Raw genomic sequence first — 71,375 nt, forward strand, 5'->3', positions numbered from 1 at the left:
ACCGTGCTAGTAACCAGGGTTATGGCTAGAGCCACAGCTCGTGCTCGTTGGCCTGAATCTCAAGCAGTTACGTTACAGAAAGTTCTACACTCTCGTCCTGGTAATCGCCACACTCAGAGACAAATCAGAATGACTGGTTACTCAGGGCATAGATTGCTTGATGCTGCCTAAATCCCAGTGGATTTCTCTGCATCCACCTGCTCTCAATCTGCTCTGCCACATGGAACACACTTTGCCAGACACCCTCTTCCCAAGTGATGTTCAAAGAACTGAAAGACACAGGTGGTGTGGGTTGCATAGAGAGATGCCTGTTAGTCTTGAATCAGAATTTGGTGGGTGAATAGTCTTGGGCCCAGGAATGGATTCCTTTTGTCACCATAAATATATCAGCATCATGCTTCTCCTCACAGACACTTCCCAGTCTACATACAGCCAACTATGAGGCTGGGCAGAGAGAACTTCCTGAGCCTCCCGGATCACCAGGAACTATCACATGACCAGATGATGGTCAGAGCAGGAAAGATGCAGATGATGAAATGGGCTTCCTTTTATCTGAAACGAAGTTTCTATGAGTAATTAACAATTAAGAAACAGATTAAACCTTAGTCTGTTTAACCTTAAGGAAACAACTACCCTTTGAGATCACAAACGCACTGTGGAAAACAATGTAAACAGCAGCAAGGAAAAGTCCTGCTGATTGGTGGAAACTTTGGAAGCCAGGTGTATAAAAGGTCCTGATTGTAAGGGGTCATCACATTCTGGGAAACTCACCTCTGAACAGAAGCCCACCTTCCACCCCTGACACCATGACCAACTGTTGCTCCCCTTGCTGTCAGCCTACATGCTGCAGGACCACCTGCTGCAGGACCACCTGCTGGAAGCCCACCTGTGTGACCACCTGCAGCAGCACACCCTGCTGCCAGCCCTCCTGCTGTGTGTCCAGCTGCTGCCAGCCTTGCTGCCGCCCAACTTGCTGTCAAAACACCTGCTGCCAGCCCACCTGTGTGACCAGCTGCTGTCAGCCTTCCTGCTGCAGCACACCCTGCTGCCAGCCCACCTGCTGTGGGTCCAGCTACTGTGGCCAAACCAGCTGTGGGTCCAGCTGTGACCAGACCAGCTCCTGTGCACCTGTCTACTGCAGAAGAACCTGCTACCACCCCACATGTGTCTGCCTGCCTGGTTGCCTAAACCAGAGCTATGGATCCAGCTGCTGTCAGCCCTGCTGCCGCCCAGCCTGCTGTGAGACCACCTGCTGCAGGACCACTTGCTTCCAGCCCACCTGTGTGTCCAGCTGCTGCCAGCCTTCTTGCTGCTGATCAACTCCCAAGAGAACCACTATCTTCTCACAACAACTTTCTGCTCAACTGACTTATCTTTTGGGGGACTAGTTTACTTTGCTGCTGACAGCCACCATGCTGTCGCCCACATTTTTATGAACTCTCTGCATGTTTAATATTTTGTGAATCAGCTTCAGGGATGGCAGAATACTTCGTCCTGATTCTCTTTTTCTTACACCTTGTGGATCATGTGCCAGCTTTGTGTGTTCTCAATTTGGAGTCATGATCTCAACTTTGACTCTAAAGTCAAGAGCTTCATTCTCTTCACCTAAGAAACTTAAGTTTCTGCAAATGATTAAGAATCTTCACAACTATGTTTTCTTTTCAATATATTCATGATTCTTGTATCCTCCTTCCTTCTTTTAATGATCACTTTGGGCTATCTCCCGAGAACCAGGAATCTTACCTATATATTTCTTAATAAATAAATTCGGAACCATTCTTCATCACATATGGTGCTTTGTTTTATTTGAAAGCATTCCTGATATGGGATTTACGCATATATCACCTACTGTATGTATTACCCAATTTGATTCTCAAAACAGACAGTAGTGTATTATTGCCTCCATTTTCCAACTGGGAAAATTTTAATGTGTGATGTTATGTAGCTAACAGTGGACAGACTCTGATGCAAGATTGCATCTTCTCTTTCTGTCCAAAGACACTTACAATTAACTCTCAATAAAGTAGAAATGACATTGGGACTCAGCACTAGCAAGTTATGCACTTGAGTTTATTTAACAATGGAAAGAATAATCTCTAGTGTTTGGCAAGAGATAACATTTTCGTTCACAAAAGTCTTCCCAAATTAATTGCCCACGCATCAGTGAGCAACAGCTACATGGTACAGCAGCAAGGGCTGCATTTAGCAGCTGTCCTGAATGTGGGGATCCTATTGGCCTATACCAGCCAATCATTCAATTCACCTGCATCAGATAAATTTTTTAGCATTTTTTTAAGGTTCAGGGGTATGTGTGCCAGTTTATTTCATAGTTAAATTGTGTGTTGCAGGGTTTGGTGTACAGATTATTTTGTCACCCAGATAATAAGCATAATACCAGAGAGGCAGTTTTTTGATCCTCGTCCTCCTCCCACACTTCACCCACAGGTAAGTTCCAGTGTCTGTTGTTCCTGTCTTTGTGTTCATATGCATTCAATGTTTGGCTCCCACTCTTATGTGAGAACATGTGGTATTTGGTTTTCTGTTCCTGGGTTAGTTCCCTTGGGATAATGGCCTCCAGCTCCATCCGTGTTGCTGCAAAGGACATCATCTTGTTCTTTTTTCTTTTTTTTTTTTTTCTGTGTAGTATTTTATGGTGTATATGTAGCACATTTTCTTTATCCAATCTACTTTTGATGCACATTTTAGTTGACTCTATGTCTTTTCTATTGTGAGTAGTGCTGCAATGAACATACGCATGCATGTGTCTTTATGGTAGGACAATTTATATTCATTTCGATATATACCCAGTGATTGAATTGCTGGGTCAAATATTAATTCTAAGTTCTTTGAGAGATCCCAAAACTGCTTTCCACAATGGTTAAACTAATGTACAATTCCACCAACATTGTGTAAGTGTTCCTTTTTCTACAAAACCTTGCCGTCATCTTTTATTTTTTGACTTTAATAAGAGCCATTCTGATTGTGTCAGAGGGTATCTCATTGTGGTTTTAACTTGCATTTCTCTAACGATCAGTGACGTTGATCATTTGTTCATTCCCTTTTTGGCCGCTTGAATGTCTTCTTTTGAAAAGTGTCTGTTCATGTCCTTTGACCACTTTCTAATGAGATTATTTGGGTTTTGCTTGTAAATTTGTTTAACTTCCTTACAGATTCTGGATATTAGACCTTTGTTGGATAGATAGCTTGCAAATATTCTCTCCCAGTCTGTAGGTTGTCTGTTTACTCTGTTCATAGTTTCTTTTGCTGTGCAGAAGCTCTTTAGTTTAATTAGGTTCCATTTGCCAATTTTTTCTCTTTTTGCAATTACTTTTGGTGACTTCGTCATAAAATCCTTGCCTGGCCCTGTGTTGGGAATGGTATTGCCTAGGGTGTCTTCAGGGTTTTTACAGCCTTAGGTTTTACATGTATGTCTTTGATCCATCTTGAGTTGATTTTTGTATATCATGTAAGGAAGGGGTCCAGTTTCAATCTTCTGCAAATGGCTAGCCAGTTATCTCAGCACCATTTATTAAATAAGGAGTCTTTTTCCCCATTGCCTGTTTTCATCAACTTTGCTAAAGACCACATGTTGTAGGTGTGCAACATTATTTCTGGGTTCTGTATTCTGTTCCACTGGTCTATGTGTCTGTTTTTGTACCAGTACCATGTGGTTTTGGTTATTGTAGCCTTGTAATGTGGTTTGAAGTCAGATAATGTGACGTCTTCAGCTTTGTTATTTTTGCTTATGATTGCCTTGGCCATTCAGACTCTTTTTTGGTTCCATATGAATTGTAAAACATTTTTTTCATCATGCTGGAAGGCTGTCATTGGTAGTTTGATAGGAGTAATATTGAATCTGTAAATTGTTTTAGGGAGTATGGCCACTTTAACAATATTGATTCTTTCTACCCATGAACATAAAATGTGTTTCAATTTGTTTTTGTCATCTCTAATTTCTTTGAGCAGTGTTTTGCAATTCTTGTTGTAGGATTTTTCACCTCCCTGGTTGGCTGTATTCCTAGGTATTTTGTTGTTTTTTGTGGCTATTGTGAAAAGGATTACATTATTGATTTTGCTCTCAGCTTGGATGTTGTTGGTGTATAGGAATGCTACTGATTTTTCTACAATAATTTTGTATCCTGAAACTTTGCTGAAGTTGCTAATCAGATCAAGGAGCTTTTGGGTAGAGATTATGAGGTTTTCTGGGTGTAAAATCTTATTCACACACAGAGATAGTTTAACTTCCACTCTTCCTATCTAGATACCTTTAATTTCTTTCTCTTGCCATATTTCTCTGGCTAGGACTTCCATTACTATTCTGAATAGGACTGGTAAGATATGGCATGTTTGTCTTGTTCTGGTTTTCAAGAGGTTGCATCAAAAACTTTTCAGAATGCATCGTGTCCTCTTCTGAATAGATTAATTCCTTTGTATCACATAAATCAAATTCATATCTGGCCTCCTTCTCCTGAAATTTCATTGAAAGAGCAAAATGGAATTAAGTAATTCCATGTAAAACACAGACCATACATTATGCAACATTTAGACAATTTGACTTCCTGATAAAAATGCTGTCAGGAAAATTAAGTAAGGACAAAGTTTGGGATTGAGACACTATGCAACAGGCACATATGACTGCATAATCCATAATCTCTGAGCTATCTGATGGGTTAAAACAATCTTCTATGTTTTATGAGGCCAAAATTAAACATCTAAAGGAAATAAAGATTTGCGTTTTCAGGGAAATCAGAAGAATGTAAGAAGGACTAAAAGTAGAAAAATGTGTGCATTCATCGAAGTCATGGTAGACAGATGGCTGGTGCTGTTGGCCCCAAACTGATGATGCAACCAAGTATTCACTAATGGAAGGACTGATTTATACTGGCTCTGAGAGAAATAGAAAAGTCTGGGGCCTGGGTTACCTTTGTGGGACCTCCTACCAGCATGGAAGTGCTAGAAATACCTCTGATGACCTAACAATGTAGACTTCCAGGACAGATGCCAACTTCTGAGACTGTGTACCTAGAATGCTTTGAAGACTTGGCTAAGAGACAAAATCCATTGACTGTGATTCTTCTTGGGTGACAGGGTAAAGAAGATGAAGACCTAAAACATTCACTTTGGCCAACATCAGTTATGCAAGATGAATAAGTTCTGTAGACCTACTGTACAGTAGTGTGGTTATAGCTAAAAATACTTTATTTTATACCTGAAATGGCAAGTATGTGAGCTAATGAATATGTGAATTAGCCACACTGTGGTGAAAATCTCACTATATCTCACTATATATATATGTATATATATACACACACATCACTTTGTATACCTTAAATACATACAATTTTTATTCATCAATTATACCTCAATAAAGTTTATAAAAACCATATCTAGCAGTACATCAAAAAGCTTATCCGCCATGATCAAATTGGCTTCATCCCTGGGATGTAAGGCTGGTTCAACATATGCAAATCAACAAACATAATCTATCACATAAACACAACCAATGATAAAAACCACATGATTATCTCAATAGATACAGAAAAGGCCTTCATTAAAATTCAACATCCTTCATGTTAAAAACTCTCAATAAACCAGGTATTGATGGAACATATCTCAAAATAATAAGAACTATTTATAACAAACCCATAGCCAATATTATACTGAATGGGCAAAAGCTTTAAGCATTCCCTCTGAAAATGGGACAAGACAAGGATGCCCTCTCTCACCACTCCTATTCAACATAGTATTGGAAGTTCTGGCCAGGGTAATCAGGCAAGAGAAAGAAATAAAGAGCATTCAGATAGGAAGAGAGGAAGTCAAATTGTCTTTGTTTGCAGATGACATGATTCTATATTTAGAAAACATCAGCATCTCAGCCTAAAAACTCCTTAAGCTGATAAGCAACTTCAGCAAAGTCTCAGGATACAAAATCAATGTGCAAAAATCACAAGTATTCCTATACACCAACAATAGACAAGCAGAGAGCTTGTCATGAGTGAACTCCCATTCACAATTGCAACAAAGAGAATAAAACACCTAGGAATACAACTTACAAGGGACATGAAGGACCTCTTCAAGGGAAACCACAAACCACTGCTCAAGGAAATAAAAGAGGACACAAACAAATGGAAAAACATTCCATACTCATGGATAGGAAGAATCAATATCATGAAAATGGCCATACTGCCCAAAGTAATTTCTACATTCAATGCTATTCCCATCAAACTATCCTTGACTGTCTTTGCAAAATTTTTTTTAAAACTACTTTAAATTTCATATGGAACCAAAAAAGAGCCCATATCACCAAGACAATCCTAAACAAAAGAACAAAGCGGGAGGCATCATGCTACCTGACTTCAAACTATACTACAAGGCAACTGTAACCACAACAGCATGGTACTGGTATCAAAATAGTTATATAGACCAATGGAACAGAACTGAGACCTCAGAAATAACACCACACATCTACAACCATCTGATCTTTGACAAATATGACAAAAACAAGAAATGGGGAAAGGATTCCCTATTTAACAAATGGGGCTGGGAAAACTGGCTAGCCATATGCAGAAAACTGAAACTGGACCCCTTCCTTACACCTTATACAAAATTAACTCAAGATGGATTAAAGACTTAAATGTAAAACCCCAAATCACAAAAACCCTAGAAGAAAAACTAGGCAATACCATTCAGGACACAGGCATGGACAAAGACTTCATGACAAAAATGCCAAAAACAATGGCAACAAAAGCCAAAATTGACAAATGGGATCTAATTAAACTAAATAGCTTCTGCACAGCAAAAGAAACTATCATCAAAAAGAGCATACAGCCTACAGAATGGGAGAGAACTTTTGCAATCTACCCATCTGACAAAGGTCTAATATCCAGAATCTACAAGGAACTTAAACAAGTTTACAAGAAAAACAAACAACCCCATCAAAAAGTGGGCAAAGGATATGAACAGACACTTCTCGAAAGAAGATTTTTATGTGGCCAACAAACATGAAAAAAAAAGTTCATCATCATTGATCATTAGAGAAATGCACATCAAAACCTCAATGAGATACCATCTCACGCCAGTCAGAATGGCGATTATTAAAAAGTCAGGAAACAATAGATGCTGACGAGGCTGTGGAGATATAGGAACGCTTTTTACACTGTTGGTGGGATTGTAAATTAGTTCAACCACTGTGTAAGACAGTGTGGCAATTCCACAAGGATCTACAACCAGAAATACCATTTGACTCAGCAATCCCATTACTGGGTACATACTCAAAGGAATGTAAATGATTCTACTATAAAAGCACATGCACATATATGTTTACTGCAGCAGTATTTACATTAGCAAAGACTTGGAACCAACTCAAATGCCCATCGATGACAGACTGGATAAAGAAAATGTGGCACATATACACCATAGAATCCTATGCAGCCATAAAAATGAGTTCATGTCCTTTGCAGAGACATGGAAGAAGCTGGAAGCCATCATTCTCAGCAAAGTAACACAGGAGCGGAAAACCAAACACCGCATGATCTCACTCATAAGTGGGAGCTGATCAACGAGAACACATGGACACAGGGAGGGGAACATCACACACCAGGGCCTGTCGGGGGGGCCGGAGGCAAGGGGAGTGAGAGCATTAGGACAAATACCTAATGCATGTAGGGTTTAAGACCTAGAGGACAGGTTGATAGGTGCAGATCACACCAGCAGGTATTGAAGAAGTGACACAGAAAAGGGTAGACTATAAAATTAGTATCACGGGGACCAACTAAATCTTAAACAAAACAAAATACTACCAGAAATAATGAAAAACAAACAAATTAGAATTATCCTACTTCAGGAATGAGGAAGCTAGAGTCTTCACAAATCAGCTCTCCGGAATCATTGGTTGAGTGTTTTTCTCTGTGTGGCATGCACAGACGACTTGACTTTCTGCAGTTACAATACAAGAGCCCGTAGGCACAGAGATGCAGATTCTGGCAAATGCAAATTAGTCTGAGCACACTAAGATCCAAGATATAGGGATGGGATAAGGAAATCCTATCTACAACCTACCATTTGCTCCACACAGACTCAGTCTTTGCTTCTTAAATGTGGTGGGCGGCCACAAACTCTAGAAGAAGGAAGAGGAGGAGGAAAGGAAGAGGAGAAAGAAGACAAATGGAAAATGAGAGGAAGAAGAAAGACAGAAAAATGAAAGAAAGAGAGAGAAGAAAGGAGGGAAGGAAAGAAGAGGGGAAGGAAGAAAGGAGGGAAGGAGAGAAGGAAGGAAGAAGGAAAGGAGGGATGGAAGGAAGAAAGGAAGGAGGAAAGAAGAAAGAGAAAAGAAAGAAAGAAAGAAAAAAAGAAAGAAAGAAAGAAAGAAAGAAAGAAAGAAAGAAAGAAAGAAAGAAAGAAAGAAAGAAAGAGAGAAAGAAAGAAAGGAGGGAGGGAGGGAAGGAAGGAGGGAGGGAAGGAAGGAAGGAGAAATTAAAAAGCAAAGAAAGGAGGGGGAGAGATATGTAAAATGAAGGCCAATGGAACAAGCAACAGTTACTGCTGCTATAATAAGGTACACCTGACAGTCATAATCTCCATTAATTATCGAAAGTTCTATATTTCCTTCACCACTGTCCAGCACTTTTGTTGCTCTAGATAATTTCCTGAAGGAGTAACCCAGACGTTCCTGCCCAAAGGGTCTGAGCCACTAGTTACTGTACCATTGTCCACTGTGATTGCTGTTTTCACTCCTGTGTGGTTATCACTGAGCATGGACACACCACGAGATTCTCCAGTACTATGGGTTGAATGTCTCCCCCAAAATTCATATTCAAATAAGGTCACTGAAATGTAATTAGTTAAGATCAGGTCATATTGGAATAAGTTAGGCCTCTGATTCAATAGGACTGGTGCCTGTATAGAATGGGGAAGTTCAGAGGCCATGTGCATCTAGAAGGAAGATCATGTAAGAGATAGGTGGAGAAGACAGACATCTACAAGTCAAGGACAGACACCTGGAACAGATACTTCCCTAACAATCCTCAGGTAAAAACAACCTTGTCAACACCTTAAATTCAGGCTGCTACTCTTCAGAACTGTGGGAAAATAAATTTAAGCCACTTGGTTTGTAGTAGTTTATCATGGCAGTGCTAGTAAATTAACATATTCAGTAAATCTCCCGAGCTACAGATACATTCTTCTACATTCTATGCCTTCAGAATAATTACCCCTCACCAACTGTGTCCTCTGCCTTCTGCTTAGCTGACATAAAGAGTGCAAAATGAGGCCGGGCGCGGTGGCTCAAGCCTGTAATCCCAGCACTTTGGGAGGCCGAGACGGGCGGATCACGAGGTCAGGAGATCGAGACCATCCTGGCTAACCCGGTGAAACCCCGTCTCTACTAAAAAATACAAAAAACTAGCCGGGCGAGGTGGCGGGCGCCTGTAGTCCCAGCTACTCGGGAGGCTGAGGCAGGAGAATGGCGTAAACCCGGGAGGCGGAGCTTGCAGTGAGCTGAGATCCGGCCACTGCACTCCAGCCTGGGCGACAGAGCGAGACTCTGTCTCAAAAAAAAAAAAAAAAAAAAAAAAAAGTGCAAAATGACTAGGTGATAATTATTACTTGTGATTATGCAAAAGAAACAGAGAAACATATATTATAATTTTTATTCGCACAGAAGTAAAAAAGGAAAAGCCAAATTGACCTACAGGGTTACAACTTGACAGAGTGATGAGCGGTTTGGGGGATGAGTAACTGAAAGGGAATGGGATTAATTTCTATTTCATAACCCGGTAATGGGAACATAGATGTATTTACAAAGTTATATCAAATTGGGAATTAATAATTTGCATTCTTCCAAAATGAATGGTGCACCTAAACAATGTTTTAATATGTTGGAACTCCAAGACGAATCAGATATCATCTCAACTCATCTAATTCCTTCATTAAAAAGAAATGGAGAAAGAGAGAAGAAATGGCACTGACTATGCTAGTACCAGAGTTAGGGCTAAAGCCACAATTCAGGCTGGTTTGACTAAATCTAAAGTAGTTATGTTACACAAAGTCCCACATTCTCATCCTGGTAAGCCCATCACTCCCAGACAAATCAAGATGAATGGTCACCCCAGGGCAAAGATTGCCTGATGCTATCTAAATCCCACTGGACTTCTCCTTGTACCCACCTGCTTTGATTCTGCTCTGACACACAGAATGCACGTACCAATCACCCTCTTCCCAAGTGACTTTGAGGGAACTGAAAGACGCAGGTGGTGTGGGTTGTACAGAGAGAGATGCCTGTTAGTCTGAATCAGATTTTGGTGGCTGAACAGTCTTGAGCACAGGTATGGATTCATTTTGTCATTGTGAACATATCAGCATTGCGCTTCTCCCCACAGACACTTACCAACCTAGGTATAGCCAAAGAAAGAGGCTGGGTAGAGAGAACTTCCTGAACCTCCCCAGTCACCAGGAACAAACACATAATGAGAAGATGGTCAGAGCAGAAACGATGCTGATGATGAGACAGGCTTCCTTTTATCTGAAACAAAGTTTCTATGAGTAAACACAATTAAGAGACATATTAAACCCTTACTTTCAAAAGATTCATAATCTTTAGGAAACAACTTCCCCTTTGACAGTCCCAGACTGACTATAGAAAACAATGTAAACAGCAACAAGGAAAAGTCCTGCTGATTGGTGGAAACTTTGGAGGCCAGGTGTATAAAAGGTCCAGATTGCAAGGGGTCATCACATTCTGGGAAACTCACCTCTGAACAGAAACCCACCCTCCACCCCTGACACCATGACCAACTGTTGCTCCCCTTGCTGTCAGCCTACGTGCTGCAGGACCACCTGCTGCAGGACCACCTGCTGGAAGCCCACCTGTGTGACCACCTGCAGCAGCACACCCTGCTGCCAGCCCACCTGCTGTGTGTCCAGCTGCTGCCAGCCTTGCTGCCGCCCAACTTGCTGTCAAAACACCTGCTGCCAGCCCACCTGTGTGACCAGCTGCTGCCAGCCTTCCTGCTGCAGCACACCCTGCTGCCAGCCCTCCTGCTGTGGGTCCAGCTGCTGTGGCCAAACCAACTGTGGGTCCAGCTGCTGCCAGCCCAGTTCCTGTGCACCTGTCTACTGCAGGAGAACCTGCTACCACCCCACGTGTGTCTGCCTGCCTGGTTGCCTAAACCAGAGCTGTGGCTCCAGCTGCTGCCAGCCCTGCTGCCGCCCAGCCTGCTGTGAGACCACCTGCTGCAGGACCACTTGTTTCCAGCCCACCTGTGTGAGCAGTTGCTGCCAGCCTGTTTGCTGCTGATCGGTTCCACAGAGGACCATCATCCCCATACAATAACCCTCTGGCAACAGATTTATCTTTTAGAGGACAAATTTACTTTCAAACTTCGATGACAACCAACAAAGTGAACTTAGGGTGAACCTTGCTCACCCTAATTTTTGTGACTTCTCTGCATGTTTAACACTTTGTGAATCAGCTTAAGTGAGGGTAGAGTACTTCATCCTGATTCTCTTTTTCTTTACACCTTGTGGATCATGTTTATGTATTTTCAATTTGGAGTCATGGTCTCAACTTGACTCTAAAGTCAAGAGCTTCATTCTGTTTCTCTAAGAAACTTAGGTTTTGCAACTGATCAATAGTCTTCACAGTCATGTTTTCATTTTCAATGTCCTCCCCATGGTTCTTGTATCCTTATTCCTTTCATGATCATTTTGGGTTATCTCCCTAGAAACAGGGACTCTTACCTTTATGTTTCTTAATAAACTCAAAACTGTCCTGCATCTCACATGTTTTTTTTTTAATTTTACAGCATTCCTGATATGGGATTTACACACATATTGCATACCATACATGTTACCTAATTTGATTCTGAAAACAGACAGTCATGTTTTATTACCTCCACTTTCCAGCTGAGAAAATTTTAATGTGTGATGTTATTTAGCTAAAAATGGACAGACTCAGATTCAAGGTTGGGTCTTCTCTTTCTGTTCAAGAGCACTTACATGTAACTCTCATTAAAATAAAAATTACATTGGGACTCAGCACTAGCAAGACATGCACTTAAGGTGACTTAACAATGGAGGAATAATCTCCTGTATTTGCAGGTAACGTTTCCATTCTTATATGGCCTCCTTCTTCTTCTCCTGAAAACATATTGACAAAACAAAAGGAACTTAAGTTATTCCTTATAAAATACAGATGCCATCTTTTGAGACTGCATATCTAGAATGCTCTGAAGATTCCAGAAAGAGAGAAAAGCCACTGATTGGGATAGTCACTGGGTGATGGGGTAAAGGAGACGAAGACCAAGCACATTTTCATGACCAACATCAGTTATATAAGATGAATAAGTTCTGCAGATCTGGTGCACTCTAATGTGGATATAGTTTAAAATACTTTATTGTATACCTGAAATTTGCTGAGAAAGTGGATCTTAAGTGTTCACACCACAAAAATAAAAAGGAAATGGTAACTATGTGAGCTAATAAATATATGATTATTTCACAATGAATATATATATCAAAACATAACATTTTATACCTTAAATATACATAATTTTTATTTGTTAATTATACCTCAATAAAGCTAGTAAAGAATTTAGTTGATCTAGTTAGTTATTATAAATATATTCTTGTATTCAATATTAAAATTATTTTTTAAGTTTTCTGAACAAAAGAACTAATATGTTCCAGGTTGCCTACTACTTGATAGGTAGTGACTAAATGCTTTATGTTCACTAATATTTATTCTCTAGGAAATGTTCAAAGTAGGTATTAGTGTTACCATTGTAGAGATGAAGGAATTGAGACTGAGAGAGTTAATGTAATGTCATAGTGTGGTTTCTCCCAGAACAGATACTGAGAAAAATATTCCAGTGAAAGTGTTTTATTGGGAAGTGCAGATCACACCATTAGGGATCAGGGAAGTGATACAGAAAAGGGCACACTATTGAGCCAGTAAGTATCACAGTGACCAACTAAAGCTTAAACCAAAGGGAAAACTATCAGAAATGATGGAAAACACATAAATTAGCAATCTCCATCTTCAGGAATACGAGAGCTAGAGTCTTGTAAATCAGCTCTCCAGAATCATTGGTTGAGTTGAGTGATATTCCTTTGTGTGGAATGCACAGGTGACATGGCTTTCTGCAATTGCAATACAAGAGCCCTTAGGCACAGAGATACAGATTCTGGCAAATGGAAACTGACTCAAGCACACTAAGATCCGAGAAATATGGACAGGATAATGAAAATGTTATCTATGATCTGTCATTCGCTCCACTGAGATCCAATCTTTGCTTCTTAACTATGATGGACAGCCAGAAATTCTAGGAGAAGGAGGGAGGGGAGGAGAGAAAGAAGAGAGACAGAAGGGTCTGAGCTGCTGGTTACTATACCATTGTCCACTGTGACATTTGTGGTTACTCATTTGTGGTTATCACTGGGCGCTCTGAGATACTCCAATAGTTGGATTGATTTGCTTCCCCAGAAATTCATAGCCAAATAAGGTCATTGAGAATGTAACTGGTTAAGTAAGGTCACATTGGAATAAACGGGTCCTCTTACTCAATATGACTGGTGTCTGTATGAAAAGGATGGTAGAATGGAAGGGAGGGAAGGTAAGAGGAAAGGAAGGCAGGAAGAAAGAAGGGAAGGAGGATATAAAATAAAGGCCAAATAAAACAAGATACAGTTACTGCTGTAGTAAGGAGAAGGGATGAAGGAACATCCAACAATCTAGATATTTTGTGGAGACCTCAGAATCATTAACATTAAGTAGAAGGTTCTTAGGCATCCAGGTAAATCACCCTGATCTAGATTTTAACAATGAGAAGGACTTGGAAAACAAAGGTTAGTGATGATAAGCTTGCTGCAAAAGGATCATCTAAAAATTTGTGATAGCAAGGCAAAGAAATGCTTGCTTGGCTGGAACTGCATTCTGCAGAGCAGGAAGATAATTGTCATGTTTACAGGAACATGAATGTGATTTTCCAGCAAAGGGCACTGGAATAGAGGATGGAACTAAGAGTAGGGAAGTGCTTAGAAAAGCCATTCTGATAGCATAGTCACAGATGCTTCTAATGAGGAAAAAGTTCAGGGGGTCTAGGGTGAGTACAGAAACTCTCCAAAAGCCCTTAAAAAGATTTTCCTAGAAATGGAACAGACCACCCCAGGTGTATGAATTTCCATTTACTACACACTTAAGCATTGGATCTGGCAACACATGGCAGGAAGTTTATCAGGATTCCTTCGATGCCTGAGATTCTTTGAGATTCTTAAACACGCTGTCTTGCCCCATCATTATTTGATTAGCTAATTGCTAACAGGTTGTTATTCTCTAAACTTCATAAGCATTCACATACATAATGCTTTAAAGAAAGCATACACACTGTCATGATAATTGGCATTCCCTTGGAGATAAAAATAAATTAAAAAAAAATAAGGACTGTCTCCCCAAAGGCATGCAAGGTAGAATTCACAACCTTGATAAATGTCTCTGGGTCTGGCCTTTAGCCTTGCAGACTCAGAGACCTGATTTTATTTACATTCTAAGGGTTAAGCCACCTCTTAGAGCAGACTCCTGTTAGCCAAGCCCATAAAGCAAGGATGTCTATTTATTAAATTACAGGAGAATTAAGTAACAGAAACTTCTAAACCACCACATGAGTAAGGAATCAGACAGGAAGTTATATAAAGTAAATGTTGAATGACACTTGACATGTTCATTTCACAACAGTTTTCACCAATGGAATTTGAAAATTCATAGTCCCTCTCCTATGGGCAGTTGCTTGGTGGGGCACTGCCAACATTCGCCCCAGCACTTGTCTTAACCCTGATTTTCTGTGGTTCAACAATACCCTAATTTAAGTTTCACATTTTTACATCTTCAATTAGACTTGAATCAATTCCTCAGACTTTGAATATATCCATCTTTTTAACGTGGCGCTACATAATTTAGTTTTGATCATTTTGAACATAGATTCCAAGTCTTAGATGATATCTGACTGATATCATGCACTGATACCAATGCATTCTCATTCACACCATTGCATGGTGAGCACCCATGATGAAATTCATATTTGGTTTAGTTCATGTCTACCATCATATCTGTTGACTATTTGTAATATTTCTATTGCTTGGGCTTTGTTTATCTTTCTTATCTCACAAAGTCTTTTAAAAAAGATTACTCTGTGATACAGAATTGTCATCATAATGATAACGTAGAATTATCGCCAGAGTGTTGGGTTGACTCTAATGATTTTGCGTGTGTCTTTGTTCATCTGGTTATAATCTAACATCACCAACTTGTTATGAGTGACACACCACATACTTCTTCCTTCCCCCCTGCTGTGAGTTACAGTGGTGACTGGACTATAGTTAATTTATTCTTCTTAGAATTTGAATTACACATAAAAGACAATCCCTAGGTTAGGCCCTCTAGTGCAATGTAATATTGTTATGGAAAGAATAGGGATTAATTTCAGAAAAACCAGCCTGTGTTTCCTCCATTCAAAGTAGGGAAAGCTCGGCTCTTTCATCATTGGAAACCTTCTCCTTAGAACCTCTTCTGACACATGGTTCAGATAAGGCAGCTTGGGGTTTTTCTTGTGGATATGCTGGAAATAAGAATGAATGTTATATTCTAAGATCAAAAGCTGGGATAAGTTTAATTAAATTGTAGATTTGGAGGTAACTTATGTCGAAAATACAGGAATAAAAAATCAGAAATAAAATTAAAATGATTCCCACTTAAATAAATATAGACATTATTCAAGAATATAAATCAAGAAAGCCTAAATTGCATAGATTGTATAAACTCGCTAAGGAAAGCATGCAAGCCTTACCCATCCTTCAATATCACTGTGTTCCACAGTGGTTGTGGCCTATCCCAGACCAGAAAACCTTCAGATCCTCTTCCTAAACAAAAGCATTCCTTATGCAAGATAAGGACAAGGTAAAAACCAAGCTCTTCAGCCCCAGTCAGATTCCTGCTTGGAACAAAGATTAAGACTGAAAGGGTCAAATTTCAACAATCTTCTACCCTTTAAGGTTGATTCCTAGCAAAATCAATCCAGTTCTTTCCAAGCAATCTCTTTTAAGTGACCAATAGTAATAAATATTTGTAGCAGGATGGGCCGCAGACAAAACCTCTCAGACACCAAGTTGTAGAAGGAAAGGTTTTATTCAGCTGGGAGCATCGGCAGGCTACTGTCTCAAAATCAAAATCCGAGCTCCCTGAGCACACAATTTCTGTCCCTTTTAAGGGCTCACAACAAAAATTAGCCGGGCACAGTGGTGGGAACCCGTAGTCCCAGCTACTAGAGAAGCTGAGGCAGGAGAATCACTTGAAACCAGGAGCGGAGGTTGTAGTGAGCCAAGATCAAACCACCGCACTCCAGCCTGGGTGACAGAGCAAGACTCTCTCTCCAAAAGACAAAACGAAAAAAACCTCACAGACACTCTCAGATAAATCAAAGAGGCTTCTAAGAAACTTAAGGGCATTGTCCTCAGCTATTACATCAGGGGCCCAAGTGTTTATCTCTAGATGATTTGTGGGAATAACTTTTGTCTAATAAATTCCAAGAAGATTCACAGGAGAACCACAAATTTTTTCTAAAAATTACGTATACAAACAAATTTCCAGCTTGAACAGAGGCACGTCTCACACAGTGGCAGACGAGAGAAGAGAGCTAGCGCAGGGAAACTCCCCTTTTTAAAACCATCAGATCTCGTGAGACTCATTCACTATCACGAGAACAGTGCAGGAAAGACCCATCCCCCTAATTCAATCACTCCCACTGGTTTCTTCCCACGACACATGGGAATTGTGGGAGTTACCATTCAAGATGAGATTTGGGTGAGGACACAGCCAAACCATGTGGTAAGGTTAGGCTGTAAAGGGACTGTGACTTCCACTTGAATGTCCTCTCTCTTGCTCTCTCTCTTTCTCTTGGCTTCCTCTGGGAGAATCCAGATGCTGTGCCATGAGGACAATCAGCCAGAGTATGGAGAAGCCCATGAGGAAAGGAACTGATATCTCTGGCTAACAATTGGTGCAAACCAGTGGCCTTCCAGTGCCTACATAAATGAGCTTGGCAGTGAATCCTTCCCTAGTTGAGCCATGAGATGACAGCAGCCCCAGCCAACACCTCACCAACCATCTAATAAAAGACTCCAAGCTAGAGGTATCTAGCTAAGCCACACCTAGTTTTCTAACCCACAGAAACAGTGAGATAATAAACATTTGTTGTTTCAGCCACTAAGTTTTGAGATAACTGTTACGCAGCAATAGATAACTAATATAATGAAACAGGTCCATGTATCAAAATGCACAGTTCTTAAAAGCAATAATGAAATTTAAAAAGTAAATTGCATAATTTTACATCTCATATGTAAATTCTTAAGTCTGCAATCCTTCATATTTGATCTCGTTTAAATACTTTATAAATGCGAGATGTTGTTTATATTTTTATATAAATTAACAGTTACTGGGAGGATATACAATAAAGTTATGATAGAAGTGATATCTGAGATGAAAAAAGGGAAATGAGACTGAAGAGGGGTACAAAGGGGACTTCAACTTTACAAGTCTAATGTTTCATTTCAATTAATATTTAAAGATCCAAAGCAGAAGTAAGAAAATGCCAATCTGGGAGGCAGGTTCTTGTAATATTTTTCTCAAAATTTTCTTGTGTTTTTAAAATTGTTCCCCTGCCCTGAACATAAGGGTAAAGAAAGATTTAGTTACATGTTCAGGCTTGGCAGAACATTGCTTATTAAAGGGGATTCAGATGTTTTATGGACAAGCTCTAGCAAACTTAAAAGGAGAAAATAAATGCTATGTCATTTAAACTGTTGCCAAGCGTGGTTAAAGATACAAAACTTCTCAACCCATGTTTCACATCTGACATGTTTAGAATGTGAAGTTTGCATGTTGGCAGACGGCCAGTAAACACATTCACCTGTAAGACTGAGAAATCTGTCATTGGAACAACAAAAACTGTGAGATAGACTTAGATGGATCAGAAAAAAAAAAACTATTATAAAATGAAATTCGAAGTTTCAGGTATCTTGAGAATCCTGGTATCAATAAACAAATTATTAAAGTTAATACAACTCCTTAAACAATGTCTGCATCCTCTTGTAAGAAACACTGTTGAAAAGTCTGTGCAATGTGAGATGAGGTGCCTCTGCTTCCCAGAGCCATATCCTTCCTCTAGCATGATGGAAATCTCCATGGAAGATGTGGGAGAGAGAATTTGAACAGGGTGTCCATCAAAATGTCATTTCTGGAAGACATTCTATCCATGGTAATTCCTTTCTGCTGTCAAGTTCCCTCTCTCTCCTTCCTTTTTTAAAAAATATTCTTTTGGGACCTCAGTTATAAATAATTGAATTATTATCATCTGTGATTTTGGCATGGTCTCTCTCTTATTTATTTTTTATGTACTTACATATCAGTTAATTTACTTCTTCTTCTCCCTTTACTCCCTTCTTTTCCTATAGGCCTCTATGCTATTCTGTCTAATGTATATTCAATGCACATTAAATTTATTTAATTCATTTGTATATATCCTTATAAAGTATTTATTGTTTAGTACACATGTACCTTATATAAATAGCATTCTGGTTTGTCCTTAAGCAGAATTTTTAAAAACCCATCTATGCAACACTGTGTATATGTAATCTACTGTTACTAATTTCTGCACAATACTCCATGAAGAGAATCACCAAGTTGCCTACCCACTTTCACAGTGGTGGACACCAACTTTCCTTTGACGTTCTTGCCACCACAGTGATGCTACAGTGAACATCCATATGTACATCTCTCTATGGACCTGTGTGAGAATTTTCTGGAAATACACACTCAGGTGCAGGATTGCTGGATCATGCAGCATCACTTACATAATTTACATAAATAGTTTCAGATTGTTCTTTAAAGTGACCAAATAAGCCAACAATCCCATTAGCAATGCAAATTGCTAATGTAAATTCCCACTCCCACCAACACTTGGCGTTATATAGCACATGAGTCAGAAAACTATGGCCCATTGATATGGGAGGGGGGCAGGGGGCAGGGAGTGCTGGGAGAAGAAGGCTGGGTCCCTGGCGAGGACTCCACCCCAACTGTGCCCATGGACCTAGGGAACAGGAATTTCTGAATTAATAAGAACAGGCATTTCTGTTTTTGTGTCCAAATGTTGCAATTCCCAAAACCACCCTGGCCCACTACGCCCTCATCCTGTGCCTGGTGGGAAGAGACACAGGCAGCTGGACATCCAGAGAAACAAACCGGGGGAAGAGCACACCGACAGGCGGCGGCAGACGCCAGCAGGCCGGCAGGCCATCGACTGGGGAAACCACGGAGAGTTTGTGGGGGCGGGGTGGGAGGAGCCTGACTGAGCGGCCCAACTCCAGAGGAAACCACCTTCCCACTCCATCCCCCTTCTGGCTCCACCATCTGCTGAGAGCTACTTCCACTCAATAAAACCTTGCACTCATCCTCCAAGCCCATGTGTGATCCGATTCCTCCGGTACACCAAGGCAGGAAACCCTGGGATACAGAAAGCCCTCTGTCCTTGCAATAAGGCAGGGGGTCTAATTGAGCTAGCTAACACAACCCACCTATGGAGGGAGGCTAACCTGAAAGAGTACCCTGTACACACATCCACTGGGGCTTCAGCTGTAAACACTCACTCCTAGACGCTACCGTGGGGTCAGAGCCCCACAGCCTGCCCATCTGCATGCTTCCCCTAGAAGTCTGAGCAGCGGGGCACGGAAGAAGCCAGTCATGCCCCCATTGCCATGCCCCCATTGCACGCCCTGCGAGGGGAACAAGGAAACTTTTCCCGTTTCACCATGAGCCAAATAGAACCCCAGCCCGTTTTTACAAAGTTTTATTAGAACCCAGCCACACTCATTTGCTTACATATTGTCTATAAATGTAATGATACAATGCAATGGTACAATGGCAACATTCAGTAGTTGCAACAGAGACCATGTGCCCCACAAAGCCTAAATTATGTGCTCTCTGTCCCTTTACAGAATAAGTTTGCTAGGCTCTAATAGAGCACTCTATTTTTTGCAAATCTAATACCTGTAAAGTAATATGTAATTGTTATTTTAATTTTGAAATCTCTCAGAAATAATACTTTCGAGAATTCTTTCACAGGCTTTCTTAAGGATTCATCTTCTACGAAGTTCCATTCATGTCTCAAGAGAGATTTTGCACAGGGTGTCCACCAAAATGTCATTTCCGGGAGACATTCCATCCATGGCAATTCCTTTGTGATATCAAGTTCCCTCTCTCCCCCCTCCGCTTTTTGTTTCTAGTTTTCTTTTTGGACCTCAGATGCAAATAATTTAGTCAATCACATTTCTTATTTTATGGCATACTAAAAATTTTTCCTTCCAAATCTCTTTCCCATTGGTTCCAGAGTTGCAAGAGGCTTTAGTCTTAATCAGTTTGAGAATATTTAGAACCTCACAGAACACATCAACAGACTCACAAGATCATGTAAATAAATGAGCCCTCAGAGGTAACATAAACTAACTTCTTCATGTTGTGGATTAGGACATTGGTCTTACATAAGGTCATACAGTAAATAAGTGGCCAGGATGCAACTCAGTCCTTCTCCTTTGAGCCATGGTCTAGTGCTTTTTCCTCACCACCAACATAGAGGTCCTCCTCTGAGTTGCATTTGCAGGTAGGTCATAAGGCAAACACCCATACTCTTGTCCCTCAGTGACCAGTGAGATTACACTGTGAAGTTCCTAATTAGAAATAGAACTGTCCCCTGCACCCTTTGATCAGTGCTTTTCTCAGTGGCAAGTTAGTTGAACCCAGCAGGCCCCTAGCTAACTTGCAAGTCCTAGTCTCCCTGCAAAGGAATTGCCAACAGGGAAGTATCTTTATGTAATGGTGGTTCTCGTCTACCACATTCCTGATCACCTTTCCACAGGATACACTTTGACTTGAATGCTAAAGGTTAAGGCACTGATTATTTCTTTGCTTCTATACAAATAAACTTTCTAACTAGTGATTTAAAGAGAAGGGGTTGGGGGCCGGGCACGGTGGCTAACGCCTGTAATCCCAACACTTTGGGATTTTTTTTTCTCAAAAAAAAAAAAAAAGAGAGAGAGAGAGAGAGAGAAGGGGTTGGGGATTGGGTGAGTCCTATATTCCATATAAATAACCAATATATAATTTATTTTAATTAGGCCCATAACATTTCATCGAAAACTTCTTCCCTGGGATGGAGTAAAACATCATAAGAAAAACAAAGAAAAATCACACTTACTAGTGCAAAAGGTATGGCTTTGGTATGTTGAGGCACCAGAATAGGAAAAGCTGCAAGTTTCTGGGGAAGTTATCTCTATACAGAGCCCACCCTCCACGCCTGACATCATGCCCCTCCCTTCCACTCAGGTCCCAGCTCAGCCTATGCACAGACAGTGTGGACCTTGATGTCTCATTATTCCAGGGCTCTTTTGGTTAGTTTTCCTTCATCTATAAGGGTTTTTTTAGAATGTCCCACACATACTGGCAAGACCTATTTAACTACTGAGAACCACAAACCACGGTGATTGAGAGGATTGAAACAACAGATGCTCAGCCAGTGAGCATCCGGTAAGTTTATGAGCAAATCCTAAGGTCCCTCCTCAGGCTGGGGAGAAGGCCCGATCTAGGAGAAAGTCAGGGCACTGGTCATAAAGACATAAGGACAGAAGCCCAATCATTTAAACTGGGACAGGAGTCATCCAAAAGACAGGGGGCAGAAGGGGGTGATATCAGCTGGGCCAGTTAGATGGCGAAGGCTAAAATGCTAAAATCAGTCTTTTAGTGCTCTTTACTCAGGTTTGGCTAGGCATGTTTTATAGGCCATTGTAAATTATGGAGCAAACAAATCAACTTAAGTGCAGCCATATAACTAAATTGAAATGTGGTGTATGTGTGTGTATGTGTGTGTGTGTGTGTGCATGTGTGTCTGAGTGTGTGTGTGAGTGCATGTGTATGCATGTATGTATGTGTGCATGTGTGTGGGTAGAAAAGGTACTGAAGGCAATAGCCATACATAGTTAGAAATAAGAGGAAAATACCTATCAGAAGACTAGAACAGATCTAGCTACTTGAACTGTTGAAATGATAAGCCCACCTGTATCTAGGGATTCAAGAAGCAGAATTACCAATGCTGACATTAGTCAATTCAACTATGGGTAGAAATTCTCCAGCTAGACATTTCCATGTTCAGATGCTAGATTTTGTTCTTATGGCCATCTCCCTCTTTTTTGACCCAGAATCTTCTTTCATGACTGTGACCCTTGCGATTCTGAAACTGGGGATAGAACCACTAATAATCTCTCTACAGCTCCAAAGTATACATCAGTGACAAAAAAAAAAAATGTGAACTATGAAGATTTGTGTTCTAGTTACTAAATTATTGCTGCTCACCTACAAGTACACCCTTCATTGCCTGCTCTATGATAATACAGAGGGATCCTATGAATATTTCTCCTTGGCCAGCTGACACAATGTTAAACTTTGTCAATAGAAAGGACTGGAAAGACACTGGGGGAAAGATGTATTCTCTCCCTGGCTTCTGTGTTCTTCACCAGGCACAAGCAGCACATGTGGATTCAGTGGTGACCAACTCTTGCAATGCACGTGGCTTTCCACAGAGCAAATTTCCAGCAAGTCCACCAGTGTGGCATCTCAGCAAACCTCACCACCATCCAGTGAGTCACAGCTGTGTTCTCTCCAACACAGTCTGGACTTCAGCCTGGGGGTGAGGGTGGGGAATTATCTTCCTATCTCAGACCTAGGAGCAGTAACAGATTTTAATACCTGCTATTCCTATATTTTTTAGTGTTCTCTTTACCTCCCACTAGCCAGTCCCCCTTTATCTCAATCCCCTGTAATAGTTAATAATTCTTTATATTAACCATCTGTGTACAAATTAATATATGGATTTTTCTCCCTCCTGATTAGACTCTGACTGATAAAGAATTAGTACTGGGAATGGTACCAGGAAGAAAGATTGATTTGGTCATACCCTTGGGCTTGAGCACAGTGCTGAGATTCTTGCCAGTGGGAAATGAAATGAAAATAATCCATATGGTGTAGCATCATGATTCATCAAGCCGTCACTTGTGATTAATTGTGGCGAGGTACCAATCAAGTCAAGTGTCATGACAGTCAAATGGCCACTTGACCCTCATGGATGTAATGATGACTGTAAGGACTCAGGTGGTGCATCGTTTTGGGGCTTTTGAGTGCTGGCAGAAAGAAAATCTTGGGCCCAAGTCATTTAACCCTGAGTTCAAGTCACCATCTAGAGTTTCCATGACAACCCTAAAGGAATCACTTATTTCTTATAGCCACAGGGCCAAGATTTCTGAAAATCAAACACAACATTTATTTGTGTGAGATTAACTCTGAACCTCCCTTACAGTGGAAACAAGTAAACTGACCCTCCGCTGTCTTGAGAAGAGTGGTGTGCTCTTATTGAAAATCCTGTGATAACCTCAGCTGGAGTGGCCTTGAAACAGGATGCTTGCTCTCCTTAGAATCCACCACAACCACCCCTGTTGCCACGAGATTCATAACTAGAGTCAAATTTCAACATATTCTAAGTGGACAGGAGCATGCTACAACCCAGGAGAAACTTGCTTACACACCAAAAGACTTGCAAGATTTTACTAATACATATCTGCAGAAACCTGCAAGAACGTGTACAAAAAATAGACTTTTAAAGGTCTAGACCAAGGAAGGAAGAATATAACACCAGAGTGACCCAAATTTGTTGATGTGATGGCACTCACTAGAGATTTCAGATTTATCACATTTAACCGTGCAACTGGAGGCGGCTAAAATAGCTTGTTTAATGGACTGAAACTTGAATTCAACAGTGATCTACATGTAATGAGGCTGAGATGCCAGAACTTCTCTAGCATGATGTGGAGGAGAGAGACCAAAGGCGCAGGGAAAGAGAACATTAGACTGCATTTACCATACGCAGTGTGCACCCCACAACTATGTTCCACATAAAAGCCTAGAAGACACCCCCTTCATTGAGAAATACATCAACAAGAGGAGTCCTTGAACAGCTTTGTGTTAGTTAACTCTTCACTGTAGGCCAGATGGTAGGGGCTGACCTCCTCCAAATGGACTCCCTGGTATCAGAGGGGAGTAGGGAATCCCAGAGCAGCAGAGAAAAGTTAGCAGTACTTACCCACCCCAAAAGATAAGGTAGGCACATCTACTGGGAAAGACAGGAGGAACAGACCAACCATCAAAGTACCTTGGCCTACGGGGCTCTTTGGCAGTGGCTCATTGATCATAGCGTCCCTAGAAACAAAATGTGTAGGTGGCCTATTAGAGCATAACTTGGTCTACTCAACAAACTTAGGGCCTGGTAGCCAAACATTGTGACTTGAGTTGTTGCAGTAGAGGGTCATGACCTTTCATGCAATTTTAGATCTAAATTATTTCACAGACACAGAACTCCTTGATTACAGGAGAGGCTGAATCCCCTGGAGGAAAGACCCTGTACCACTGCTGCAAGAAAACACTGTAAATCTTCCCCTAAGATTTCCCCAAAAGAAAATCAGCCTACCCATTTAAGTTCCCTTCAACTAATTGTTCTTAAAACTGTCTCTTAAAGTGTCAAAAAAGCAGCAAACAAACTGACAAAAAAATTCTAAAGAGTTTTTAATTTTATTTAAATTGGTAACTAGGTAAATTGATCGTTAAAATGAATCTTGGCCAAGCGTGGTGGTTCATGCCTGTAATCACAGCACTTTGGGAGGCCAAGGTGGGCAGATCACCTGAGATCAGGAGTTTGAGACCAGCCTAACCAACATGGAGAAATCCTGTCTCTACTAAAAAAAGAAAAAAAAAAAAAATTCAAAAATTAGCTGGCGTGGTGGCACATGCCTGTAATCCAAGCTACTCGGGAGGCAGAGGCAGGAGAATTGCTTGAATCTGGGAGGTGGAGGTTGCAGTGAGCTGAGATCATGCCATTGCACTCCAGCCTGGGCAATAAGAGCAAAAACCCATCTCAAAAAAAAAAAAAAAAAATTGAATTAACCCTAAGCAATTCTCCATGGCCAATACCTCATGTTTGTTTTCATCTGTGGCTTTCCAGAACCATTTTTGCTGTTGACTTCCTGTCTACTCACTGTGGGGAAAGTGAGCCCACTCAGCTCAAAAGAATCCTTGGTGCTGAAAATTTTGGAAGCCAGTGAACTGTTCGCCCTTACTCTCGTCCAGCGGGAGAATCTATAATCCTAGACACCAGCTACCCTTGCAGACCAATGCAGACCCACTGACTTAGATGACTCAAGCTCATTGTGCTCAAATGTGACCTGAAGGAAATCTACATAGGGGTGAGCGTAGGAATGAAAGCACTCCAAGAGTCTTATTTATCATACTTAACCAGTCACATTTTTATTAGCAGCTAGCAGCAAAAGGGTCTTCTGAAAGACCAGGCAGCATCAAGAAAGATAAACAAGAGAGGATTTGCTAAAGTGAAATGAATTGACATCATCAGGAAATGCAAGCAGCAGTGTGATAGTCCATGGTTGCTGAAAGGTATTCTTGGTTAAGAAAGATCTCTTTGTGCCTGGACAAGTTACCTGGTCAGCACCTGGAAAGAATGTGGAGGTAGACTCACGGTAAAGTTAGAAAGCAGGCAGCATTTGTACTCGGTGGGAGGCAGGCACCCAGGGATGGCTATGCATTTATAGACAGCGGCAGACCCTCAGAGGAGGTGTGAAGAGTGCTCCATTAACAAAGTGTTGCCTTGCAGAAGCTGGACTCACAGCTGGATTGGCATGAAGTTGGCAAGCAATTGGAGGCACCACTGGGTGATGTGCCTAAACCAGTCACACAGCAAGCTGATTTGCAGCCACTCTGGTTATAGGAAGTGGGTCCATCACAGGTTGGTTGGCCAGAAATCACAGTGTCACAGGAAGCTGGTTTGCAACAGTCCTTTGCGGAACAAGGGACCTGGCAGTTAGCCACTGGCTGGTAGATGAAGCATGTGGAAGCAGCCGGTTGGCTGTGAAGTGCCTGGCAAAGGGAAGGCACGCAGCAAGTAGTATTGCAAGAACTGAACACACAAGTCGATGGCTGGCAGGAAACAGGCATGTAGAGGGCTGATTGGCAAGGCTTGAAAATATAGCAGATGGGTTGATAATAAGTTGATTTACAGGGCTGGCCTTCACCACTGACGGGTTGACATGAACTTCCTTGGCACCCAGTTGGTTGGCATGGACTAACTGTACAGACGGTTGGTAGGCAAGAAGTTTCCGGACAGGAGGTCACTTCAGAGCAGGATGGCTGGCAGGATCCAGCATCACAGCAGACTGATTGGCCACAAGCTGCCTGACATGATCCAGACATGCAGACAGATTCCTGGCAGGATTTTTGCTGGCAGGGACTGGCATTGCAGCACTTTTCCTGACAACAAGTAGATTCCAAGCAGGATGGCTGACATGAGCTAACCAGACAAGGAGGCTGACCAGTGCCAGACTGATAGCAGGCTGCGTGGGAGCACATAGGTTGGCAAACAAAACCCACACAAGATGTTGCTGGGATGCAGGTAGGTTGACACGAAGCAAGATCACAGCCACTTGGGGCACCAATGGATGGCTGACAGCTTTCTTGGCATGTGACCAGTTGCCACGTTCTGCTGTGGCAGGAACTAGGCAAACAGAGAGCATGCCGAAAGTCGCTTCTAATTGGGTATGTGGTGATGGTGGGCACAGCTGGAATGGCTGTGGTGTTTCCAGGACAACAGCTGTCTGCCATGGTGCTGGTGCTGACCTTTCTGGGAAGTCGCAAGCTCAGTATACCTGCATTTGAAAGACATCCGATACAGAGGGGCTTTTATAGTCCTTCACTAGGGGTGGTGGCACGACATGCAGCATCTTTCCTTGTTATTGTTTTTACTCACTTGCATGCAAACATCTGATTAACAGGCTTCAGGAGCCTGGGAGATGTTGTTCCAGCTTTGAAAATGTGTCTGTTGAGTCGGGAGTTCTGCACTGCATTTGGATTTGTTGACACTGCGCCTGCTCTTGGATGAGCTGTCTCTTTTACAGGTTGCTCCCCAGCCTTACTGAAGCAGGCCTTTCCTGGCACTAACCTTTCATCAGGAGGCCTCTACCAAGCCAGAGCGGCCCTGCTCTTCCTCCAGGAACGCAGCTTTGCGCTGTTCAATCAGAAATGAAGCCTTGACCCAGTTTGGGGAGGGGGTGTCAAGACGGGAAATGGAAAATTAGTCCATGGAACCCAGGGACACTTAAGTGTCTCCACCTCTTTTTAAAACCTTCCCATTTAGCATTCCTGAAACTTGTTTACTGTACTATTACTAATAATAACAATAGAAATGGCTTTCATTTATCGCATAGTTACTAGACCAAGCCCTTGACTGCATTTTTCATTGGATCTTCACAATGACTTTAGTAAGTATAATTGTCATCACTATATTAGAAGTGGCAAAAAAAAAAAAAAAAAAAGTAATAAATACAGAAGAAACCAAGTTTAAAACGAAGTTAATATTAAAATGTAAAACTTCATTGGCCTTTTTAGGAAGCCTAAAATCTCCCCCAAATTGGTTCCTCTCAATATTTTTTTAGAACAGAAAAGAAAAAACTGGAAGAAGTGGCAAAACTAACTCATAGATTTTAAATCATGTTCCCAAAATTTTGCAAATGATAAGGCATAGAAACAAAATTCAAACCTAGCTTTGTCTGACTGCCAAACCCCTAATGTTAACCACCTATTAGACTCCCTGATTCTGGGGAGGCAGGGAGAGGGCGACACTGATATAGTGGCTGCAGGCTGACACTCCTATGGCAGCAGGCCGGCTCGTGGGCAGGTTGCCCAGGCCCCACCCAGGGGATCCTCCGCCCATTCCAGTGACTGTAATCAGCAACTAGACCACACTGGTGTGAGTACTTACCTCTGCTTATCAATACACTCAAACACAGTCTTTTAATTTTGGAAATTTAAAAAACTGCCAAATATTTCATCGAAAAGGATCAAACCCACCCCAGGGCATCAACAGCATATGAATTCTATACAAATAAAAACACAACAGCCAGAAGTGATAATAAAAAAAAAATCACTGAAAAGTGGTGTTAACGTTAAACCAATCTCTTCCAAGAGGAATTCATGAGGGACTTTCTTGGCCCTTCTGCTTTTCCTCTGGGCTTGTCCTGGCTCCGCATCACCAGCCAGGTCCAGTGTTCTACACCAGCCAACGTCCTGGCCTGGTTCATGCTGGAGCGCATGACGGAGTGGAAAGATCATGGTGCGGGGAGCCAGATGGGGCTGGCCTTGATTTCTGGGTCTGCCACTAACTCAGTCTGTTGGATGTGTTAGCTATTTACCTAAGTCTCCAAAGTACGGCGATTTCATCAACTGCATTGCCGTGTCTCAGATTCTTTTTTTATGGGTGTTTGTTTGTTTTGGTTGCTTCACAAATTATTGAAAATACTGGAAACGCTGGAGGGTACTTTGCAAACCCCCAGCTACAAAACGCCTTCTCCTTGGCACCCTCCTCACCCTCATTTTAAAAAGAAGAGAAACGTTTTTGATCAGAACAATGTCTGGAAAACCTTCTCCCCTGTCATTGAAACACCTTTTTCCCCACAATTGGTTTCTATGTCACACCATGGATCACTTCTTTTGCCCTCCTTCTTGTCTCTATTCATGTTGGCATCTTTCAATCTGCAAGAATCCATGCACTGTGGTTTATTGCTGAATATTTACACCCCAAAGCTCTTCATCTTCCCAAAGGAAGTATTTAGTACTTTCAGTCTTACTAAATATGTCAATCAAAATGGGAACATGAGTATAATTGAAAAATCACATCAACTTCAGTCCAATATCCTATACCACTTTTATAGTTTTAAAGCAATCCATTCTCCATCCATTTTTCTCTAAGTGATTCTGCTCTTGTTTTCTTTCCTCCTAAAGGAACCTCTCAATCGCAAGAACAGCTGTAGTTCAAGGCACTAAAAACACGCAGTGTATCAACAAAGACACCTTGTGACCACATTGAGAAATATGATGATCCACACAGAACCTAGGCTTTGGAAATAATTGGGTTTTAGTCATTTGCATGTTACTTATTAGCCACGACAATCGTGAATTTTATCACTCCCTTCATATATGTGTGTGTGTGTATATATATGTATGTTTGTGTATGTGCGTATGTGTATAAAGGCATGTATACTCATACATATGTGTGCCTGCGGTTTTTGAACAATACACTCACGTATGTTTGAGTGTGTGTATATATATACACACACATTATATTAATATACATAAATATATACACACGTATGGTTTTCCGGAGCTTGTTTATATCAATCAACATTATGTTGGTAAGATTCACCCATGCTATTGCATGTCCCCGTGTCCAGTCATTTTCACAGTATGATATCCCATTGTGTGAATATACTACAATTTACTTGTCCATGGATGGGCACTTGGATTGTTTGTCCTTCAAATTCTGCATCTTATGTACAGGGAAAAAATAGGAGAGAATACATATTACTTCACAGAATTACTGTAATCCGTATGAAATACTTAGTCCAGTACTTGGTACAGAGGTTCAAAACCCTAGCCAACTCCTCTCTCTCTCTCTCTCTCTCAGCTGTTTTTTTGTTTTTGTTTTTTTAGACAGAGTCTGTCTCTGTCACCCAGGTTGGAGTGCAATGGCGCGATCTTGGCTCACTGCAACCTCCTCCTCCCGGGTTCAAGCAATTCTCCTGCCTCAATCTCCTAGTAACTGGGACTACAGGTGTGCGCCTCCATGACCAACTAATTTTTGTATTTTTAGTAGAGATGGGGTTTCACCATGTTGGCCAGGCTGGTTTTGAACTCCTGACCTCAGATGATTCGCCCGCCTGGACCTCCCAAAGTGCTGGGATTACAGGCATTAGCCACAGCATCCGGCTGGCCAGCTCCACTCTTGACTCTGGAAGGAGACAATGATAAATCCCAATGGCTTGATGAGACAGTAACTCCAACATCAATGTGGTAAGTTTTGCTTCTGACTTTCTCCCTCTGCCATAGTCTGACCCAGTGATTCTCAAACAGGGGTGATTTTTGCACTCCCAGGCAATGTTTGGCAATGTCTGGAGACATTTGTGATCATCACCCTCAAGGGATGCTACTAGAATCTGGTTCATAGAGGCCAGCGATGCTGCTTAACATCCTACAATTCACAGGACAGCCATTACAACAAAGAATCACCCAGCCCAAAATGTCAATAACACTGGAGTTGAGAAGCCCTGGTCGACCCTCACACTGTGCTCTTGATGATTCAACCTGCACCTTGAGGACAAGGAATAGGCCTCCATTCTGTGCACTAAGTATAGAGAGTTACTGCTTTGAAGAGACTCTGTCCTTGGAGATTGTAAGATATGGAATTTATCCTATGAGTGTCTTGGAGGAACTAGGAGAACATAAACAAAATTCTCACACAAGAAATCCAAGTTACCCAACCTTCTCTGCTGTAAGTATGATCTCTGATCTCCACTTATTTTTCTTCCACTGTGGACCCAAAAACAATTGGCTTCCTTTCCTCCCTGGCCTCTCTATATCCAGAACCATGTTCTTCCATTGAGTTCTCCACACCAAGGCCAGAGGAATGTTCCAAAACCCAGTGCTCTTCCTGTCACCTCCCTGTATGCAGCCCCTTGATGCCTTCATGTCAGCCCTGCAACAAACCCAAACACCTCTGTCTAGCATGCAAGGCCCAACATAGACAGATCACTGTCTACAACCTGACCTCGTGGCTCATTCCTCAAAGAACAACTCTGCCCACGCCTCACCTAATGAACAATTTGCTCTCAAGCCCCATTCACTTGTACATGCCTCCTTTGCCTAGAAAACTTTTCCTTTCCTGTTTGTAGCTGGTTGATTCATGCTCGTACTGAAAGACTCGATGCCAGTATCACATTCTCCAATAATTCTTTCCTTGTTCCCCCACCACGCTCTGCTGAGTTCATGGTGCTCTGTGCTTATCTCCGAGTACTTGGCACAAAGGAATGTCATAATTGTCTTGCTGCCCACCAGAGAGTGAGCTTCTTGAGAGCAAAGACTGAGACTTCTGTTTATCCTTAGAGCTAAACACAATCCCTGGCACCTAGCTGCTATCTAATAATGCCTGAGGGATGGGTGGGTGGATGGATGGTTGAATGAAGCTGCTGTCGAAGAAAAAGCAAGTCACCGATGAGACTATGGCATTAATGGAAGAGCAAGGAGAACAGCAAGTCGCTTCAGCTTAACCACCTTTATTGGACAGTTACATGTTTTACTTGATTGGAGAAGTCCCTAAGGAACACAAGCATGCATAGCAAGAGAGCACATACGTGGTGACAGAAAAGACTACGTGCAGGAAAGAGACCTGAGATGATGTGGCAAAGCAGTTCTTCTCAGCTTAATTGCAGCAGAAGACAAGAACCTGGAATGTCTCCCTCTCACTGTCCAGAAGGGCTTCATTTCAGTGATCAGGATACTGACATTTCTGATGAGTTCTTTGAGGTGTAAGCAGATGGTGAGTAACAGTGCAGAAAGAAAGAGCTCCTAGCTAAGTCATAATGAGCTTTGGGGAGGACAGTGTAGTTTTGTCTCTAGCTGGTGGCTTGCTTTGCAAGAATTGGGGAGCTGAAGCCAGTTTAGCAGTTGGCAGGCTTGCTGGCAGCAGGCTGAGCTGCTGCAGCCTCACGGTTGGTTGGGCTGATGGGTTTGGCCTCAGTGGGCTGGCAGGGACCCTCTTCTGAGACATCCGCCTTGCAGGGGGTTGAGTCAACACAATCCACTTGGCTGGAAGTGGATTTTTTGCAATCCCGTTTGCAAGAGTCGGACTCAGTGCAAGACGGGCGGAAGCAGACTGGGCGGTAAGAGTAGGAAGTGACACAGGCCGGGCGGCGCAGGATGGAGTAGCATGGGCGGTAACAGGAGGGACGGTAGGAGATGGATGTCACATATGGCTGCCTATAGGTGAAGAGTCCAGAGCAGATTGGGCGGCAGATCGGACGGGAGACTGGGCGGTAGGAAACCGTAGCACTGCAAGGCTGTTTGCTGGAACTGGGTATGTAGAAAGTCCTAGGACAAGTTGGTCGGCAGATGGCAGATGCAGAAGACCCTGGACGGCAGGAAAGAGGTCGGCAGGAGGTAGATGGGCAGGAAACTGGCTCAGGGCAGACAGAACGACAGCGCTTGACTACATAGCAAGTAGGTTGGCATGGACTGGGCACACAGACAGCTGGTGAGCAGGGGCTGGGCTCAGAGCAGATGGGTTGGCAGATACTGGAGACACAACAAGAAGGCTCTTGGCAAGTGCTGGGGACACAAGATGGCTCGCACGGGCTCTGAACACAGCAGACAGGGCGGAGGCAAACTGGCTCACAGACCAGAGCCACACAGGTGGCTGGCTGGCAGATGCTAGACTCTGAGCAAGATGGCTCACAAGGGCTGGGGTCACAGCAGACAGCCTGGCAGCCACTGGTCACAGAGCAGGTAGGTGTCGGGCACACCGGCTGACAGCAGGCAGGCTCACAGACCACAGGTTGGCAGGAACTAGGCAGGGTGCAGACAGCTGAACAGCAGCTGGGCTCACAGACAACTGGCTGGCAGCAGCTGGATTTGCAGAGGACAGGCTGACAGGAAGTGGGCACACAGAGGACTGGTTGGCAAGAAGTGGTCTCAGCGCATACAGGTTGGCAGCAGCTGCTCACGGAGCAAGAAGGCTCACAAATAGCAGGCTCACAGCACACAGGTTGAGCACAGCTGCTCACGGAGCAAGAAGGTTCACAAATGGTGGCCTCAAAGCACACAGGTTGGCAGCAGCCGCTCACGGAGCAAGAAGGCTCACAGGTGGTGGCCTCACAGCACACGGATTGGCAGCAGCTGCTCACTGAGCAAGAAGGCTCACAAATAGCAGGCTCACAGCACACAGGTTGGCAGCAGCTGCTCACAGAGCAAGAAGGCTCACAAATGGCAGGCTCACAGCACAGGGGTTGGGCACAGCTGTTCACAGGACAGGAGGGCTGACAGCACTGTGGTCCACAGCTGGATGATCCGCAGCTATCTTGACAAGTCACCAGCTGCCATGTCTGGCTCTGGCAGGAACTGGGCAGGCAGATGGGGCCTCCACAGCTCACCTCGGTGGAGCAGAGAGAGATGGCTGGCACGGAGAAGCATTTCCTAGAACAGCAACTACCAGACATGGTGGAGGTGGCCGTGCTTCCTTGTGCTGAGTGCTGAGAGGTCGCTGCCTGACTGTGACAGCTCCCTGACGCCCTCACTTTTATATCCCCTCACTGGCGTGTTCTGTTTGGGACTCCTGCATCTTTTCCTTATTGTTGTTTGAGCCAGTTTGCAGAGGAACATCTTATTATACCACCGTTTGTTGATCTGGAAGCTGTTTATCTACCCATAAAGAAGCTGTTTATTTATTGATGTGCTAAATTTGGAATCCTCAGAGCTACAGATAGTCTTGGAAGAAGCACCCTCACCTCCAAACTGGATGATCTATGTTTCTGAGCATTGTGAACAGGGAAAGAAGAATGAAACTTATAATTTATCCACCTTCTAGTCTTCCATACAAGGCCCTGGGTTGGGTTCAGAGGATGCCACAGGAATAAGACCTATTCACCCATTCTCTTGAATCTTATTGTCTAGTGGGCAGATAAGCATGCAGACAAACTCACTGCAATACAATGATAAGTTCAACAACAGACATACAGAGATTAATTGAGAGAAGAGGTGATGAATTCAGTTGGGAGAAGAACAACTGGACTGGATTTTAAATGACTGCACCTCACAGCAATGATCTTACTTAAAACCACCAGCAATCCCACGAGGCAGAGATTTTTCTCCACCATGAGAAATGAATAAATGGGCCAGGAACCATGGCTCATGCCTGTAATCCCAACACTTTGGGAGGCCGAGGCAGGCGGATCACCTGAGGTCAGGAGTTTGAGACCAGATTGGCCAACAAGGCGAAACCCCATCTCCACTAAAAATACAAAAATTAGCCAGGCATGGTGGTGCACAACTCTAATCCCAAATGCTTGGGAGGCTGAGGCAGGAGAATCACTTGAACCTGGGAGGTAGAGGTTGCAGTGAGCCAAGATCAAGCCACTGCACTCCTGCCTGGGTGACAGAGATAGACTCTGTCAAAAAAAAAAAAAAAAGAAAGAAAGAAAGAGAGAGAGAGAGAGAGAGAGAGAGAGAGAGAGAGAGAGAGAGAGAGAAAGAAAGAAAGAAAGAAAGAAAGAAAGAAAGAAAGAAAGAAAGAAAGAAAGAAAGAAAGAAAGAAAGAAAGAAAGAAAGAAAGAAAGAAAGAAAGAAAGGAAGGAAGAAAGGAGAAAGAAAAAGAAATGAAGAAATGGGGGCAGAGGGTCAGAAAGTTTCAGTCACTTGCTGAAGATCACACACAGCCTGTCCCTGATCTAAGGCTGCTGTCCCTCCTTCTCACCAACATGTCTAGACCTACCTTTCTCAGAAGACTTCGTCAAAGTCACATACCGTCGGCTCAGCCCACCGCCATCCTCCATGCTATCCCATAAGCATAGAACATTGGCTTGACCTGTCCCTGGAAAGCATGTGACCCAGCCTTTCTGCTCCTCCTCAAGCATTCATTAGACCTCCAGGGTCTTCCTTGCTTTTAACGATTTTGACAGTTCCTTTAAAAAAAATTTTTTTAAAAGTCTCCAAGACCCAAAGGGTAAAGAGTGAAAACAGGAGACTTCTCAGGTGTGTCTCTCAAAGACTTTGTAAACAAGAGACTTGTCTTTGCTACTCTTGAGACAGATGAAGGGAGAAATGAATCGTAGGTTTCTGAACACCAGGACTTAACATCTTGCTCAGTGAAGGGCCTAGTTTTCCTCCACCATGCGTTTTCATCAACACAAAAGGCAGGCTCTTGCTTGGAAAAGCTGAGGCATTCTGCCGTCCATTGTGCCATCCATTCATCCCTCCCTTCATTTATTAATTCATGCAATCATTGACTCAGTTTCTCTTTTATTTCTGCACTCAATTCAGCCAACACTGGGTTCTGTGTGATGGATACAAAAAGAGTGAGTTGCAATTCTGGCCACAAGGAGCCTAAGTTTAAAAGAGAGATAGACACATCTATAAGCAAGTATGGTACAGACTGCAAGTGTTGTGAAAGAGGGATGCAGGGGGTGGATGCAGCAGAGAGAGATAGCTGGCATGGAGAGGCATTTCCTAGAACAGCATCTGCCAGACATGGTAGAGGTGGCCATGCTTCCTGTGAGTGCTGAGAGGTCACTGCCTGACTGTGACAGCTCCCTGAGACCCTCCCTTTGGAGGCACCCAGGAGAAATATTGACATGGTTTTTGGAGGCTGGGCATGGTGGCTCACACCTGTAATCCCAACACTTTGAGAGGCTGAGGTGAGTGGATCACTTCAGGTCAGGAGTTCGAGACAAGCCTGGCCAACATGGAGAAACCCCGTCCCTACTAAAAATACAAAAATTACCTGGGCATGCTGGCATGTGCCTGTAATTGCAGCTACACTTGGGAGGCTGAGGCAGGAGAATTGCTTGAACCCGGGAGGCAGAGGTTGCAGTGCACCAAGATGGCACCACTGCACTCCACCCTGGGCGACAGAGCAAGACTCTGTCCCAAAGAAAAAGAAAAAAAAAAAAAAAAGACACGGTTTTTGGGGAATTACAGAAGCCTTTGCAAGTAAAATGAAGGCTCAAAGAGAGTGGACAGGGCTGGGCGCATTGGCTCACGCCTGTAATCCCAGCACTTTGGGAGGCCGAGGCGGGTGGATCACGAGGTCAGGAGATCGAGACCACGGTGAAACCCTATCTCTACTAAAAATACAAAAAATCAGCCAGGCGCGGTGGTGGGTGCTTGTAGTCCCAGCTACTCAGGAGGCTGAAGCAGGAGAATGGCGTGAACCCAGTAGGCAGAGCTTGCAGTGAGCCGAGATCACACCACTGCACTCCAGCCTGGGCGACACAGCGAGACTCTGTCTCAAAAAAATAAAAATAAAAATAAAGAGAGTGGACAAAAAGGGGGTCATAAAGGCAGGAAAAGGATAAGATGTGGAAATCAAAGACATAGAGCACATTACATTTGGCAAGCAGCAAATGATTCAACATAGCCAGGATGAAAAGCAGAGGGGATAGGAGGGAAAAGCAGTGGGGCTAGAGGGGTTACTAGGCACCCAATCATGAAAGGTCTTGTGGACCATGATTAAGAAGTTGTGTTTTTTAATGATAATAAGGGTTTAAGCAGGGGAGTAACTTGATTGGGGTTGCCCTTTCAGAAAGATGTGTGCCCTCTCTCTGGAGGTGGAGAAGGGAGGGTGAGGGCAAGTCTGAAGGCAGGCAGACCATTAGGGGTCTGTGGCAGTTACTCAGAAGTTTCATGGCAACAACCTGAACTGGGCAGGTTCGGAGACCTGAGAGATGGGTCGTGGTGGCTGAAAATGGAAGATTAGGAACAGGGAGTGCCATTCTTTTAAATGTGGCTCTCAAGCAGTGGGCAAAGAGGACTTTTGGACAGGCCTGCAGAGGGAAAGGCAGAGCAGCCGCTGAGACCCTTCTCTTTTCCATTCACTTCTCTTCCTCAGCTAAACCAGCGGTGAATGGAAGTCCGCCCCACAAACAAATTTCTCATAAACTCTCTCAGCCCAGAAACCCATCCATTTTGCTGCAATGTCGTCTGTTTGAAGAATCCTTCCCTGCTAAATGAAAAGGAGGTCATTCAATGATGTAGCCCATTTCTACTTTATTCTTCTTTACAGCTCTTATCACCCCCTTGACCTCATATAAACACCATGAGGGCAAGGACCTTGTCTACACACAGATGTATACCCAGCACCCAGAGCAGCAGCTGATACATTGGAGGCACACAATTAGTATTTATTAAACGAATAAATGAGAACCTCTGTGGATAGCTAAGAAGGGCAAGCCTGTATCAGTAATTCAAAAATCACTACCTCTGCTTATGCATCCAGGAGGCATGACCATGAGCAATAGGATAATCAGCTGCTCTGAATCACAGCTACTCAATGCAGACTCTCTGGGCTCTGGACAGGTGCTTCCCATTGGCAGCTCCTGCTCTGGTTGTGGCTTTGTCTTGGGGGTTAAAGAACCAGTTTCTAGGAGGCCAATTCCAGCCAGAATGAAAATGGGTCAAATAGTAGAGTCTGAAACTGAGCCAGGGCAGAGTCAAATCTCAGGTTCTCTCCAAAAGAAGACACTAATAATACTGCTGGGTTCGTAAATGAAAGAAAAAAAATGAAAACACAATGACCTACCACTATATACCTGTTGGAACGGCTAGAAATAAAAAGACTGATAATATTAAGTGTTAGCAAGGACATAGACACTGGAACTCTCAGACATTGCTGGCTGGAATACAAAATGCTGTGGCCACTTTGCAAAACAACTGGGCAGTTTCATATAAGGTTAAGCAATCACTTACCATTTAAACAGCCATCCAATTGCTACATATTTATCCAAAATAAAACATACGTTCACCAAAAAAAAAAAAAAATTCTACGAGAATGCTCATAGCAGCTTTATTCATAATAGCCAGAAACGCAAAAGAATCCAAATGCCCATAAGTAGGTGAATATATTTTTAATGTAGTTTATCTATACAATGGGATACTATTCAGTAGAAAAAAAATGAATTATTGATGCCTGCAACAATAAATAGATACAAAACATGTTAGGCAAAACGAAAAAGAGTTCACACTGCATTATTTCTTTTATATGAAATTCTAGACATGGTGAAATCTATAGTAACATAAAGAACAGGTTGATGGTTGCCAGGGTCTGGGGATAGGGGAGGAACTGACTATAAGGGCAAACTGGGGAATTTTTGGGGTGATGGAAAGTTCCATAAAGATCTTGAGTGCAGTGGTGGTTACATAAGTATGTACAAATGTCAGATCATATCATACTGTTCAGTAAAAATGGGAACTTTTTATTATATGTAAATTATATTTCAATAAAGTTGACCATAAAAAAAGAAACAAAAAAAATTTTTAAAGAAAAAGGTAAAAGCAACATAATCCCAGTTTTTATCATAAATATGCTTAGAAAAGAGTCTGGAAAGCTTATCAGTAATAAACCGAGTGGTGAGCCTTCAGAATACTATTATTCTTTATATATTTTTGTATTTCTTCATTTTTCAAAGATCATTGCTATGCTTCTAATCAGAAAACAATTTTTCTTTGTCAAATGAAACATCACTTTGTAGGCATAAAAGTAAACGTTATTTTTCCAGGGCAAGAGCAAAATTAGTTGTATTCTACACACAGCTTAAGATCACTTTCAACAAGAGGTTGAACCAACTATCTTTTGAGTTTTAAGCTCCCAGGTAGACCCACACGCCTCGGCTGGGCCCTGCCTAGCAGAGGTGTACTCACTCCCTGCTCCCTAGGACTCAGGCAGAAGACACGTAGCTGGTTCCAGGTAAGACAACCTAGCACGGAAAAATGAGACTGGGCCGAGCATGAGGCTGGAAGAAGAGACTGTGCTGCGCAGAACATCCTCAGAAACTGTGAATTCACAAGCTTTGCCATTAGAAATCCTTTCCATTCAGAACCAATCTTGTTTTACCAACGCCTCCTCTCCGACTTTGCCAGAAAGTTCTGATCAAGCCTGAAGCCCTCCTGCAGAGCCATCCTAGGAGAACTGTAGTGCAGAAGAAAGCCATGCCCTTCAATCACCATTACATGTGGCCAGCATCAGCATTTGCCCAGGAGGTTTTAAAAACGCAGGTCCCGGGGAACTCTAGGCCCTAGAGCTAATGGGTAAAATCTCCAGTGATAAAACCCAAGGATCTATATTTTTAAAAGCTTTTCAGGTGAATCGCATGCAGCACACGGAAGCTTCCGTCTAGATCTACAGTTCTCAAACTTCAGTGCATAAGAATTATCTAAGGTTCTTGTTAAAAATACAGATTCCCAGGCCACGGTTGGGTGGATTCCGATTCTGTATGTCTTAGGGAGGGCCTCAGAATCTCCAGTTTTAACAAGCTCCCAGGTAATTCCGATGCAGGTGATCCAAAAACCACATTTCAAAAACCCTAAGGCAGATGCCAGAGTGAATTTTTCTAACCCAGTCCTCAGCAGGGAGATCAAGGAAGAGGCAAGAGAACTAATCAGGTTATGCCAGCATGCTCAAATTTATTAAGAGGATCACAAAGAAGGTAGACTTGTTTTTGCATCTCAGAAGCAGCAGAAAGCCAGGGCGAAGGATCAGTCCCAAAGACACCTTAAAGAAGAGGATGTCTTATAGTACAAGACATCGAACTTCACGTGAATCGATAAGTATTGGGGATTCACCCTTGAGCTTGGGGTCACTTCGTTGTGACCCAGTTTTAATGTTGCATCAGAGTACGGCTCTTGTTCTCAGTGCCTTGAAATACCAGAGCAGGCGTTGGAGAACAAGCTCTCCTCTGCAAATCAGAGAAAGGCAAGACACTGTCTTGGGGGCATGGAAGGTTCTGTACACGAGGGGCTGTCCCCCTGGAGCAGATGGAGGCTTTCGGTGGGACTGCATCAGTGGCGGAGGGAGAGGTCTTCATTTTGTGTCGCATACAGGTGTGGGCTGGCAGCACACAGGCCCACAGCACCCGGAGCCGCAGCAACTGGACCCACAGCAACTGGATCCGCAGCAGCCACCCCCGCAGCCCCCGCAGCCTCCGCAGCCTCCGCAGCCACCCCCGCAGCCAGATCCACAGCAGGATGATCCGCAGCAGCCGCCCCCGCAGCCAGAGCCCCCGCAGCCACAGCAGGAGCCGCAGCAGCCACAGCAGGCCGGCTGACAGCAGCACTCTTCACAGCAGTTTTGCTCCTGGGTGCAGCAGGTGAAGCAGTCCCCCGGGCAGCACCCCATGGTCCTGGCCTGTCAGCTCGCAGGTCAGTAACGCAGCCGGAGTTCCCCACGACTGACCGTGGCCAGCCAGTTGGACGGCAGCTTTTATATCCCCTCACCCAGGCACGAGGGACGGGATGTTTTCTTTGTTATTATTTGTGCAAGTTGCCATAAGACCGGCTCATTAACTGGCTGTTTGTTTTCCGGTCCTGAGTACCTCAACTCATAAAACGCCCCACTCCTGCCAACTGCTGTTTGTCCAGAGGGTAAAAATACATCTTCGAAAAGACCTGTCATCATGGCCAAGCATCTGCCAGCTGTCATTAGCCTAGGTTGAAGATAGAAGGGAGAAGCCGCCACAGCCTCTGGCTCTGGAATGAGGCGCTCACCTCCCACATCTTCCCAGGTTGGTGATGGACCCCATCTTCCATGGATGCTAGTCCTGGAAAGGCAGACCCGCAACAGCCGAATGCCCTGTTCCGCCTGACACCAGTGGAGGCTGCTGAGAAGGCCTGATCACGTGGCTTCTCCCAGGTGGAAATGGCATCCTCATCCCGGTTCATGTGAGCCAGGCAGGTGTTTGTGTCTGTGTGTGGTATGGGGAGTGTGCCACACATTTAGGCTTGGCCCGTGAGCATCAATCGTGAGTAATAACTGCCCTGTGAAATGGAGAGAGACTCATCGTAAAGCTGCAAGAAGCTGGTGGGGCACGGTCTGTCTTGGCTACGTGGTGAGCTGAATACTCACACTTCTCTCTAAATAGATGGGAAGAAACTGAAATCAGAACCTTCTACCCACCCCCACTCCAGCCCCAGGCCTTTCCTTGATGGGGAAAGGAAGAGATGCAGGAAAAGGAAGAAGAGGAGAAGGAGAGGAAGAAAGGAAAGAAGAAAAGAAGGAAGCAAGCAGGAAGGAGATCAGTAAATATCCAAAACCCTACATTAAAATGGGAATGTTAGGCACTTTTTTTAAAGAGCTCCAACCTTATAGACCATCTGGCAGAAGGAGAAATTAGAGTACAAAATACCCAGTGTCATCCCAAGGAATAAAATGCCTTTGGAAGGAGTCTAAAATCTATAGATGGTTCAGGTCCATGTGTAAATTCTGAGATGGGTCAAAATTTCTGTCTCTTTCTTGGACTTTGGTACCTTGTCTCCTCTTGGAGTGCCCATGGCAGCCCTGGAGCTGGAATACACAACATCTAGTAGGGGTGGAGGACAGAAGATAGGGGTGGGGTGAGAATGGAAGGAGGGATGAGAGTAAGGATCTGGATCAAGGGATCCAGTCCTTCCCTTTTCATTTTCCTTTCTTTTTCAGATGGGCTAGAAGTAAGACAGCCTCTAAGAAGGGCTAGAAGGACTAAGGACAGGGTGGGGGTCCAGAGGCTGAATGATGAATGGGTTACTTGGATCTGAGATGATACTCAATACTTCACAGGATATGAAATTTTAGAGCTGGGAGGAACCCCTGAAACATCATCTGGTCCAGGGATTTATGTCAGAATTGCCTAAAAGGGGGCCTTTTGAAAAATACAGATTCCCAAACTGTATTCCAGTCCTTATGATAAATCAAAATGTGTGCTTATGAGAACTTGAGAAGCTATATATTTTAAACTTTCTCAGGTAACTCAGGTTACATTAGGAAACACTGATATAATCTAATCCCATTATGACCATCACCGCCAAGCACTTGTGTTTTACAGAAGATGATACCAAGGCCCAGAGACGACACATCCGTGGTAAATTGGACCCATGGCCCAGATGTTCGCCCTCCTGGTCCAGTGTTTCTTCCACCATACCACGTCCACAGATGGGCACCTCCGAGTGAGCATAATACAGCAATGTCTATGGCAGACACGTCCTTTTCTTTTTTTTTTTTTTTTTTTTTTGAGACAGAGTCTCACTCTGTTGCCCAGGCTGGAGTACAGTAGCTTGATCTTGGCTCACTGCAACCTCCACCTCCTGGGCTCAAACAATTCTCCTGCCTTAGCCTCCCAAGTTTCTGGGATTACAGGCACGCACCGACAAGCCCGGCTAATTTTTGTATTTTTAGTAGAGACAGGGTTTCACCATGTTGGACAGGCTGGTCTGTATCTCCTGACCTCAGGTGATCTGCCCGCCTCAGCCTCCCGAAGTGCTGGGATTACAGGCATGAGCCACCACGCCCAGCCGACACATTCTTTTACTTACTTACTTATTTACTTATTTATTTATTTATTTATTTATTTATTTATTTATTTATTTATTTTGAAAAGGAGTCTTGCTCTGTAGCCCAGGCTGGAGTTCAGTGGTGCGATCTTGGCTTACTGCAAGCTCTGCCTCCCAGATTCACGCCATTCTCCTGCCTCAGCTTCCCGAGTAGCTGGGACTACAGGCGCCCACCACCACGCCCGGCTAATTTTTTGTATTTTTAGTAGAGACGGGGCTTTACCGTGTTAGCCAGGATGGTCTCGATCTTGTGATCCACCCGCCCCGGCCTCCCAAAGTGCTGGGGTTACAGGTGTGAGCCACCATGCCCAGCCCGTATTTATTTATTTTAATAAGAGGTCAAGCATTCCCAGGATAAAAGGTACAAAAGAGTAGAAAGTCTTCCTCATCTTCCAGTGGCTCACCATTCAGTTCTCCTGCCTCTCACCCGCTCCCTCACTGCTCCCGTAATTACTTAACCCCTCTGTACCTGAATTTCTTCATCTATAAAACAGAAATTAGGATAATAATGGTGACAGTTTCATAGAGCTGTTTTGATTAAAGGAGTAAATATAAATGTATACATATTGAACACTTGGTTGTTTGAACAACTTGAAAATATAAATTATCAAACTTTTATATTTAACAATTGATATACTCATGAGCATTTACTCAGATTAAGTACAACATTCAGTGTACAACTCAAATTATACACTGTGATTTCAATTGTGTAAATGTACATGTCATGATGAGGACTTGAAGTATTCACTGGTGTTATTTTTCTTCTGCAATTTCTTTCACTGTTGTCTTTCCATACAAATTGGGCAGCAGTGGGGACTTTTTATATTTGCTGCCCCCAGGGTAAGGTTATTACTGTGGAAATGCAGAGAGAATGACTTAGGTCAATGCTTAGCTTATGCAATTCAAAGTAGACTTTTGCAATGCAGGGGAGTGGGTGGTCAGATGACCAGGTCCATCTAGCCTCCTGGATGGGGTGATGAGAGAATGCAGAATTTGTGAACTAGAGATCAGAGAGAACTCCAATATCTTAGTTGATGCCATGAGAGGGATGATTGGGCCAAGAGTAAGAGAGGGCCATGTATACTTCAGTAGATGCCCACCATGAACCTGTTGCCAGCCTCTTGAAGGCTATGAAATTTCCATTGCATTCAAACATAACACTCCTCAAAGCTCAGATACCACCTCCACATGAAGGTTGGGAGGGAGAAAACCTGAATGATTTCTGTGTTTACACAGAACTTTTTTTTTTTTCCCCCATAAGCTGGAATGAGGGTTTGAAATAAGTTTAAGCAGTCCCAGAGAAAAATAAAGTTATATATTTTTAACATATCTTAGAACATGAATTTTGAAATTTATAACTAATATATGTTATCATATATTTATATATGTATATATCTTTATGGATACTTATCTACATTAATATAAATATGTACATGCAGATCTTTGAAAAAACACTAAAAGGAAAACTAAAATATTACCAGTAATGTATTTATTGTGACATGATAAATGATTTTTATTTTCTTCTCTTTTTTGTATTTTTTAGAAATTTGCAGTGTGTAGGTATGAAATTTATAATGTAAACATTTTATTAGTAGTAGTATTTGAACACAGTGTCAAAGGCAAATGAAAACCTGGGAACAACACATGTAACTCATAGATAAAGCTTGCTTTCATTTTCTACTTAACAAAGGATTTCCATCAATCAAAGAGAAAGACCAGCAACCCAATAGAAAAATTGACAATGGAGATGAAAAGATAATTCATGGAAGAGGGAATATAAATAGCATTTGGGCATATGAAATATTGCTTAGTTGCATTCACAATAACAGAAAAGCAGATTAAAACTATTCCAAAATCGTATCTGTTATGAGATTTGCAAGGTCATATCTTTTGATAACACATTGTGTAATAAGGAATGAAGAGACAGATAGTAACACACATTGCTGATGGGAGTTTAAATTGGTACAACCTTTATGGCAATATCCATCAAAATTACCAATGCAAAAACTAATTGATCCAATAATTTATATTCTAAGAGTTTATGACAGGGATATATCAAGATATATATAAAATGATGTAAGTATACAGTATCTATTGCAACCTGGCTACAGATTCAACACTATCAAACTACCAACATCATTTTTAACAGAATTTGAAAAAACTATTCTAAATTTCATATGGAACCAGAAAAGATCCCAAATAGCCAATGCAATCCTAAGCAGAAAGAACAAAGTGGAAGGTATCACATTACCCAATTTCAAACTATACTATAATGCTACAGTAACCAAAACAGCATGGTACTGGTACAAAAACAGACATATATAATGGAACAGAATAGAGAACCCAGAAATAAAGCTGCTCACCTACAGCCATCTGATCTTTGACAAAGTTAACAAAAATAAGCAATGGGGAAAGGACTGCCTATTCAATAAATGGTGCTGGGATAACTGGCTAGCCATATGCAGAAGGATTAAACAACCTCTATATTTCACCATATAGAAAAATTAACTCAAGATGGATTAAAGATTTAAATGTAAGGCCTCAAACTATAAGAATCCTAGAAGAAAAACTAGGAAACATCATTCTGCACTAGTCTTGGGAAAAAATTTATTACTAAGTTCTCAAAAACAAATGCAACAAAAACAAAAATTGACAAGTGGGATCTAATTAAATGAAAGAGCTTCAGCACAACAAAAGAAACTATCAACAGAGTAAACAGATAACCTATAGAATGGAAGAAAATATCCACAAATATGAATCCAACAAAGATCTAATATCCAGAATCTATGAAAAACGTAAACAATTCAACAAGGAAAAAACAAATGACCCTGATAAAAAGTGGGCAAAAGTCATGAACAGACACTTCTCAAAAGAGGACATGCAAGTGGCCAACAAACATGTGAAAAAATGCTCCACATCATTAATCATCAGAGAAATGCAAATCAAAACCACAATAAGATACCATCTCACACCAGTCAGAATGGCAGTTATTAAAAAATCAAAAAACAACAGTAGTTGGTGAGGGTGTAGAAAAAAGGGACCATTTATTCACTGTTGGTGGGAATGCAAATTAGTTCAGCTACTGTGGAATGCAGTTTAGAAATTCCTCAATTAACTTAAAATAGAACTACCATTCAACCCAGCAATCCCATTACTGGGTGTATTAGTCTGTTCTTGCACTGCTATAAAGAAATGCCTGAGACTGGGTAATTGTGAAAGAAAAGAGGATTAATTGGCTCACAGTTTCATAAGCTATACAGGAAGCATGATGCAGGCATCTTCTCAGATTCTGGGGAGGCCTCAGAAAACTTACAATCATGGCAGCAGGCAAAGGGTAGCTGGCACTTCACACGGCCAGAGCAGGAGGAAGAGAGAGAGTGGGGAGATGCTACACACTTTTAAATGACCAGATCTCACAAGAACTCACTCACTATCACAACTAAGGGGGCTGGTGCTAAACCATTCATGATAAATCCCCCCTGTGATCCAATAACCTCCCACCAGGACCAACCTCCAACATTGGGAATCACAACTGAACGTGAGATTTGGGCAGGAACACAGATCCAAATCATATCACTGGGTATACATCCAAAAGAAAATAAATTGTTCCACTAAAAAAACACACATCCACTTACATGTTCATTGCAGCACTATTCACAACAGCAAAGACATGGAATCAGCCTAAATGCCCATCAGCAGTGGACTGTATAAAGAAAATGTGGCACACATATACCATGGAATACTACCTAGCCATGAAAAAAAATCATGTCGTTTGCAGCAACATGGATGCAGCTGGAGGCCATTATCCTAAGTGAATTAATACAAGAACAGAAAACTAAATACCATGTGTTCTCACTTATAAATGGGAGCTAAACAGTGGATGCACATGGATGTAAATATGGTAACAATAGACACAGGGAACTATCAGAGGGGAAAGGGAAGGAGGGGGGCAAGGGTAGAAAAACTAACTATTGGTTACTATGCTCACTACCTGGATAATGAGATCAATTGTGCCATACACCTCAGCATATATACCCAGGTAACAAACCTGCACATATACCCCCTGAATCCAAAAGAAAAGTTGAAATTATTTTTTTAATTACTCTCCAGAAAAATTGTCCTCATTTGTATTCACTCCACAGTGCTTTCACCAATATAAGTTATTATTTTTAAAATACCTAAAATATCTTTGTCAATTGGGTAGGCCAATTATGAAGTTTCATTATAGTATTTGTTTGTACTTAGTACTTGTCATTGCATATTTTTATAGGCCACTGTTATTTCCTTTTTGGAAATTATCTGCTCATTCTAATTAGCCACCCATTTTTCCTACCTTACTTATATGAACTTATTTTCTACCAAGTATATTAACTTTTCATTGTGTCACTCACACATGTTGCAAAATTTGTCCCAGGGCGTATCACTTTATTTTAGTTGTGTCTATATTTTTATGCACAGAAATTTCTTTCTATGTAGGCAAATCTTTTTTCCTACCGTTTTATGTTTCAAAAGTTCTCCTCTATCCCCAAATCAGACAACTATTCACTTTATTTTCATCTATTTTATGGTTGTATTTTTTACACTTAATGCTGCTATCCATCAGGAATTTACTTTGGTGTGTGGCAGGTACTGCTTTACAAAAAAATCCTAGTTTTCCTAATTGGGGAACTTGACTGCCTATTAAATGAAGTTTGCTGACAAGATCCTGTCTCTACAAAAAATTAAAAAATAAAAAATTAGAGGGTGTGGTGGTGTATGCCTGTAGTCCCAGCTACTCAGAAGGCTGAGGTAGGAGGATGGCTTGAGGCTAAGAGCTCAAGGCTGCAGTGACTGAGCTCAAGGAGCCATGATCAAGCCACTGCACTCCAGCCTGGGCAATGGAGCGAGACCCTGTCTCTAATAAATTAAAAAAAAAAAATAGTTTATGTACAAGAAAGAACAGAATGCAGAGATCAAAAACCCAATCATGCCATCTGTTCTGGTGGCCTCTAGTGTTCCTCTCGTGATATTACACAAGCAGCTTCTAGTGTTTCCTTTAGAAGCACTCACAAGACAGGCTCTGACACTAGATTCACCAGAAGCAACTGAACAAAAATTTGGTTTGATGAGAGAAGCTTATTATATTTACATGGAACTAATTTAAACCATGCATCCAATTAACCATCTTTTGGCAAAGGGGGCACCTTAACCAGTCCCTTCCACATGCCGGGCCCTGCTGTGAGCACTTTATAGGTGTTTTCTTGGTTAATGCTCAAGATAGCTCAACACAAGTATTATTATCCTTATTTTGTACATGAAGAAACTGGAGCTCACGGTGGTCAATTACTTTACCCAGACGATGCAGAGCTTGGATTTGAACACAGATCTGTCTGTTTCTGAAGCCCATCTTCCTTCCTCTATGTCTGGCTTTCTGAGAGAACCACAGAACATTGCAAAGGCCCTGAGGCAGGAGCATGATTGGCATGCTTGAGGCCCAGAGGGGAAGTCTGCATCTGGCCAGGTGTGAGCAGGGGAGAGCAGACAGCTCAGGGGAAGAAGGCGGCCCAGGTTCAACGACCTGAGGCCGTTGCAAGGCTCTAGCTGTCACTCAGAGGAGATGGAGAGCCAGCAGAGGGTCCTGGGTAGGAGAAGGCTCAGCTGTGGCTCAGGTGTTAACCACCCACTGCCCTCTGTCCTCTTGCCTTCAATCCTCAACTTTTTGTGCCTCCACTCCTATGTGTATCCCAGGACCATGCTGGGTGGGGAGGGTTGAAGTTAGGGAGCACCCGTAGATGCTCTGATGCTGGCCCTGGGCCCCAGGGGTGAGAGTGATGAGGAACTGGGTGCACACATGAGTGGGGCAGCCAGACTTGGCCAGAGAAGCAACACATGCACCCTTTACCTTGGACTCCTCACCCTGGCTCCCTCTGGGTTGCAGGGATGCCGAGCTGGGCTGCCAGCGGACATGGGGCCTGAGCATGCTGATATCTACAAAGGCACTGATCGCCTTGGGATTCTGCAGTGAGTCCTCACCCCCTAAAGCACCAATCTCAGCTCAGGGATGGGTTTTGCCTTCAGAAAGGCCTTTCTGAGGCAGGATGTGTTTCCCTGGCTCCTGCAAACCTCCTATTCAGGGCCAGAACTCCTCCCTGGCTCCCCTGCAGGTCCAGCCCATGGTCATTGTAGGCCAGAGGTGTGTGGCCCATCTAGGGAGCGTGGCTCATCTAGGGAGTGGGTGGGAATGGAGAGAGGGCTAGGTCAGGCCCCTGGGCTCTCAGTAGTTCTGTCTCCAAGTTAGCACAAGAGAAGGGGGCAGCCTGAGGGTCTGGCCCTGTCCACTTTCTAACATCCAGGAGTTGTGGCCACAGGGTGAGGGGATGACTGGCCCAGCCTGGGTGCAGTTGTCCTGCAGGTCTCTGAGGGCCCACTTACCCTTCTTCTTTCCCATTCCGCATGGGGAAAGGCATGGGGAGAGTGAGGGCTGTGGCCCTGGGGGAATGGGGGAAAAGATGGGGAGGGCCATGTTCTGGGCATCTCATGGTGAGGCCAGGGAGGCAGCAGAGCTTGTGGCTAAAGACCCTGAGTATGGTGCTGGGAAGGGATCTGGGGCCAGGTAGGGCCCAGCCTGGAGCTGATCCCTCAGGGATCATAGGATGGAGAAACAGAGGATCCCAGGGGAGATGGGGTGGGAGTGAGCTTATGCGCTGTGCCACTTCTGAAGTGCACCCCAAAGTAGCCAATGGTCTGGTGAGGATAACAGGTGGGGTGGGGTCAAACACACCAACTCACCTGGGACTCCTCAGCAGAGGGAGCCGGCCAGTCCCCAGGGCTCTGCATGGCTTTCCAGAGACTCTGCTTCCAGTTGGCTTGGACAGCACAGTGGGCAGAAAGTGATGGGGGAGACGTCTTGGGGCAGGCAGGACAGTGGAGGAGGACAGCCAGACGCCCCAATCCCAGCTGCTGCAGTGTCTGGGAGGAGGCTGAGGGCTGACAGCCAAGGGCTCCAAAGAGCCAGGTGAGGCTGGAGGTGGGGCTGGGAAGCCATCCTGGCCATCTGTGGGCCTTGGTCACCCACGTCACCCTTGGCATCTCCCCAGCAGCGGTCAGCAGCCCAGTGAGAAAGCAGACAAGGCAGCATGTGAACAGATCTGGGGAGTCTCACTCGGGCATTCTGACAGAACCAGGGTCAAAGAAGGGCCAGGGTGGCTGGAGAAACATTCACAGTCTCTGGGTTGGACAGGATGGCAGAAATCGGGGAACAAGCAGAGTGGGTGACTGGGGTGCAGGGAGAGGCAGGTGGACGCCGGGAGGTCAGACCCTGGGAGGACTTGGGAACGTCGGGTGGGATGGGCCCTGGGTGCACCCTGGGAACACCAGACAGGTCTCAGGGCAGGCTCCCTAAACCCCAGTAGGGTGATGTGGTCGCTCCCTGAGGGACTCCTGTCAGAGCCTGGCCACCCACCCTGGGCAGCACCCATCCTGTCTTGGGCTGACTTTTCTCAGCCACCCTGGCCAGGTGATCTCCACTTTCAGTGAAAGCACCTTCCTGTGTCGCCAGCTTGTCTGGAGCCTTTAGAGTGTCTCTGCTGAGGGTCCCACAGAAGCCCAGGTCTGAACGGGTACCCCCAGGGCTAAACGGGTACCCCCAGGCCCTGAGTGAGACACCTTTTATCCCCATCAACAGAGGGCAGCTCGTCCCTCCACGGCCGCCCTCTGTGTCTTGGAGCCACATCCTCTGGCTCTGATTCTGTGCACCTGACTGTCCCCTCCCTAAGAGTCCTCCTGCCCTCCTGCTGGCCAGGCTCCAGCTGCCCTTGGTGCCCACAGATGGGTCGATGAAGCCCAGATGTCAGCATCTCCCCTTCGCATGTCACCTGGACCGACCCTACTTCCAGGAGATGACCACAAAACCCAGCACCCACCCAGTTCCCCCCGTCCTCTGTCATGGCCTCAAAGTCAGCCTTGCCCTCCCAGCACCCTGGCCCAGGAGACCTCCAGGAGCACCTCCAGCCAGGCTCCAGGGGATGTTCCCACCCTTCCTCCCCAGGGCCAAGGACGCATGGTGGGGTCCCCAGATGGGAGGGTGGGAGGCCCGGTGTTCATGGGCCTCTGCAGCTACTCAGCCATTCCAGCTGACAGCTCCACATCTTGGGAACAGGCTCTGATTTCTTGATGGGCTAGGGGCTTCTCAGGATTCCACAGCCCAAATGGTACAAGGGTCCAGGGACTCCAAGACCACCAGGAGCATGTGGTACCCGCGTCACACCCCAAGACCATGAGGGTTTATGGTCCCCTCCACTCTTCCCTAGAGGCCCTGCGTCCCGTGGGGCCAGAGGAGTCAGGGGTGCTGGAGCCCCTCGTGGGGCTGGTGAGAGGCTGAGTCCCAGCCAGGGCCTGACCTGGGACGTGGGGTTCTCCATGGGCTGGCAGTTGAGTTTCCTTTCCTGCCCTGGAGGAGACAGAGGCACAGGGACTGGAGCCCAGCTCCCGCAGAGCAGGGCTAAGGGCGTTGTGTCCACCGGGAGTGCAGGAAGGGGGAAGGTGCTGTGGGGAGCCCTGGACACCGCCTAGTGTTCTGCACTTGGGGAAGGGTCTTCAGAAGGCCCTAGAAAAGGGAGGTTTTTAGGGCAACCCAGGGGGCCCTGAGCACCTCTGTTCCTCCCGTTGGGACACGGAAGGGCTCTGCACTCAAGGTTCCTCACTAGCTTGGCTTCTCCAGAGGGTGATTGATGGGGTAAGGAGGCACAGGGAGACCTGGCTCAGGGACCCTCCTTGCCCTGCAGTGTCCTGCTCCCCCAGCCCAGGGGTCTGGCTCACCCCCAGCCCACAGAAGGCGCAGGAAGGTCCCTGTAGGACACACAAGCAAAGCCCTCTGCCCAGGAGGGGACATCCCCCAGCAGAGGCCAGGGCTCAGGCCCAGCCTCGTGGACAGACCGGCCCAGGACCTGACTTGGGAGGGCTCCGGGAAGCTAGACCCAGCCTCCTGGAGGGATCAGATGACCTTCATGGGGAGGGTCACTGACTCTGGGGGACTGAAGCCCCAGTGGGACCAGATCCAGTCTCCAGCCTTCAGCCTGGAAGCGCCAGGGCCTCCCATGCCTGTTGTCCCCACAGATCTCTCTCGGGCTCACCCTAAGCCTGTGGGGCATGTATTTGGTAGAGGGGAACAGGTGTTGATGCCGATGACATGCACTGACTTGAAGGTTCAGAGGAGTAAGTCCACGTGTGCCCAGTGGGGCCTGGGAAGCTCTGGGATCAGACTCCGACTGGCCCAAGGGCAGCTTACTCACACTGTCCCCATGTTCCTCTGCTCCAGCCCAGAAGGAGGTCTGGCCTGGTGGGCAGGTCAGGGCACAGTGACACCGAGCCCATCCCACACGTGACCCAGATGAAAGTCGGAAGTGTGGCAAGCAGTTCCCCACCCAGGCCTCCCCCAAACCACAGCCTCCTGTGCACATCTGGACCCCTGGGGTGGCCACAAAAGGGTCCAGCACCACCCAGTGGGAGATGACAGAGGTGGCAATGGGGTATGGGCTCTGACCCCTCCCAGGGAACTTTCCCGGCCTGATTCCCACCCTGTCCCTAGAGCACCTCATGAAGTGTTCCAGGTCTGGCCTGGGGGCACGTTTTCAGGACCAGTTCCCCCAAACCTGGGCCCTGGATGGTGACGCAGTTCTTATGCACCTTTGGGCCTCTGTGAGGAAACTACCAGAAAGCATGGGGACCTGCCACCCCAGGGTAGGCTCCAGTACCCAGTCCTCTCACCGAGTCACCTTCTGGGGCAGTCAATAGTGGGGGAGTGCCCAGGACCCCAAACCTGGGCCTTCCTCTTACATCTTTTCTTCCTCCTCTTCCTCCTGGACTCTAAGTAAGTGCAGGAGGCCCACCGGTCCTCAGGGCAGGCGCTCAGTGCATGTGTACTGGTACTCAGTGCTGTGCACGCAGGAGGGGGATGTGGGCAAGACCCTCCAACAAGCCCCCTCCCACTTTTCACATTGTCCCGCCCTGCCCCTCAAATGGCCCTCAAGGGCACTGGAGGAGCCAGACCTATTTGGGGGAGCCCCCGCCCCTCCCTGCAAGCAGTGACAGCCTCAGAGAGCAGCAGAGGCCCCTCACTCCTGCACACCCTTCCAAGGGTGCCAGGAAAACAAGCTTTGAGCCAGGGAGACAAGGGAATTGGTGTCCTTGACCTCCAGAGCATTCAGGGAGAGGGCACGGGTGGGACCCCTGGCCCAGAGCCAGTACCAAGAGTTTAGCCAGATGTGGGAACAGTCAGTCCTGGCAGGGACTGGGCAGCTCAGGAGGGCAGAAAGGGCCCCGTGTCCAGGTCCTCTCACCCACTGTGGAGACAGGTCCCCATGTGAGGTGGCAAGGGGGCTGAGTGACAGCCCAGGCCCCTCCCACCTGAGTTCTGACTAGGGACTGTATCCCAGGTCCAACAGCCCTGGGATGAGGGTGGTAAGGCAGGAAGCCCCCAGCCAGGCTGAACCCTGGGAGGTAGTCCCAGGAGCCACCTGCCATGCCCCGACAGCTTCCCCACCCCAGGCGGCACACACTCCCTCCCTCTGGGATCAGCAGCCTGCAGGCGTGTCCTGTCAGGCCACGGGGGCCACACAGAGACCTCGAGGACTCTAGAGACCCAGAAAGGTGGGGCCTGATCAGAAAGAACTGCATGGGCTCACTGGAGATGCTGACCACGCCTGTTTTCCTTTCAGCCAAACCTAAGCAAGGGTCCTCGGCACCCAGGCCTGAGCCAGCTTCACCGTGTGGCAGGAAGACCCTCTGCAAGTGGGGTGGGCAGGCCCCTCCAGGCCCACTAGCGCGGTTCCAGCAGCACATCTGGTCAGCTTCCCCGCCATGAGTGCCTCCTCCTTTCACACCCTGTCCTGTCCTGGTGGGGCTATCCCAGGGTGTGCCCAGCCTGGCCCCAGCTCAGGGAGGACCTCGGGTTTCCTGGAGGTACCTGCAGTGGAACTCCCTGCCTCAGCTCCTGACAGACTCAGATGTGGGGAGCCCTTGGTTCCCCTATTATGATTTCCAACAGGGCTGCTGGGCCCATGTCCCCTCCGAATGTGTCCTGGACAGCCCAGGACTATGGGACAGGCCTAACCCAGGAAGCCCACGGGGACCCCAACACCGGACCCTGCCCAGGCCCTTCAGGACTAAGAGGGAGGTCAGGAGATACCCCCACTGCAACATGGACACCTGTATCTGGAAGGAGCCAGGGTGGCACCTGCCAGCTTCCCCGCAGCCCGACACCTTGGAAGATTCCATTCAATGGGAAAGCTGGTCCCATCAAGGCCACGACAGCCAGCAGCATAGACCTGGGGCACAATTCCCAGGCCAAGAGGGGTCTGGCCTAGACCCCAGCCCTGGGAAGAGAGGGGTAGCAGGGCTGTGGTGGGCTCCCAGTTGCAGTCAGCATGACCATGCAGGCGACCCTGGCACTGCAGAGCTCTGCACTGTCACAATTCACCTCACAGAACCGGGAAGGGATCCCGAAGCCTTGCATCACCAAATGGATGGCACCAGGAGGACCAGGTGGCCACCTACTGGCAGGCTGACCACACTGCAGAAGGGGCTGAGATTGGCTTTCACTGCACTGAGCCGCCATGTGGACATGGACTTGTGGGCCCTGCAGTGCACACAGCACTGCTTCCGACCAGGGTATCCCATTCACAGCTAAGGACAAGCAGCAGTGTGCTCCCACCTCAGGGACTTGGCTCTGCCATCTCTACTTGGAATGTTCTCAGTTCCCTCCAGGCTTCTAGAAGCATCTGGGCCAGGGCTCATGGCTGGATAAGCACCTGAGGCCCACATCCCAAACAAGCTTCCCATCCTCGTTTTCCTTTTTGGTTAAACTTTTGAACATTTATGAAGAAAGTGCACAGCTCTGAAGACATTAACAGATGGAACACATCAGCCCCCAGATCACAAAGCCAGCCCAGCCTGTCCCAGAGCCCCCAGCCCCGCACCCAGCCTTCTGACTTCTGACGACACCATGAGCCTACCTTTTGAACTTTACACTCATGGAAGGATAACCACCTTCATCTTTGAAAATAAATGTTTACTTTTGAAATGATTTTAGATATACAGAAAAACTGAAAAGGCACTACAGTGTACTCCGACAACTTCCATCCAGCTGCACCTAATAATGACATTTTGCATTACCATGGCACATTTGTCCAAATTAAGAAATTTAGGCCAGGTGTGGTGGCTCACACCTGTAATCCCAGCAATTTGAGAGGCCGAGGCAGGAGGTTCAGGTTCATTTGAGTCCAGGAGTTTGAGACCAGCCTGGGCAACATAGGTAGATCCTATCTCTGGATAAAAGTTTAAAAAAAAAAAGTAGCCAGGCAAGGTAGCGTGTGCCTATAGTCCCACCAAGTCAGGAGGCTGAGGCAGGAGGATCGCTTGAGCCCAAAAGATCCAGGAAGCAGTGAGCTATGATCGCACCACTGCATTCCAGCCTGGGTGACAGAGTGAGACTTCATCTCTTAAAAAAAATTAAGGAATTTAACATGGGTGCAATCCTGTTAACTGAATAATAATGTTAACTATTATTTAAGGTTATTAATGCCGTCATTATATTAATATGGTGAAATTCATTCAGATTTCACCTGTTTTTGCTTAACTTCTAGTACCTGTCCCAGGATCCCACCTCGGACTCACCTTCTGCCTTTAGGTCATTCCTCTTTAGCTTCCTCCAGAGGCTACAACCAAACACACACCTTGGCTGAATGGTACAGCTCATTGCTCCTGGGCTCCAAACCTCTGCAGCGTGTTACCGTACAGAGTACCACAGGCAATGGTAACACAATGGTGGCTATTTGTGTATCTAAACACAGAAAAGGATCATAAAAATACAGTATAAATGATTTTTTTAATGGTACATCTGGCCAGGTGTGGTGGTTCATGCCTATAATCCCAGCACTTTGGGAGACCGTGCTGGGAGGATCACCTGAGCCCAGAAGTTCTACACTAGTCTGGGCAGCATAAAAAGACCCCATCTCTTTTTAGATATCATATTTTAGAGATGGTACACCTGTATATGGCAGCTCCAAGGTTATAGGGCATATAACCTTATGGGACCACCATTCTATATGCATTCTGGCAGGGACTGAAATGTCACTGTCTGACACGTGATTGCATAGGTAAGTAATCTAGAGATGATTTAAAGCATATGGGAAGATGTACTTAGGTTATATGCAAATACTGTACCATTTTATATCAGGACTGGAGCATCCGTGGATTTTGGTATTTGTGGGAAGTGGTGAAACTGACTCCCCACATAGGCCGAGGGACAACTGTAAACATTTCAGACCCCACAGAAGGCTCAGTTGCCTGCCCCCTCACTCCCAGGTAAGCTTTCTAAAGTGTTGGTTTCACTTTACGAGCACTTTACCTGCTCATCCATGAGCCAGAGGGCTCCATCAACAGCTTGGGCTGTCTCAGAAAGACCTGGGTTCAATCCCATTCAGCCACTTAGTAGCTGTGTCACTTTGGGTAAATCATGTAACTTCTCTGAACCTCAGCGTCCTCATCTGTAAATTGGGCCAATAGTGGCCCTTACCTCGCAGGTCCCCTGTGAGGACTAAGTGAGATGAAAGCTGACACCCCAACTGACACCACTTCTCCCTTCCTCAGACTCAACAGGAAGAGGCCTTCACTACCCAATGCGAAGGTTATGGGGAGGATGCGAGGCTGCAGGGATCCCCTGTCCCAGGAGCATAAACCCTGGATTTTTGCTTCCTGAAATAACCACCTCTAGGATCAGGGTGGCTCTCAACTCCCCAAAGCCTGTGCGCCCACCCTGCGAAGGCGGCATCTTCAGCAGTGGGGAAGGGGCTACACTGTGCCACCTTCACCCTGGCCACTGTCTGCCCTCATGACTCAGAGCCCAGCTAGGTCCCTAAGCAGAGCAGTGCAGGAACCTGCCTTGGCCCTGGGCTCCAGACATCCCGGCCACCCCCACCTGCCCCCACCCTGCCACCTCCATCCCTCAGCCCCTGCTTGCCTCCTTCACAGCTCAGGACATCTGAGCTCCTTACATGTCACCATCGTCTGTCTCCTCAAGGAGAGTGCAGCACAAGGGCAGGGAACTTGGTCAGCCTGTGAATGTGTCTCTGGTGACAGGGAGAGATTAGAAACTCCATAGGTACTCGCCCAGTGTCTGCATGCATTCCAAAGCAGAAGACAGCTTTGGAAATGAGAAGAGACCCTCCTGGGTTGAGAGTCCTTAGTTGGCATTTCCCAAGTATTCTCGGTAGGCCAGGCACTGAGCTGGACCCATAGACATGTGAGCTCTGGAACCCGTAGGGTGCTGTCACTCATGCACAGGTGGGTTTGCCTGGCCCTGGTGCAGTCACATAGCTTCCTGCTAGCTGAGCTGAAATTGGAACCCATTCAGTTTGGCTCTCGCACTGGCTCCCCAGCTCTCTCAATGGCTCCCCAGCTGCTTTGAGTGAGAGCTAAAGCCTTGCAATGGCCTCAGGTCATTGAACCTGGGCCTTCTCTCCCTGAGCTGTCTCCTGATCTCCCCTAGCTCTCACCAGGCCAGATGCAGGCTTCCCCTCTGGGCCTCAGGCATGCCGGTCATGCTCCTGCCTCAGGGCCTTTGCACAGAGAATGCTCTCTGCCTAGAAAATTGCTTGGCTCACCCATCACCTCCTACAAACCTTGCTCAAACCTTGCTTCGTCAATGAGGACAAGCCTGGCCATGCATCTAGAAGGCGTCCAGCACAGGGTATGTGCTCAATACACAGATGAAGAAGGAAGGGATGGACAAGAGGGCGGTGGAGGAAGGGCAGAATGCTGATGGTCATTTTTATTCCAGTGTAACAGGTAGCAATGAATACCTAAGGGCAACGCAGACGGGGGCAAAACCAAAGATCACAAAAGGCCAACATGAGCAGGGTGGGAGAGTGCAGCTCTACTCATCTGCCCTGGTGCAGATTTGGAGACTCCAGATGTGTCACCTCTGGGCAGCCCCTTCTCAGCCCCCTCCCCACTGAGCTCTTCCTCTACTTCCAAACCTGGCCCATCCTCCAGGGATCCAGGACAATACAGGAGACAGCCGTGCATCTCCCAGGACACTAGGAAAGGCTGTGGGTAGGGAGGATGCTCAGTGGGCCTTGAAACTCATCTCAGTTTTGCTCCAAATGTGCAGCCCTGCCACTCCTGTGAACAGGAAGAGCACTGGAATGAGAACCCAGATGCTGGGCCCTATTCCTCTTGACATCTGAACATCTTCCCCATCCCCAGCATTTCCCAGGGTCCTGGGAGAGGGACAGCTGTCTCATGTATTGTCCTGCTTCGTCTGTGTATTGAGATGCATGTGCTGGATGCCTTCAGATGCATGGCCAGGGTTGTAGGTCTCATTGATGAGGAAAGGTTCAAATAAGGTTTGCAGGAGGTGACGGGTCATCCAAGCAGATATCTTGGCAGAGAGCATTCCAGGCAGTGGGAATGGCTCATGCAAAGGCCCTGAGGCAGGAGCATGACCGGCATGCCTGAGGCCCAGAGGGGAGGTCTGCATCTGACCTGGTGTGAGCAGAGGCGAGCAGCAGACAGCTCAGGGAGAGAAGTCCCAGGTTCAATGGCTGAGGCTGTTGCAAGGCTCTAGCTGTTACTCAGAGCAGCTGGGGAGCCAGCAGAGGATCCTGGCCAGAAGCAGGCTCAGCTGTGGCTCTGGTGTTAACAGGCCACACCACACCAGCGGGGAGGAGACGGGGGCCAGCTGGCTGGTCCAGGTAAGTAATGAAGGGTGCTCAAACTAGGTGGGAGAAGGCAGGCGATGAGTAGTGTCACCTCAGGATCATTGTGAAGGTGTCACCTGTATGATTTACTCATGGACTGAATGGGGATGGGTGTGGAGGGAAAAGGAGAGTCCAGTCCACAGGCCCCATGAGCCAGACTGAATGGGTTTTAATTTCAACTCAGCTAGCAGGGAGCTATGTGACTGCACAGGAACCAGTGCAAACTGAACAGACGGGGACATCCTCCCTGGACTACTGTCCATTCATCCATCCATTCATCCATTGGCCCGTCTCTAGTACTGTCCCAACTACAGCCCTAGCAAGTGGAGACAACAAAAAGACCAGTTTTCCAGCTTTGTGATCTTGGAAGCAGTTGCTACCAGTATGAGGAGAGAGAATGAGTTTCCTCCAGGATCCAGAGAGCATATCAGCCAGCCTCGGAGTCAGGAAAGGAGCTCGGCCTCTCCACCAGCTAGACAGGCCTGCAGTAGGATGGGGCTTGGGCTGGGGCTGGCCATGCAGATCACTTGGGCCTCATGAGGGGAAAGGAAAGACCACGGGGCAGAGGAGGAGCATGGGGGCAGCTGGTGGCCTAAGGAGAAGGCACCTCAGAGAAGGGGTCTGTCTTAGTTTGTTTTCACGCTGCTATAAAGAAATACCGGAGACTGGGTAATTTATCAAAGAAAGAGGTTGAATTGACTCACAGTTCAGGAAACTTACAATCATGGTGGAAGGCAAAGGGGAAGCAGGCACCTTCTTCACAAGGCAGCAGGAAGGAGTGAGTGAGAAAACGAGGAAGTGCCATGCTTTGAAACCATCTGCTCTTCTGAGAACTGACTCACTATCAGGGGAACAACATGGGGGAACCCGGCCCCCTATAATCCAATCACCTCCCACGAGGTTCCTCCCTTGACACATGGGGATTACAGCTCAAGATGAGATTTGGGTGGGGACACAGAGCCAAACCTATCAGGGTCTCACTCTGTCTTGCAGCTCCCCAGGGGCTGAAGCTGAGTGCAGAACTGCTGACCCTGCTCTACAGCTTGCGGGGGCTCTGCCTGTGCACCCCCTTCTGCTGCTTCCTGGGGGTGGGGCCTGCTTCCTCAAAAGGAGGGTGGATCTGTTCTCCTGCCAGCCCCCCTCAGGGCCTTGTGGAGCCCTGGCCATGTCCTCCCAAGGTGAGGGCATAAAACTGGGCTCCCTGCCCTTCTGGCTGCTTGGGTGACAAGCCTCGGGTCATCCCTAGGTCCTGTCACTGCTCCTGCTTCTAAATGGAGAGCGTTTTGCCAGATCTTCCTGGGAGAGGCCGGGGGCTCGTCCTGTTGTTTGTTCTATCTTGGTAAAATGAGGTTGAGACATCTAGACAAGCAGACAATAGAGTGGCTCCCGGGAAGGGGGGTGGCGGGTGCTGGCATTTGGGCTTGCCTGGACCTTGTGGCGAGGGAGAAAGGTTACCAGGAGGCAGCGCTGTCAGTCAGGGCTAAAGTCAGGAAGAGGTGGTTATGCTGGGGGGTGTGGGGGCAGAGTGTGGCTGGCTTGGGGTGGGGCATAAGTGAGAGCCAAGATCTGTCAGCATGCAGTGGGTGTGGCTGAAACCTGGCCTAGGGGCTGTGGGGCCCAGTGGTTGCTCTTAGTTCCTGGATCCAAGGAGATTTCTGGAGCCTGTGCCTGGGGCTTTCTAGGGGTAGAGATGGTGAGGGGCAGGGAAAGGGTGGCAGAGGAGGCCTTGCATGGCAGAGTTCACGGCAGGATGCCGGGTAAGGACCAGATTGCAGTGACTGCTCCCATCCCCACCACTACCCCTACCTCTACCCCAACCCTGGTGCAGGGTAGGGCCTTGGCAGGTGCCCTCTGCTTTGGCCTCAGCAGATCACAGGATGGAAGCCAGCAGTCCAATAGGCGTGCCACTCAAGCCAGCAGTGACCTACAGCTTCTGCTTCCTGGAGCGTGCGGTGCCCACCCAGGAGAGCACAAGCACTCTCCACACCCCTGACCTTGAGGGCACTGGGAGGTGGGGGCACTGTGCTGGGACCAATGCCTTGCAGCCCTGTGCGTGTGCCCTGGAAAGTAGCCTAGGAGTCCTGCGTGCACCTCTCTGCGCCGGGAGGTGGGACAGGAGCCTGAACAGTGGCAGCGAGGGAGAGGAGAAGGGAGAGAGACGTGCAAAAGAAGGAGACAGAAAGAGACATGGGGAGAAAGGAGTTAGAGAAAGGAAGAGAGATGGGGAGAGAGACAGAGGAGGCTGAGAGGTAGCATGGGGAGAGAGATAAGGAGAGAGACATAAAAGGTACAGAGACAGGGAGAGATGGGCATAAGCAGAGGTCAGGTCACTCTTGATCTTAGTTCCCAGTGCAAACTGCAGGTCACCGTCACCTGCCCACACGTGCACTGAAGAGCTCTGTGCCTGCTGCCTACAGCCCCTGAGAACCCCTTCTCTTGAAGAGTAAAATTTCTGATGACTGCCATTCCTCACTCGGTTTTGGTTGTGTCTTTGATGAACCATGATGTCCCACCTTCCTGGGCTCAAGGTTCCACCAAAAGCTGATGCCTCTTTTCGGGAGGCTCTGCAGTGCCTTCATCTCACTAGGCTCCCCAGGAAGCTTATGAACTTGGGTTGGACCCTAAGCAGTCGGATACATGCTGGGGCTCTGCTTCTCTCTTTCATTAAGAGGGAAAGTTAAAAAAGAGATTGAAGCATGGTCTGCAGAGAAGGTACTTGTGTAAACACCAGGAGAACAAGAAGCCTGAGTTGTCTTCATTTCTCTTAAAAACACTCATTCCCTCCCATGCCATCTTAGTGAGGGCATGAAGCACAGCATGTGTGTATATGTGTGCAGGTATCTGAACAGGTATGTATGTGCATGTGTGTGTGTTCATGTGTGTGTGTGTTGCAGGGGTGTGCTGTGGACAGCAGGTCCAGGGGACAGCTCCAACTGAAAGCTGCAAGTCTCTGTGATAGAATGGTCAAGATTCCCTGGGCCACAGCAAGAGATGTTTTCATGTGCATCCAGATTTATTAGCATTTAAACCCATATTTTTGGTACCATGTAAACCTTAAGTTACTTATCTATTCTTAGAAGCATTTACACCAGCAGTCCCCAACCTTTTTGGCACCAGAGACCAGTTTCGTGGAAAACAACTTTCCCACGGGCCAAGGAGAGGGGAGGGGATGATTTGGGGCTGATTCAAGCCCATTACATTTATTGTGCACTTCATTTCTACTATTAATACATTGTAATATACAATGAAAAAATTATACAACTCACCATAATGTAGGATCGGTGGGAGCCTTGAGCTTGTTTTCCTGCATCTACATGATCCCATCTGGGGGTGATGGGAGACAGTGACAGATCATCAGGTATGAGATTCTCATGGGAAACTCTCAAGTTTCCCATCAGCAAGAAGCTAGGAGGAGAAAAGCAAGAGGCCCTCTTCCCTGTCTCCTTACTTGAAGGAGAGAGGAAAGAAGCCCTGTCGGCTAGCCCTGAAGGCAAACGTATGAATACTTTAGAGTTACTAACATCGGAGTGGTGTAAGGACTGGAAAAGATGATCCATGTTGAATCCACACTCCCTCCCATTCCCAGTCTCCTATTTCCAGGAAAAGCTATCCAGGCCCTTCCCAGGCCTGCGTTTTGTTTGGGGTACACATGCCACCATAAACTCCATCACCTGCCATCTTGGAACTCTCTCTCCACAAATCCCTTTTCTCTTTCTACTTTTATTTGCAAAATTTCTGACAAAGAAAATATCATTGGAAGATATTCTCAATAAAAATCAAGGATGTGTATTTGAAAAAGGAAACTCCATCCTGGACAGCAAAATATCCTAAGACAATGAATACGCTAGACAGATATCTTAAAGAGAAATGAACCGACCCAAATGTGGTCCCCATTGGTAACACACACGTATTTTATTGATGCTTCTATGGTTAATAGCATCGCCATGCTCCCCTTGAGACATAGTGCATCCCAGTCCATCAGAAAGGGGGAAATACTCATTGTTTAAACCTTGTATAGTGCTTCCAGGAGAGCCTTAAATTATTGTAACAAAGCAGTTAGGTTTTTTATAAAGTGACGTTTGACTCACCTGACCTTATCCTTATCATAGTAAGTATGAAAATCACAATACCTTCACACAAATACCTTATTGGAGGGATCTGGACAAATGTCATTTGCCATCACTTAGAGTTGTATATACATTTGCAAAACCATAAAATGCTAGAAGGACATACATTTAATATACATTAATGCATAAATTTCATATGTATGTCCTTCTAGCATTTTATGGTTTTGTAAATGTATATGCAAGTCTACGTTTTTTTTAAATACAAACATAAACATGAACTGACATTTTTCAATCAACTTCTTTAATTGGATATGCCATTTGTGTGAGTTTGATAGAACTCGTTGGTCCAACCAAAGAAGTTCACTGTTTTAGCAGGTCTTCGCTTGTAATCAGTCACAGCTTAACCTAATGTTCACTAAAGGGAAAAAAGAAAAAAATAACCGCTTTGTGCCTGGGACTATGGTGTCCTGGGCCAAACACAAGACGTTACAGGTTACTCAGCCTATTCTAAGCATCATAAGTTTCCACCAGATAAACAGCAATGCTATGAAGACTTCAAGGTTTAACACCCAGGATTACCACAATTATTAATGGCTGAAACAAAGAGATTAGCCTTTGCTTTTCCATCCAATTCTTTTGCATTTTGTTTTCTTTTAATAGCAATAAAATACTTTAAAACAAACAGCTAGTCAAAAAAATAAAGAACAGAGAAAATATATTTTAAAACTTGTGCTTTCCTACCCAGAATCTGTGGCTGTTAATATTTTTTCATATTTGCTCTAAGTGGGTTTAAAATCAAGAAATACAGCATTGAGAACTTCCTTGACTTTCACATCCATTTTCATTCCAATCTCTTCTTCCCAGAGACAAACACAATTATACATTTGATATGTATGTCCTTCTAGCATTTTATGGTTTTGTAAATGTATACACAAGTCTAGGTTCTTTAAAAATATTAACATAAACAATGAACTGGTATTTTTCAATCAACTCCTCTAATTGGATATACAATTAGTGTGAATTTGAGAGAACTTGTTGGTCCATACAAGCAGTTCACTTTTTCACCAGGTCTTTACTTGTGATCAGTCATAGCTTAACCTAATGATCACTAAAGAGGAAAAAAAGAAAAAATTTAGACACATCCTGACTCTCTCAATTATAATCCAAAACTTTCTAGAATGGATGCCTCACATGGTTACATTTGACCACCTTTGATTCAACAGCCCCTGAGCTTTTATGTCTAGCAAGAGATGGCCAGAGCTCTATGGCAAAGAGGGCGGCAGACCAGACCAAAACTTTGCAGTCTCAGCATATCACGGAGCCACAGGGATGTGAGTATGTCAGGCAACTTTCTGGGTTTATGCTTAAGCACCTCTGAAAACTGGAAAAACCCTTGGCACAAATTCAATCTTTGTGTGGGCAAACTAGTTTAGTTCCTAGTTTCTGTTTACTGTTGGGCTTGGTTCAAATGTTGCATTCTGTACCCCTGTTCTTGCCACTAAAGTTATTTCACCATGAAGTTTCACATCTAATCCTATGAGTGTCATGATTGTTAATCTAAGAATAACATACTGCCTTCAAAAAACAGCGTCAAGGTTGAGAGAAGGAAGAATTACTCCCTTCTCGTTAGAAAAAAGACAATCCTGTACACACATGTTTACTGCTCTTCTCAGTTGCCTAAGTGCATCTTCTGTTGATAAACAAAAACTTGTTTTGCTGCATGACATTGCTCAAGCAACACCTCTATGCCTCATCTCCTTCTCTGCCCTAAATAGGTTACGCATTTCAGGCAGGCAGATTATTAATTATTTGTTGAGCACCTATTGCGTGCCTACTTTGTGTCTGCTATAAAAGTACCACAAGGATCAGTTTAAAAATGTGAACATTCTTCAAAATTATTTAAACTGTCTGACTCACGTGCTAATCTAGCAGGGACAATGGCCGGATGGAGTCCAGGGACGAGGTTTTGAGCCAGCTGCATGGATTGTTCCAAGGCAGCAATACGCAGGTATGAGCTGTGCCAGGCACAAGAGCACCCAGCCGCAGGGTGGGATGGAGACCAGCTTATGTGCTGCTTGCCAAACCAGGTACCTGCAGGCTGCATCCACCCAGAGAGCGAGCCTTTCTCTAAACCATTAATGGTGCACAGCGGTTACTGCAGACCTGGTTAAGAGGTCAAGAGCAGAAAAAGCTAGAGAGAATGGGGGGCAGATATCAGGAGGCACCAAAGGCCAGAACCAGGAAAAGTTAGAGAGAATAGGGGTCAATAATGCCCTGGAGGCACCCAAGGCCAGAACCAGAAAAGCTGGATCTACCATTAAATCCAAGGGGTGAACATGGGGCTAGGAATGGAGACAAAGGCAAGGTAGTGACAGAAACAGGGCGGCAAACAACGACCAAGTAAAAAAACTGACAATTTACTAAACGCCTAAGACAACTGCAATAGAACAGTTTGTTTTTTTCTCCTCCTCCTTTCTTCCTCCCTGCCTTTCTTCCTTCCTCACTCATTCTCCCTCCTTCCTCCTCGTGCTCCTCTTTGTCTCCTTTCTCTCTCTGTTTTAGTAACAATCTTAGAGCACAAGTGTAAACCTTCAGTTAAACGGACAGCAGTGAGGCAGACACCGGCTTTTCTAAAATCCTTGACATCCACATATGAAACAGAGCTCACCAAAGCTCAGCTGCACAATTCCACATGCTCCTCTCTCCATCTCTCACCCATGGAATATTTTCCCTCTCATAGCCCGCTGAAATGTCTATGCACTTCCATTCATGAAATGCTGCCTTGGGGAACCAATCTAATTAAGCATTTATCAAGAACGGGTTGAAACTCTCTCATCTATGTCCTTTCCCTGCCCCCAGAATGCACCGTTCTTAGAGGCACGTCCCTCTGTGACGGTCATACCTGTGCATTACCATGCATGGCCTGTGGTCACTTCCCATGGTCACCCTCCCCCATGTCCCCCTGGCTCTTTGACAATGGACCACACGGTGTCTGCTCTCAGGGTCTTGGTAACCCTCATGTTTCACAGTGGCCAGCAGTCAGCCAGTCTCCACGACCAACCAAGACAAAGTCAGCAGTGCAGGTCTGAAATAATTATTAAAATGAAATACAAATAGGTTAAATTTTACCCAGGCTTTTAATGATATACTTAATTGTTGCTTTCCTGTGTAGAAAATAGGCATAAGTGGCTGGGTGCGGTGGCTCACGCCTGTAATCCCAGCACTTTGGGAGGCTGAGGTGGGTGGATCACAAGGTCAGGAGATCGAGACCATCCTGGCTGACACAGTGAAACCCCGTCTCTACTAAAAATACAAAAAATTAGCCGGGCGTGGTGGCAGGCACCTGTAGTTCCAGCTACTCGGGAGGCCGAGGCAGGAGAACGGCGTGAATCTGGAGGCAGAGCTTACCATAAGCCAATATCGCCAGCCTGGGTTACAAAGCGAGACTCTGTCTCAAAAAAAAAAAAAAAAAAAAAAAGAAAGAAAGAAAGAAAAAAGAAAATAGGCATAAGTGGAAATCAGTTCCCATAAAGTGACTGAAATTCCTATGACTTTGACACCACCAGCTCTGTGCTTTAATCTTTCCATTTGAAAATTCTGATTGTTATAATCAGCGAAAATGCCACCAGTTTCATAATCATAATTAGCCATCTTCCTCCTAACACAGCACGCACACACACCTGCACTCACACACACAAGCATAGGTGCACAGACCCACGCAGATGCATGCAGGCACATCCGAATTCTTTTCTCTCTGATTCTCAGCCCTCAAGCTCAGATTCTTCAGTTTCTTGCCCCGTCTGGCCTGTCTTCTACAACCCTCAGTTTGAGAGGACCTGAAACTAGATTCTCACCTGGGTACTGAAGGGCTCGAATGAGGGAAACCTTTGATTCTCAAGGCTGTGGAGTCTGTGTCCTGAGCAATAGGAAAGGGGTCAGAATGCAGGGCTGCTAAGGAAGTGAATAGGAACTCCGTTTACTGGACACCTACAATGTATCTAGTTGGGTTGAGCATCTTTGCAACATAATCTCATTCTACCCTTATTTAAAAGAAAATGAGGTAGTTATTAGTCTCCCATTTTCAGTTTAAGAAATCTTGGCTTAAAAAGCCTAGTAACACACTTCAGGCTGAGATACAGATAGAAGTTATAAGACTGAAACCAGATTGAAAACTAAAACAGTCACTTTCAAATGCATGATTTTTCTGGGGTTTGGTTTCTAGCCTTTCTTTTTGCGCCTTTTAACCGCTTTTAAAACTTTAAACACACTCACTCCCATGTGCCACACCCAAGCCTTAGCTGGCGGGGGTCATGACGCTGCAGGAAGTCACCTTGTGTAGATACCATCACATCCAGGCCGCAGCTGAGCACGTGTTTTGAGTTTTTTTGTAAATATGTCTTTGACTGGGGAGGCTGTACATCTTCCCTAGGCTTTACATTTCAGTCCTGTGCTTGTCCCTACATGTTTTAAAAAAAAAAAAAAAAGTGAGGGTGAGGGAACGCTACCTCTGCACACCTGCAGCAGGCTCAGCCAGGAGCCCGGCGGGGCCGGGGCCCACCTGCCTGGTGCGTAACTTCATCAAGTTGTTGGTGTGCATTTTGCAATAACAAGGGACAGGCCGTGTCATCCTCATATCCTTTTAGAGTTGGAGCCATTCTTGTGACTTTTGGTGCCTGCTTCCAGACTCCCCTGTTTTTGATGAGAAAGGTGAGCAGTCGTTAGATGTCGGTGATTCTTCTTTGAAACATAAAAAAGGACATACCTGAATTGTAACTGTCATCCACTATCACGAAACTTTAAACGTTAGTGTTCAGTAAACCTATTTTCCATTCAGCTGCCAACACGCTCCTTTTAACAAAAGTGTCAATCAAATTAACCCTTTTAACTCTCCCAAGGCTTTCCTCTTCCCTTGAAATGAAATCGGATCCCCCGCAGAGCTGGCGAGCCCCCATGTACCCTGGCCACTGCCAATACTTACAGGCCGATTGCTCCTCCCCTACTCATCACTCTAGATGCCCTGGCCTTGCTCCCTCCTTCAGAGGCATCCGCCTCACTCCTTTTCTTGACTTGCTGTCCCCCTCTCTGGAAAGCTCTTTCCCTCTGCTCTGTTTCTTCTCTGTTTTCAGGTCTCAATGCAAATGTCACCTCTCAGGCAAGCTCTCCAAACTGAGACAATAGGAGCTCAGTTCATGTCTATCAAAAATAGGAGCAAACAGACTTTGTAGGAGACTGAGTAGAATGTTTTACTGGGACTAGACAATATCAAACTTAGACCCCAAGAGCCCAGGAATTCATATTCAAGGTCAAAGTGTCAATGACAAGAATACTGAGCCTTACATAGGTACCGTGCTGCACCATTTATAAAGTACTTGCATACACAGGGGATCTTCACAACTCCACGAGGCTGCCAGGTCTCTCGAAAAGAGGGCTCTGATGGTCAGGGCAGCCAACAATATATATTCAAAACCAGGACCCAAAAATGCTGCCTCCAAAACAAGCCATAATTCTTCTCATCACAGCATCCTACACCATCTCCTAGTGGGTAAGACTCATAGCCCGGCACCATCATGGTTTATTTCACAGGAAGGGGCAGGGCAGGGATTAGGAGACATTTCCTGGGTTCTGGTTTCCTTGCTTCCTTGTTATGGGCCTCTCCCCTCAGAGCAGTGTTTTCTGAGAAGGCCTGGCTCTAGCTAATGACCTCAGAGACTGCAGACCTGGGAACCTGTTGGAAAGAGAAACTAAACTTGCACCTGGGAAAGTCCAGGGTTGAATAACAGAACCTCGCCTTTAAGAATTCTTGCTTTTTTTTTTTTTTCCTGCCTCTGCTTTGTTGCTGAAATATACAAGAGAGAAAGAGAGCGTTCTGAACCCATTATTTATCTCCCCCTTCCAAGCAGGCAGCAGACATTCATGATTAACGATGAGGTGACTTTCTACATTGATTTAATTGAATTCTGTATCCTATCCAGGTTATTTATTTTTAAAGTTGATAAAGACCTTTTCTACTGATTCTTCTCTTCCAAACTCAAATAAAGAAATGTTTTGTATACATGATCTTCCACTAAAAAGGAGCCCAGACTCTCAGATCCTCTATTCTCTATTCTATAGGATTGTGCTGCTGAAGACAGATGGAGTAGTGAGTGATCAATCTTTGAGACTCAGCATTCTCTCCATGTTAACCCTAACGCAAGAGAGAGGACTGGTCCACACTTAAAGCGAGAAGGTGGCCACAAGCAAGTGTTGAGGGCTGGTCTCCTTAGCTGCCCTCTGGTATCCGCAGCCCTGAATGGAGGGTTTGGGGTATTTTTCCCTGGACATCTCTACCACACCTAAGTATATGGTCTGCAAGTTTTGGAGAGAATTTCCAACCCCCACTCTACCTCCTGCCCCTCTGTACCTGTTCTCATAGGTTGAGGATATTCTCATCTCTATTAAAAGTTCCCATTCTCAATCTCTTCATTTCAATCATTGATTTAGAAAAGTAGGAGTAGAGAAGTGAAAAACGAGACTCAATCTCATTTGTGGGCTGGGCCTTGGGTTTCCTTACTTGACTGCTGTTTTTGTTTTTTTAAACATTGGTAAATCTGGTTGCCACTGAAGGCAGTAATGTGACAAAACGATGGTCCCAACTGCATTTAAATAAAAACAGGTGGGACCAAAGCTCAAGGCTCACTAGGACAAAAGAGGCTCTTCCATCAAATAACCCACTCACAGTTCCCCATCATCTGACGCGGACCCCAGGCAACTGAGCAGAGAAACTTAGCAGAGAACTCCAGCGTAGAGTTCCAGGCCCACATCATAGAAATACAGAAAGTCGCAAGGAGTCCTTGAGTGCCAAGGCAGGGACGAAGAAAGGAAGGTGAACCAAAGGCATCTCCCTACCATCCAGCCCAGCAGACCCCACACTCCTCCTGGCCACTGTATTCCTCTACCCTTTGCTGCTCCTTCCTACTTTCTACCTAAACATTTCAGCACAGTGTGGTTGTGTGTGTGCGTGTGTGTTTGTAAACATGCATACGCCTGTGTGTGTGGTGTACATATGCTTATATAATATGTGGTTATGTATATGTATATATGAGATTACATACCATATGTTAAGGTGATATATATTACCTTAGTACAGTTTTTGGTTTTTTTACTCCAAATGTTTTCAGATCCCTCCACTTAATGTTTCAAAATAAATAGTTCCTGTATCTGTAAAGACACCTTCATATGAATTTGCCGTTCTCTTTCCCACCACCTTCTTCCCAAACACTAAATGCAGGTTAATGGTCTTTCAGGGAGACTTTCCATTGAAGGAAATCACAGACCATATATGGGGCGAATAACCCCTTCATCTGATGGAAAAACACTGGTTATTTTTTAAATTTATACAAGACAACCAATTTTGGAATTAATGAGTGAAACAGACAATTATAACTTTTGAAAAAGAGTTTATTAGGAGGTTAACAAAGGATTTCTATTGCGTCTCCAAAGACCAAGAGTGACAAGGAAGATTTATTCCAATTATGTTCTGTTTCATAGCATGCCCATCAGTTTTGTCACAATTAATTGAATTGTCCCTAAATTGCATTTAGATAAGTTTTGTTCAAGTATAACATGTTATGCAAATGCGTCTTTATGATGATAGATATTACTTGATCTTGATCCTGCTGTAGGTCCCTCTATGTGACTCAGAAGACAGATTTTGCAGCCTTATGCTGAAGAATCAAGCCAGGGAATACAGTGGGAGGTTAGAGCTGACCCCTGGAAGCCAGGGCTGATAGAAAGGTTTCTGCCTCTTTCCAAAGTGTGTTCACTGTTGGAGATGTTGGGATGAAGTAGAGTTGAGGTGTGACTGATGCCTTTCTTCTCCTCCTGGTCATGGGGCCTCTAGCACCCAAAAGTGTTGCAAGGCCCGCACCGAGCACGTGGGCCACAGGGATTAGAGATACAGGGCCCAATGGACTTGTCACATGCATTTGTTGTGGCACAGGGGTTGGAGGGGAGCCTGTGGGCAGAAAATCATTGGAGCAAGTTAGAGTATAATGAGCTGAAGAGACTGGAAAATAATAAAAGGGCTTTGTATAAGAATATTGTTCTCCTTTGGACTGCCTCCAAACAAAAGCTCGAAATTATAAATTCATTTCATCAAGACGACTATTCATCTCCACAGCAACCTCACATGCCCCAAGGAAAAGATTACTACCCCCATACTGACTTGCAGTCCTCGCTCTCCAGGAGGCTCCGGTACGTGTTGATCTCACACTCCAGCCGGGCACGCACGTCCAGCAGCACCTGGTACTCCTGGTTCTGCCGCTCCAGGTCACAGCGGATCTCCGCCAGCTGCGACTCCACATTGGTGATCAGGCTCTGTAACTGGGACAGCTGGGAGCTGTAGCGGGCCTCGCTCTCCGTCAGTGTGTTTTCCAGAGAGTCTCGCTGTGGTGGGGAAGATCAGGAATGTCAGAGAGCTGCTCCTAATAAGGTTCCTCCATGGGGTTCCAAAGAACTCACAAGCTCCAAGAGCTAAGGAGAGTGTGTGGCCCTAAGGGCATCCCCGAGACTCTGCCTCCCAACTTCCCATCGCTCACCAGCAGGTCAGAACAATACAAAATACCAGGTTGTGCTGGGCCTGCAGCTCGATCTCCAGGGCATTGACCGTGCGTCTCAGCTCGATGATCTCCGCCTGGTAGGACTGCAGCTGCTCTGCGCTGGATACCACCTGCTTGTTCAGCTCCTCGGTCTGAAACACCCAAGTAGGGAAAGGATCAGACCCTGCCTCCAGGGCCTTGGGGCACCTCGGGTCCTGAGTGGCCACGTGCTTAGATGCCCACCTGCGTGGCGAACCATTGCTCCACTTCCCTGCGGTTGGTTTCCACCAGGGCCTCATACTGACTCCTGGTCTCATTCAGGACCTGGTTCAGGTCCACAGCAGGGGCAGCGTCCACCTCCACGTTGAGGCGGTCTCCAAGCTGGCAGCGCAGGGTGTTGACCTCCTGATTGAGAAAGGGCAAAAGTTTAAATTTCACAAAGGATCTTGGTGCTCTCCTTAAGAGAATGCAATTCAACTTCTGATCATTCTTAAGTTTTCAGGAAACTTTGTTCCCTCTGATCCTCTCATTAACCAGGATCTATATTCAATGACTAATCTGTATACTCCACTTTTTACAAAGTACTTTCAAGCTCATGACCTCTCTCTGCCCTTTGTATTAAATGCACCACTCCTCATTTAGAGATATTCAGTGATTTGGGCTCAGAGCTGATACATGGCAGGCCATTATTTAAACTCTGGTCCCCAAATGCCCAGTTCAGTGTTTTTGCTAGTATACCATATAGCCTCATATGTTTGACTCTTAAGCATGGATAATGAAAAGAACAGAGTCTAGCTGAAGAGGAAATACAGAATGCTTACTTCAAAATCTGCCATCCTGGCATAGAAGAGACTTAAAGAGTGATTTGTTGATTCCACCAGCATAGATTTTGCTG

The 71,375-nt window shown here is 45.2% G+C and overlaps 6 protein-coding genes across 6 annotated transcripts in view; 2 read left to right on the forward strand and 4 right to left on the reverse strand.

The window, feature by feature from the left end:
• Positions 1-753: 753 nt before the first annotated feature.
• Positions 754-1,784, forward strand: LOC102124901 (uncharacterized). The gene has a single exon (XM_005584160.4). It carries the CDS (start codon positions 807-809, stop codon positions 1,314-1,316), a length of 510 nt encoding a protein of 169 aa, XP_005584217.3. The 5' UTR covers positions 754-806; the 3' UTR covers positions 1,317-1,784.
• An 8,946-nt stretch (positions 1,785-10,730) lies between these two features.
• Positions 10,731-11,293, forward strand: LOC102124528 (uncharacterized). The gene has a single exon (XM_005584159.3). It carries the CDS (start codon positions 10,784-10,786, stop codon positions 11,291-11,293), a length of 510 nt encoding a protein of 169 aa, XP_005584216.3. The 5' UTR covers positions 10,731-10,783.
• A 14,487-nt stretch (positions 11,294-25,780) lies between these two features.
• KRTAP29-1 (keratin associated like protein 29-1) lies at positions 25,781-26,858 on the reverse strand. Its single transcript, XM_005584165.3, has one exon. It carries the CDS (start codon positions 26,804-26,806, stop codon positions 25,781-25,783), a length of 1,026 nt encoding a protein of 341 aa, XP_005584222.3. The 5' UTR covers positions 26,807-26,858.
• A 4,834-nt stretch (positions 26,859-31,692) lies between these two features.
• Positions 31,693-33,302, reverse strand: KRTAP16-1 (keratin associated protein 16-1). The gene has a single exon (XM_005584166.4). It carries the CDS (start codon positions 33,244-33,246, stop codon positions 31,693-31,695), a length of 1,554 nt encoding a protein of 517 aa, XP_005584223.3. The 5' UTR covers positions 33,247-33,302.
• A 5,836-nt stretch (positions 33,303-39,138) lies between these two features.
• Positions 39,139-39,974, reverse strand: KRTAP17-1 (keratin associated protein 17-1). The gene has a single exon (XM_005584167.3). The coding sequence runs from the start codon at positions 39,912-39,914 to the stop codon at positions 39,600-39,602; it is 315 nt and encodes a 104-aa protein (XP_005584224.1). The 5' UTR covers positions 39,915-39,974; the 3' UTR covers positions 39,139-39,599.
• A 29,349-nt stretch (positions 39,975-69,323) lies between these two features.
• Positions 69,324-71,375, reverse strand: part of KRT33A (keratin 33A) — a 5,180-nt gene continuing 3,128 nt past the window's right edge. The window contains exons 4-7 of the mRNA XM_005584168.5: positions 70,724-70,885; positions 70,507-70,632; positions 70,108-70,328; positions 69,324-69,897 (exon numbers count right to left, since the gene is read on the reverse strand). Of these exons, the coding sequence (XP_005584225.3) occupies positions 69,780-69,897; positions 70,108-70,328; positions 70,507-70,632; positions 70,724-70,885 (627 nt within the window). The 3' untranslated portion in view covers positions 69,324-69,779. The remainder of the gene's footprint in view (positions 69,898-70,107; positions 70,329-70,506; positions 70,633-70,723; positions 70,886-71,375) is intronic.

Source organism: Macaca fascicularis, chromosome 16 (assembly GCF_037993035.2).
Source record: "Macaca fascicularis isolate 582-1 chromosome 16, T2T-MFA8v1.1".
Lineage (NCBI taxonomy): Eukaryota > Metazoa > Chordata > Mammalia > Primates > Cercopithecidae > Macaca > Macaca fascicularis.

Bases quoted from the DNA above. Each gene is read 5' to 3' on its own strand.
- LOC102124901 (XM_005584160.4), top strand. From the start codon at position 807: ATGACCAACTGTTGCTCCCCTTGCTGTCAGCCTACATGCTGCAGGACC.
- LOC102124528 (XM_005584159.3), top strand. From the start codon at position 10,784: ATGACCAACTGTTGCTCCCCTTGCTGTCAGCCTACGTGCTGCAGGACC.
- KRTAP29-1 (XM_005584165.3), bottom strand. From the start codon at position 26,806: ATGGCAGACAGCTGTTGTCCTGGAAACACCACAGCCATTCCAGCTGTG.
- KRTAP17-1 (XM_005584167.3), bottom strand. From the start codon at position 39,914: ATGGGGTGCTGCCCGGGGGACTGCTTCACCTGCTGCACCCAGGAGCAA.
- KRTAP16-1 (XM_005584166.4), bottom strand. From the start codon at position 33,246: ATGTCTGGTAGTTGCTGTTCTAGGAAATGCTTCTCCGTGCCAGCCATC.